General features: G+C 37.2%; 3 protein-coding genes across 4 annotated transcripts; 2 read left to right on the top strand and 1 right to left on the bottom strand.

The window, feature by feature from the left end:
- Positions 1-8,718: 8,718 nt before the first annotated feature.
- LOC141706388 (transcription elongation factor TFIIS-like) lies at positions 8,719-11,491 on the top strand. Its single transcript, XM_074509157.1, has 3 exons — positions 8,719-8,933; positions 10,284-10,562; positions 10,674-11,491. Exons 1-3 carry the CDS (start codon positions 8,763-8,765, stop codon positions 11,274-11,276), a joined length of 1,053 nt encoding a protein of 350 aa, XP_074365258.1. The 5' UTR covers positions 8,719-8,762; the 3' UTR covers positions 11,277-11,491.
- Positions 11,492-13,012: 1,521 nt separating this feature from the next.
- On the top strand, positions 13,013-31,553 carry LOC141708718 (putative aarF domain-containing protein kinase At5g05200, chloroplastic). Its single transcript, XM_074512476.1, has 11 exons — positions 13,013-13,224; positions 14,501-14,612; positions 14,896-15,047; positions 15,451-15,564; positions 15,798-15,986; positions 16,078-16,233; positions 28,635-28,900; positions 28,988-29,085; positions 29,923-30,101; positions 30,396-30,512; positions 31,217-31,553. Exons 1-11 carry the CDS (start codon positions 13,153-13,155, stop codon positions 31,391-31,393), a joined length of 1,632 nt encoding a protein of 543 aa, XP_074368577.1. The 5' UTR covers positions 13,013-13,152; the 3' UTR covers positions 31,394-31,553.
- A 321-nt stretch (positions 31,554-31,874) lies between these two features.
- On the bottom strand, positions 31,875-37,027 carry LOC141708717 (uncharacterized). 2 transcript variants are annotated; one of them, XM_074512474.1, is made up of 4 exons: positions 36,880-37,027; positions 36,148-36,355; positions 34,111-35,736; positions 31,875-34,013 (listed from the first exon to the last, which is right to left on the bottom strand). In XM_074512474.1, exons 2-4 carry the CDS (start codon positions 36,266-36,268, stop codon positions 32,164-32,166), a joined length of 3,597 nt encoding a protein of 1,198 aa, XP_074368575.1. In that variant the 5' UTR covers positions 36,269-36,355; positions 36,880-37,027; the 3' UTR covers positions 31,875-32,163. The 2 variants fall into 2 exon arrangements, with proteins under 2 accessions (XP_074368575.1, XP_074368576.1); XM_074512475.1 differs by having other exon boundaries at positions 36,148-36,350; positions 36,880-37,026.
- Between the last annotated feature and the right edge of the window lie 24,498 nt (positions 37,028-61,525).

Genomic DNA, 61,525 nt, shown 5'->3' with positions numbered 1-61,525 from the left:
AATAGCAATGTTGGAGATCAAGAACTATGCTGCATTGGTTCAGAAAGCAATGATAGTGGAAGGTGAGCGGGAAGCTGCTCGAAGAGAAAATGAAGGAAGAAAGAGGAAGTTTGAAAGCTCTGAGCAAGAGCAAGGAAGCTCAAAGTTCAGAGGGAAGTTTGGGAAGAATGGTGGAGGTAAGAACCAAAAGTTCCAGAAGTTTAGACCCGGGAATGGAGCTCTGAAGAACCGTTTCCAGAAAGCTGGACAACCGAGAAAGGATAGCAGACCCCAGATGCAAGAATGCAGGAACTGTGGAAAGAGACACCCAGGGAGGTGTAATAAGCTAGACATAACATGTTTTAAGTGCAACCAGAAGGGGCATTATTCTACAGAATGTTCAAATGGAGTAAGGAAACCTGATTTGGCCTGTTTCAAGTGTGGCAAAGTGGGCCATATGGCTAGAAATTGCAAGGAGCCTGTGCAGAAGGCTAATATTCTCAGAATTACTGGACCGCCGTCTCTCCTAGCACCATCATCTCAACCCAGAGCTAGAACCTTTAACATGACAATGAAAGATGCGGTGCAAGATGTGGACGTGGTAGCAGGTATGCTTGTTATAAACTCAGTAGAAGTAAAAGTTTTGATGGATTCTGGAGCAACTAGATCTTTTATCTCTGAAAGTATTCTTGATAAGTTAAATTGTGTTGCGTACCCTCTAGAGCCTAATTTGATTATAGAGGTAGAAAATCAAGAGAAAGTTGTTGTTAATAAGATTTGCCCTGATTGTGATGTGTCTATAGAAGGTCGGCACTTTTCTGGTGACTTAATTCCTTTTAAGTTAGGAGAATTTGAGGTTATACTAGGAATGGATTGGTTGTCAAACCATGAGGCGCAAATAGAGTGTAAAAGTAAGAAAGTGAAGTTAAGAACCAAGGATGGTGAGGAAGTGATATTTAAAGGAAAGAGGCAAGAGAAGAAATTTCTAACGGCTATTGAGGCGAGAAGATTAATACGTCAAGGATGCGAAATTTATTTGACTAATGTCGTAGACGTGGAAAAAGAATCTGTAAAGATAGACGATATTCCGGTAGTAAGAGATTTTCCGGACGTATTTCCTAATGAATTGACTGGACTACCTCCAGACAGAGAGATCGAGTTTACGATTGACTTGGCTCCTAGTACGGAACCAGTATCGAAAGCTCCCTATCGTATGGCGCCAGTTAAAATGAAGGAATTGGCAGCTCAGTTGCAAGAGTTGTTGGACAAAGGAGTAATCCGACCGAGTGTATCCCCTTGGGGCGCACCGGTGTTGTTTGTAAAGAAAAAGGATGGAAGCATGCGATTGTGTATCGATTACCATGAGCTGAATAAGTTGACGATCAAGAATAAGTACCCTCTACCGCGGATCGAAGACTTGTTCGACCAATTGAAATGAGCTTCGTGTTTTTCAAAAATTGATCTAAGATCTGGGTATCATCAATTAAAGATCAAAGCGGAAGATATACCCAAGACAGCGTTCCGAACAAGATACATACACTATGAGTTTTTGGTGATGGCATTTGGCTTAACGAATGCGCCAGCTGCATTTATGGATCTTATGAACAAAGTGTTCAAGCAGTATTTGGACAAGTTCGTGATTGTGTTTATCGACGATATACTGATTTACTCCAAGACGGAAGAAGATCATAAGGAGCATTTGAGGATTTCCTTGGAAATTCTGTGAAAAGAGAAGTTGTATACAAAGTTTTCAAAGTGTGAATTTTGGCTAAAGGAAGTGCAATTTCTTGGTCATGTAGTCAATAAAGAAGGAATTAAAGTGGATCCATCCAAGATAGAAGCTGTAATGAATTGGGAAAGACCCAAGACTCCGACAGAAGTCAGAAGTTTTCTGGGATTAGCCGGATACTATAGAAGATTTGTGCAAGATTTCTCAAAGATTGTCGTTCCGTTGACAAAGTTGACCAGAAAGAACGAGAAGTTCGTTTGGACAGAAAAGTGTGAGGAAAGTTTCCAAGAGTTAAAGAAGAGATTGGTAACCACCCCAGTGTTGGTATTACCAGGTGATAAAGGGGAATTTGTGATATTCAGTGATGCTTCATATAAAGAACTTGGATGCGTGTTAATACAACATGGGAAGGTAATAACATATGCGTCAAAGCAACTCAAGCCGCATGAGCAAAAGTATCCAACGCACGATTTGAAATTGGCAGCAATTATATTTGCCCTCAAGATTTAGAGGCATTATTTGTACGGGGAAAAGTGCGAGATTTATACGGACCATAAGAGCTTAAAGTATATCTTTACTCAGAAAGAACTGAATATGCGACAAAGAAGGTGGTTGGAATTGATCAAAGATTATGATTGTGCGATAAACTATCATCCTGGAAAGACAAATGTGGTAGCTGATGCTTTAAGTCGAAAGGAAAGGTTGAATATGTTAACGTCATCGGAAGAATTAATCAAGGACTTTGACAAAATGGAAATAGAGGTGCAGACTCCAGAATGTAGAGATGAAGTTATTTATGCAATGCTGTTTCAACCTGAAATTTTGGAAAAGATTCGATGCTGTCAAGAGCAAGTGATCAATCGCGAAAGGAATAAGTTGACGGGAGAAGAAATTAAAGCTCAAAAGGATGGAAAAGGGATATACCGTGTTAACTCACGTATTTGGATACCTAATGATGTGGAACTAAAACACGAGATTTTGCAAGAAGCGCATAACTCGAGATTTTCAATTCACCCTGGGAGTACGAAGATGTACCAGGATTTAAAAGAAAATTATAGGTGGCCAAACATGAAAAAGGAAATTGCGGAATGGATAAGTAAATGTTACACGTGCCAAAGAGTTAAAGCGGAACATCAAAGGCAAAGCGGATTGCTTCAGCCACTGGACGTACCTGAATGGAAATAGGAACATATCGCGATGGATTTCGTGGTAGGATTACCTAAAACCAAGTCAAATCACGAAGCGATTTGGGTGGTAATCGATCGGTTGACAAAGTCAGCACATTTCTTGCCGATAAACGAAAGGTTTTCATTAGAGAAGTTGGTCAAATTGTATCTGGATGAGATCGTGATGCGTCATGGAGTTCCTGTATCTATCGTGTCTGATAGAGATCGAAGGTTTAATTCGAGATTTTGGCGATAATTCCATGATCATTTGGGAACGAAGTTGAAAATGAGTACGGCATATCATCCGCAGACAGACGGACAAAGTGAAAGGATAATTCAGACGATTGAAGACATGTTGCGAACCTGCGCAAGAGATTTCAAAGGAAATTGGGACGATCATTTGCCCTTAATTGAGTTTTCCTACAACAACAGTTATCACGCAAGTATTGGCATGCCGCCTTATGAAGCGTTGTATGGAAGAAAGTGTAGATTCCCTACTTATTGGGACGAAGTTGGCAAGCGCAAGTTAATTGGCCCAGAGCTAGTTCAGCAAATGAAGGAAATGGTTGAAATGATACGAAAGAGATTAATTGCAGCTCAATACCGACAGGCAAAGTACGCGAATCAAGAACGAAAAGATGAGCAATTTGAAACAGGAGACAAAGTCTTGTTGAAGATATCTCCTTGGAAAGGTTTAACTCGATTTGGAAAGAAAGGAAAGTTGAGTCCAAGGTACATTGGACCATTTGAAGTATTGCGACAAGTTGGGAAAGTGGCGTATGAATTGGCGTTGCCGCCGCAAATGCAACATCTGCACAATGTGTTTCATGTATCTCTCCTGAAAAAGTATAATGCTGATGTAAGCCATGTGATCGAGTTGGAACCAGTGGAAATCCAACCAGATTTATTCTATGTAGAACAACCAGTGCGAATTTTGGATCGAAAACAAAGGACGCTTAGAAATAAAGTTGTACCTCTAGTTAGAGTGTTGTGGAGAAATCCGTTAGTCGAAGAATCGACTTGGGAATTAGAAAGTGAAATGAAAGAAAAGTATCCCCATCTGTTTGCTTAGATTAGATTATGGGGACAGAATCCTTTTAAGGAGGGTAGATTGTAACGACTGAGAATTTTGCGTCGTAATTAAGAAAATAAAGTATGTGTTATGTGATGAGATTATAATTATGTGACTAAGTAATGATTTTTTTTGTCTTATCTGTATACTAGAGTTTAGGAGCGTGAATAAAAACGTTCCAATTTAAAGAGTCAGCTTAGAAATTAAGCTTGGTGTCGGGCCGTCAGGTAGAATGGAACCCGTCCTAATATGGAATTAAATAATATAAAATGTGAATTATATGTGAAGTGAATGAATAAAGTATTTCGTCTTAAGAGACGTGTTGATTGGCAAAGATAATGAGAAGCGTAATCGAAACGCTGAGCGTCGGGCCGTCAGGCTGAACGTGACCCGATACGCGTAAAAGAGGATAAAGATTAAAGAGGGATAGATTCTATGATCAGACCTGAGTCGTTATGTGACTATATGTGTGTAATTGCTTGACTGTGTGCATGACTATGTATTCTGTGTCAATTTTGTGAATTTTAAAGGAATTACGTGATTTAAGTAAATGTTTAATTAACCTTCACACATTTTTATAAAATCATCCGAGAAGGATAAAAACATGGGATTTGTTTTGTTACCTTCGTAATGATCCTAGAGACTTTTTAAAAATAATAAGTGAATTTGATTGTTGATCTTTGCATTTTTAAATCAATTTTATGTGGAAATTGTATTTATTAAAGCAAGTTTGCGAAATTAATATAAAATCAACCGTTCGCTCAAATTGTTATTATGAGTAATGGATAAAAAGCTAATTTTGAGACCTACGTGTTAAAATTATCATTTTCAATAATCCTTGACTTTCCGAGAGAGAAATATTTTTATTTTGAATTTCGTTGCATTTGAGTAAAAAGAGAAAGAAAGTGCAAATTAAAAAGGGAGTTATTAGATTACCATTTTGCCCTTGTGTTGGTGGAGTATAAATTACTCCTTCCTCCCCATTTTCTTCTTTCTTTTCCGTGCACTCACTCTTTTCTCTCCTATTTTTCTTTCACTCTCTCTCTCTCTCTCTCACTCGAACAACTCTCTCTCGGCTCTCTCTTCAATCTCTCTCGGTATACCTCCTTTTTCCTTGATCAAACTCATCAATCATCCCTAATTCTTCTTGCTAAACACTTATGTATAGGTAGAAGTATGTGCATGTGTGTGATTAGGCTTGCATGCCGAAGTGTGTGTGTGTGTTTTTTGGTGCGGTTTTGAGCCAAGAACCGAGGGCTTGCTTGATTAGTTCGTATCCTATGATTATTGTGCTGAAATCAGTTTGCATGTGGTGTTGATGCATTTCTTTTGAGAAATCGGGGGTTTCGTGGTTGGACACCCTCGAATGAGGGCACCACCGTGAAGCCACCGCCACCGGTGATGAACTCCGGTGAACCGGTGGTGAGCTATGATGTTAAAAACTGAGCTCTAGAACCTTAAGATCACTTATTTATGTTTGCATGTGGTGTTTTGATTAAAAGGCCGAATGGCCCTTACTATTTTAAAGGAATCAAGTTGATTGTGTTGAAATGCATGAGTTATTGATTTGATGTTGAAATATAGGTGGATTTGTGATTCAAGGATTAAGAATATCAAGTTGCATGATTGTTTTTGAAAAAGGCCGAATAGTTTTAATCTTTAAAGTTGTTTGATTTGAGTTAACTTGTTTAAAATGATGATGGATTGTTATTAGATTAAAAATGAATGAAATTATTGTTGCATGCTAAGTTTAGGTTCAAATTTTTGTGTTAATAAGAAAGGAAATTGATTTTGTGAGATAATCTTGGTAAACACTAAGTATAAATGGCCTAAAAGTGATTGCATGCTAGTTTTAAAAAGGATCAAGATGTGCATATCATTGATTTGTCCTTGAGAAGTAAAATTGAGTTTTGCCGAATTAAATTAAGTTAAAAAGGGACTAATTTGATGAATGAATGGATGCATGTTGTGATTGAGGTGAAAATCGATTGTGTTAAGAAACTTAGTTGGCTTACTTGATAAAGATAGAGTGTTTGATATCATGATAAGTTAAAATTGAATTGCATGCGCGCAAGTATGTATGATTTGGATCGAATTTTTATGATTAAAATGAAGAAGGATGATACTTTAATAGCTTTGAATGAGTTGTGTGTATGTATGCGAGTTAAAGTGAGAATTTGGTTAATTTTGTGTGATAAGGCCGAATAGGCCATAAGGAATGAAAGTCAAATTACTTGGTTTTTATGATTAAAAGGATGATTGAAAGTGTATAAGTAAATATTTAGGAATTTGTTGCTTGATTATAGTATGTGGCTCGAATTAAGGAGCAAAAGAAAATGGAACTAAGTTGATTGATATAAGTGATGGTTATGAACGTAAATGTTTGGTTGTGAATAGGTCTTGTACTCGTAAAAGAGTCGTGTTAGTTTGATTTGAGAAATAGCCAAGGTCAAGCGAGTACGCTTTGATTGCTAAGTATATAAGGATATAAAAGCTACGAGAAAGGATTATGATATGTGCTAAGTGCTATGTGCTTATATGTATAAGCTATATTCGTATGCTCGAGTCAAGGATATAATTGAGTTATCGTATAGTGTGATCGTTCCGGGAACGAGAGTTGGGAATCTAATTAAGATTTTGGTTTTATTGTAGATTCGGAGAGTGAGGGCATTCAGGCTAGGAAGGAAAGGATTTACTAGGTGGCAGTAGTTCAACCCTCAGGAAAGCAAATTCAAGCAAGTAACTTACTTGTGTAAGTGATTATAAAGGAAATGTTGTTCATACCATGTAGAGTATTGAACTGTTTAAGCATGAAACCCTTGTTTTATGAGACCCATGTTTTATGAAACCCTGTTATTGATTTAAAGAATCCTTGTTCATGATAACCTGTTATTGATAAGCCTATTGATTTCACTCATTGATAACCTGACCTTTCTGTTCAAGTTACCTATAATGCCATGAATCATATTGAACCTATTGATTATCTTGGTTAACCCTGTTTAATGATATTCCGTTTCTCTTGATCACCCTATTGATCCCTAAATCAATGTTTATCCTTCTAATTTGGTGCCTTGTTATCCTTGACACAGAATTCTTGTGAATTGTTCCTTGCGTATCTTTGATTCACTCCCTGAACTTTGTTTCTTTAAAATCTGATTTAAGAATGAGTTTCGACTTGAAAGAGTCCGAATGATTTCAAATGCTTGGTAATGATAAAATGAATTTTAGAAAACCTATTTGTTTTTCCAACTCAAGGTTTTCCAAATGAATTCCTGATGGATTGGATTGAGACGTAAGAGGCTAGTGGGACTAGTCCAGTCATGGTAAGAGGCTAGTGGGACTAGTCCAATTTAAGGTTGAAATTATGCCGATTGGTACCTTAAAGACCGAAATGGAGGTCGATACGGGCTGATCACCCGTATATAATGAAATGGAAAGATAAAGTGATCCAATCAAGGGTTCTAATTGATTATTTAAAAGGGAACTGAAACTTTTATTCAGTAAATTGATTTTGGAAATGAAAATGGTTTATATTGCCTTGAAAAGATTTGATTATGTTATTGTGGAGCTTAGAACTCGAGAACCCTGATTCTTGAAATTGTTGATCATATGATTGATTCTATCTTGAAATACTGTTGCTTTCCTCTATCGAAAGATCTATTTTGATCCTATAATAATTTGTGATGAATGTCGGCTTTCGTCCTATTTCGAGCCTTGTTTCTTGAAAGCCCTACTATTCTTCAAATACCTTTCCTTATCCCAAAGAAAAAAAAATGGAAATCTGCCACCTAGATTAATTAAAGTAGAATGCCCTAGTTGGTTCAAAGTATATTGAGATTTGATATTGTAGAACTGCTATATAGTTACTTGCTGAGTTTTATACTCATTTGTTTTGTCTTAAGCTAACCATGACAGTTAAGCAAGAAGATGGACATGCTTAGGCGCACTGCTCGTAAGAGCGTACCTGGTGGTCCCTACCGTGTTGAGGGCTTCCGGTTGCCAGAGCAGGTAGTGGTTTTTATGAGTGAGCTCGCGCCTAGAAAGAGGTGTATAAAGATACAATGGGTTATCTGTCGGTTCCCAGCCGGAATCGATATTGATTATTTAATAATATTTTGGGTTTGTAAGTTATATTTTGTGATTGGTAGTTGTAATCTTGTCTCATACTTTATCCTGTTGATCCTGTTAGTAGTTAATCGGGATTTATGCATATTTAATTATTAGATTAGAGGTGTGTGAGTCCTCATTTCCTAACCCCGAGATTGAGGGCGTCACAGCACATCATATTAACTAGAATCGATGTTTGTCATAGATAACAAAACGATGTTAACTAGAATCGATGTTTGTCATGGATAATAAAACGACCTGTCTGCCAAAACAAGTTGTAGTGATATCTTGCTTAGCAAAATAAAATAAAATTGTAGTTATATTTTAGATGAACTACACAGACATTCGGTCCAATTTAAATTTTCTTTGATTTCGGGCTAGTAGGCTAGTAGTATCTATTGAATACAAAGTTATAGTATATATATTTTTGTCAAATATCTTAATAAGAGAAATGAAACACACAGGTTTTTCCTAATTTTCCATTTTGTTAATTATAATGAGTCATTTTATTTCTGGTAACAATTAAAAAACTCTCAATATTTTAAGACTTCTAAGGAAACAACGGCCCAGAGTCGGCCCAGCCCAAATAACAGTGGACAAGACGTGCGGATAAAGGTATAAAAAGGAGTACGTAGTTTAGCAAATTCATTTCCATATCACAGAAAATAGAAACAGCATTCCTAGGTTTGCATTGCATGTGTTGTGTGTGATGGAGACCGAGCGGGAGCTCATTCTGCTATTTGAAGGCGTCAAAAGAGCTGCCGATGATGCCGTGGCCGACGGAGATCTCGAGTTTTCTTCTGCAGAAAATAGATGCCTTGATGGATTGAAACAGCTCGAGAAGTTTCATGTTAATTATCATCTCCTTGTTTCCACTCAGGTATGCAAATATGTATACATTTTGATTATATGTAGATTCATTTCTTCCTACCTTGCACTCTATAATAAATGTGTAATTATCGTGATTTTAATTGCCTAGTTTCACTCTCTGAACTTTTCAAATCTTTTGTTTCACAATGGAAATTTCCATTAAATTTGATAAATGCACTCCTTTTTTTTTAATCTCTGTGTTATAAGCATCTCATCAATTGTATCGAGATCTTGCATCAATTCATTATAGGCTTTGATTTAGAATAGATATCGACATTTTGTGCCACACCCAGACACGTGTATATATGTAGAGAGGAGATTTTTTTTTTCTGGGATCAGGATTAGGTGTATGGGGAATTGGATGTGCCTGAAAGATCAGGAAGAGCTACATGTAGGTTTTCAAGAATATTAGATACTCTTTTTAGAAGAATAAAATGCACTGATTCTGTAGAAACAATTGGATGTGCCTGAAAGATCAGGGGGTACAGAAGATTTCTAAGAACATTAGATACTGTATTAATAAAAAAATAAAAAATAAAGAGAATATTATTTTACTGATTTCGTCGAAAAGAAAAGATAAAGAGTTTATCCTGTATTCACGTAAATCATTAAATTAAAAATACTAACAGAGATGTTGGCCAAAAAAAAATTAACAGAGATAAATGTTACTACTATAGACAACTATATACCATTGCCAAATAGATGTGCCTGAAAGATCAGGGAGAGCTACATGTAGATTTTCAAGAATATTAGATACTCTTTTTAAAAGAACAAAATGCACTGATTCTGTAGAAACGAAAAGAGGAGTTAACAAAACTGCACTCCGAACTTTAAAGTAATTTTCCCCCAAAACTCGTATAAATTAAGAAATTAGTCATACTAATATAGATAAACAGCTATACACCCTTGCCAAATGGATATACAATTAATGACGATAACATTAACATGTGATAGCTACTAATTTTACAGGATCAGATAGAAGAAAGGCAGCTCGATAAAATGAAGAATTTGCCTGAGAACTCCCTACATTGTCTATTTCGAGGTTTGGAAAGCAGTTAGCATACAATAAAGGTTAATTAATTATGATAACTTTGGTTACACTTGATAAACAATGTACGAGTATTAATTTTATCATATGGTAAAAAAGACACCCCGAATTTGGTAAACTGTACTTTAGCGAGGCTAGTGAAATCAAGATTCTAAGAAGGTGAATTTGTATTCTCTGTTTTGCTGTTTTATGTGGTCTGATTATAATTTGTCACATCTTACTCGAATTACAACTTGAAATATTTCACTTCATATGGAATTTACTGTTTATGAGCACCTTACATAAATAAATACCGATATAAATTTGTTTTAGGTTGGGAAGCGTCTTAGACATCTGACAAAGCATCCCAGGAAGAAGATCCGGGATTTGGCTTCCATCTTGATTGGATTATGGAAAAATATTATAGTTGAGCAAACAATGAGTGATAAGAAAAATGGGATCTCGAATAAAAAAGATCCCGTAAGGAGTGGAGAGACCTCTGAGTCAGTTAAGGCTCAAAAGGGAAATTCCATGAAGGCTGAGGGGAATTGCGAAGGTGAGACTGTAAAGCCCGAGAGGAATAATTCTAGCACAATCCGGAAGTTGGAGAAAGTTGTTGATTCTGAAACTTCCTCATCTGCAAAGAGAGCCAAAAGTGCTGATGGTGTCAAGATGAAGAAAAATTCTGATGTTAAATCCACAAGGGTTGAAGAGAAATTAAAGAAAGAAGTAAGTAGTAGCAGTGATGTGAGACAACCTGCACCTAATGGGGTTGCTACCCCAAAGATGTCTTGTGTTGTTCTCTGTAATGATCCCTTGCGTGACAAAATTCGGGAACTTTTATCAGAAGCTTTATTTAAAGTCTCCGGTGAAATTAATGAAGATCTAAGTGAAGAAGCTGATGCTGTAGACCCCTACAGGCTTGCTGTTTCGCTGGAGTGTGCATTGCATGAGAATTGGGGAAAATCTAATGGAAAGCAGAAGATCAAGTATAGATCAATCGTATTCAATTTAAAGGATCCGCATAATCCAGATTTTAGGAGAAAAGTTCTGCTTGGACATATTAAGCCAGAGCAAGTAGTCAACATGACTCCTGAAGAAATGGCAAGCGACGACAGGCAACGCCAGAACCAAGAAATCAAAGAAAAAGCCTTGTTCGATTGTGAGCGTGGAGCAAAGCGACAGGCCAGTACTAATCAATTCAAGTGCAGTCGGTGTGGGAAAAACGAGTGCACTTATTACCAGATGCAGACGCGGAGTGCTGATGAACCTATGACTACATATGTAACATGTGTAAACTGTGAAAACCACTGGAAGTTCTGTTAAGATTTTCCAGGAGTGTCGCAGCAATCAATAAATTACTGCCATGAGGTCTGAAGGTGTCTGCTTGCCTTTTGAAGTGAGTCTAAATTTTAGTTGTCTTTAGGAAAACGTAGAGCAGTTTACTACTTTAGGCCTGTGTTGACAGAGATAATTTGTTGTTAACTATTTCATTCTTTTTAATCACATTTTCTGGTCTGATCTCTTAATAATAAATAGAATTTGTTACTTCACACCTTCCAGTTTTATTGTTTTACCTCTTGTCCTCACAGTTGTTTGTACTAAGCATGTCATGCTTTTCCACGGCTTTATTTTTGTGATACTGAATATATATAATCAATCAATCAACCGTACTCAGTAAATAGAGGAGTACCTAAAAGCATCCACAACGCGGACCCAATTCATGCATTGGGCCGCGTAAAATGATTTTCAAATGAAAAAAAGACCCCCCAGCCGTTGGAGCAAAATCAAATAAAGTGAATTTGGAGGTCCCATCCCACTTTAATATTTTATTTACTTAAATGTTAAAATTTTATAAAGCAATGTTAAAATTTTATGTTATCAAAGTCTACACAACTTAAATTTAGTATAATGAAAATATCGAGAACTGTGAAATGGGTCGCATGACTCCAGCGATTTGACCAGTTTATTTTCTAATCCCACTTTTCATTAGGTAGAATGTGGGTGGGGTCTAAAAAAATAAGAAAGTGACCCTGAGCGATGTGGATGCTCTAAGCATGCGTCCTCTAAGCAGATACAACTGCAGTATACATCCAGTCCATTGTTACAGATTTCGGAAATCGGAATTATTCGGTTGAGGTACTGATTTACGATTTATCGGACGATTTTTAAAAAATCGGATGATTTATCGGCGATTTATCGGGAATCGGTCAAATCGGATCAATATTTTTGAGCGATTTATCGGCGATTTTTGCAAAATCGGCCGATTTCTATAACAGAGGTTTGTATACACCATGGTCAGTGGCGATTGCGGGTGTGATTCAACTGCAGAATCAGATATCAGCACCACCTCAAATGCCTTGATTTCTGTCAGATACTATCCTTCCACAGAGCTTCTTTTTCTGCTATAAAATGCCTTACTACAATGTGTGATCTCCCGAGGAACAGTTATGCAGTATTTACAGAAAAGAAAAACAACTTAAAAAAAACAACGTGCAAGGATTTAAGACCCCGAAAATCAGAAATTCCAGGATTGTTTATTATTTTTGTAAATTTTTAAAAGCCTTAGTTGCAAATTAATTAATTTTAGTCACTGGTAAAAAACTGTTATGTAATAGAAAAATAATATTTTTATTTTTACCGTAAAACTTAGCCCTACTAATAACACATTTTAATTAATGTAAATGCTAAGTTCCCCAATTTTTTTTCTCAACAATTTTTCCAAATGATGATGTCAACCTTGCTAAATATATAACAGGACCTCACATGCATAAATATGCCTCCATAAATCAAAATATGCCAGATCATTTAATAAAATATTTGAGTAACATTTTTGGGAGTTTAACACTATTTTTTAATTAATTTATCCCGTTTTCAACCATCAAAATATAAATGAAATCTGTTTTTCGTTCCTCTAAAATCAGCAGCTCCCAAAGTCAATAGCTAGTTTTTGAAATTTGAAACTACGGACTAATATTATCCACGAAATTTAGAGTATTACATATTTTTCTCCTGGATTTAATTGATTTTATTCTATATAATTGGAGCATAAACATGTTAAGTAAATGAAGCCACGCGTCCTTTATTAATTCACTGATTTCCCTGAATATAAATCTCACAGTACCAGTTCGGTCAAGTAGCTTAAGATTTTGCTTCAAATTATCGATTCAATTGAATCGTGTATATAAAAATACATACATATATGGCGGTGGTGGTGGTTTCAGCTTTCAGAGGTGTATCTCACATCCGCTTTCCCATTTTTCATCATCCTCAGGTCCATCTTTTCTTACTTGCACTATTTTTCTTAGTTCTGCTTTCGATTCTCGCTCGCTCACCGGAGATTTGATAGAACATATACTCAATTATAAGGCATATAAGCCTAATTAATAAAAAAAAATGTATATATATGTAATCCTCTGTTTCAGATATAATTATCTTAGCTCATAAGCTCTCTGCCAACACTGAATTCTATAAATTGTTATAATCAATTTTCTTCATGTTTTAGTGGATAATATTAGTGTGTGTGTCTATACATATATATTTGTGAAGTTGTGTTCATATACAAATGGTCTTAGCCTACAAACACTGTGAATCCTATAAATTGTTATACTCACTGTTGTTCGTGTTTTTAGTAAATTTAATTTAATAACTATGAATTATAACTAGAGCCGGTAATTTCGTAGACGACACGATAATTACGGGTTTGGATTGACATTTTTGGTACACGAACACGAAAACACACAGACGAATTAGTGTCGATTTTGGGTTAACCCTTGGGTACACGACACGAAATGAAAGTAAACGAAATAAATAAATATTTAAATAAATTTATTAAAATTATATGAATACATAAACCAAACCAAACATACAACCCTGCTCCGATTCCGAAAAATAGGGAAGTTGTTCCCCGACTTAATGCGAGACAATATAAATGTGTATATATGCGATACCCGTGCCCATGGCGTACTTCCCATGAGACTTATCCGTGAACAATCCAAATCAGTGTCTGTCGAAATCTGAACTTCTACACTTCTGGCTTACCAAGAAAATCATTTACCAACATAGGTGTACATGAAATTTTACGGCCGAACCCGGTTTAAGCCACGAGATCCACCCTCAACTACTCTAATATGCCGTCTCCAATCAGCCCTATCTAATGTCATATCACCCATGAGATTTAAAACCGCCATATCAAAACTCAATTGATCATGCTATGTCCTACGTGGTCTACTTCTCTTTCTCTTTCCCACAGTTAAAATATTTTCAACCCGTCTAATTAAAATATTTTCAACCCGTCTAACTGAGGCGGAAGTACGTCTGCGTCTAACATGCCCATAACAACGAAATAGATCTTACATATTTTACATATAATTTGCCTTTGTTTATTTTGCCTTTGATTATTTTGACAATTATTGATTCACAAGGAATTTGTTCCTGAAAAGAATAATATATGAATGCACAAAATGTAGTTGTATATTAAATTGTCAATTAAAAGTCAGAATGTCATTGAGAATTAGTCAAATTTATGCAGTCAGCATTTGATTTTTCAGTTTCCTGCCACAACATGTGGTAGATCACAGAAATTAAAAAGCAGATCCAAAGGGTTTACTCTTTTTGCACGATATTCACAGACGCAAGATCTCTTCACTTCTCGGCTTCAAGGTGTGTTTTATGTTGTGGTTTGCATTTAACGTGCATTTCTCATGCATTTATCATGGGGCATTTTGGACTTTGTTAAATAATTATTGAAAGGCTGTATCAAATATTTTGACAACAGTAAGAAATGCTACCTTAATACTTGAAAACTAAAACATCGTACAACTGTGTTATATCTCACCTCTGAATACTTTTCAAAGCAATTCTAACCTAGCATCTACTTCTTATCAGTCATTATGTTCTGTCTTAGATTTCTATTTTTTACCTCAATTTTTTCATTTCCATGCAGATAGTATAGAAAACTTGCCAAAACTTGTTGAGGACATTGTTCAGACATCCATAAACACAGGTCCACGTGGTGCGATAAGGCTGGCTCAGGGTATTCAAGCAGTTGTTGGAGTAGGTAGCGAGTGGCTGACTGATGTATCAAAGGCAACTTCGGTAAGTGATTTGTAAAATGTCAGATATAATTTTAGATACATGTTCATTAATTGGGGGACTCTGATATAATCATATGCTGTGTGACATTCTGCAATGGGTTGAGGTTCTCTATACTGTCTCATTTGGTGAGAGAATGTTTTCTTTTTTGTTTCCCTTGTGTGCCTGCTCATGGTAAGTGCTTAGATTTTAATTTACCCCATGCCTTGTCATGCAAGCCACATAATGTGATTGCTTTTAGCTTACATGAATTGGAACACCTTGTTCAAAATTGATGTCTTTTTGTTTAGTTATAAACTAGGTTATGTTCGCTCAAGGAATATGATAATTCTAAGTTCTGACAATAGATTTCTTGTCACTTGTCAGGTACTGTAACAAGAGCTAATACTGTTCTATTTTTATGCAGTCAGCCAATTCATCTGCTGGATTACCAACTCAATTGCAGCTAGGACTACTGTCTCCGCTTTATTTAAGAAAATTGTTTGAACGTTTGGGTGCAACATATATCAAGTTGGGTCAGGTGAATTCAGATTATAGCTTTCTTTGTACAATTCGTTATGATGGAAAAGCAATTACCTATGTTCGTTTGACTAAAATATACATTTATATTTATGTTATTATTTGTCACTTTAGCCAATTAATTCTACGACCAATAGTTAGGCCATATGTTATACCTTGGTATGTGTCATTTGTTTGCTACCCATGGTATATGTTCCTGCCTGTGTCAGTAGTTCTTCTTGTACTTCATTGCAGTTCGTAGCATCAGCCCCAACATTGTTTCCACCAGAATATGTAGAAGAATTTCAGTACTGTTTTGACAGAGCTCCTGCAGTTCCTTTCGAGGAGATCCAGAAAATTTTGCGTGAAGAGTTTAATGGGCCGATAGATGGTGTATTTGAGTATGTGGATCCAACACCGATTGCTTCTGCTTCAATAGCACAGGTTGGTAACCATCATTCTTTATTCTTTAACTTCATAAATTTTTCTAAAAGATGAAAGTAGGCAACAGATTCATTTCTACTATAATATTCAGGTTCATGGTGCAAGGCTCAGAGGCTCTCGAGAGGATGTTGTGATAAAGGTCTTAAAACCTGGAATAGAAGATACTCTAGTGGCAGACTTGAACTTTGTGTATGTTGTTGCTCGCATTCTAGAATTCTTGAATCCTGAGCTGAGTCGTACATCACTGGTACGCTGTATTTTAATCTCTCAAAATGTTCGGAATAATTTTCCTGCTTTGTATTCATCAGTTATTTTAAGCACAAAAATTTTGCAAGCCATTTTGCCTTCAGATTTTGTTTTTCTTTTAACGCCCTACATCACTGGTACACTGTATTTTAATCTCTCAAAATGTTCGGAATAATTTGCCTGCTTTTCCTTCTTTGGGTTCAACAGTTATTTTAAGCACAAAAATTTTGCAAGCCATTTTGCGTTCAGATTTTGTTTTTGCAACGCCCCTAATCACTAGATCCACCAATATGGAAAATAGTAAATAGTACTTTGTACCAGCAGCTTTACTTTAACATGCTTGAATCTCTATATCATGATACCTAATGTTTGTCCTGGTTTCAGTCAAGTTTCAACTAAGCATATCTGGATAAAATCTTTGATGTACTATATAATAGTTTTTACGAGTAATGGGTTTTGTAGAGTCCATTGACTTTGCTATGTTTTCTTTAGTCCCTTGTCATTTCATGTTCAGTACTATGTGTAGGGTCCTAGGAATGGATTAATGGTTTTTGTAGAGCCCATTAAGGTGGACACGTTTTCTTGAGTCCCTTGTCATTTCATGTTCAGAAATATGTGTAGTGTAGTAGGGTCCTGGTCCTGACAATTCAGTAATATGTGTAGGTTCTTGGTACTTGACAATCTGTGTGCGAGCCGTTGTATCGACCATCCAACGGCCCAGATTGTAACATTTTATTGAATCACTACCCGCTAAAAAACCGCTGATATTATACTCTTTATTTAGAACCGATCACCAAAATTGAATTATTATAAGCTAAATTTGGAAACATTTGTTCTTCAAAAGTGTTTGATAAAATTGAGTTAATCGTAAGTAGATGATTTGACATCACTGTTGTATTAGATTTATAGGGGTTGTTGAGGGCATGAACTTGGGTTGTTTTGCATCGACCTTTGAGCTTTAGACCAATCATCATGGCGTTTGATGTGTAATAAACATGGTATTTGATGAGATTTACATGTTTGGATTTAGGATACGGGGTAGTATTAGTAGTTCCTGAACTAAACACATCTTCTTAATTGAAATAGACATGGAAAAAATAAGATTATTGATAGGATATTTGCAACAATTACTAATGCTTTTTTAGATGGTAATAAGGGGATTCACCAAGAAGTGGTGAACAAATTTGTGGATGTTGAATTGTCTCTAATCGCCTCTGTATGTTTGGTGTCGGGGAAGAAAGAAAGAAAATATCAGTTTTAACTTTTTTGGCCTATTCTTGCTTTTTTCCCGAGGAAATAGTAATGGCAGTTTTGTAATTTCACTGTATCTGCGGAAGAGTACTGATAGGGATAAATAAATTATGATTGTATAATTAAATACTGCATTAATTGTACAAGTTGTGGGCTGCTAGGCCCAATAAAAAGATATATGAAACTCAGACCAGAAAGGTTAAGCCATTAAAGGCCTGATGGAATAAAAAAGGCCCAAAAGACCTAATTATTAATTAATTTCGTAATTAATTAATAAGGGAAAAATCAGCTATTGAGAAGAGTCCCGATAAGGATATAAATCCTTATAGATTAGCCTCAAGGGGACCTAAAAGGATAAGGAATCAGCTTCCTACTTTCTAGGACTCCTAAGTCTATCCTAATTCAGAGGCTTGTCCACCAAGTCTCCTATACCAAGTCCAATTCAAGGACTCCCACATCTATATAAGGGGTCTCACCCCCACCAATCAGAACTACGTTTTTTGACTTGATCCTTGGCAATCAGCAAGGTGCGTAGGCATCTTGTTAAAGCAGATTGAGTCACGAAACACAAGAGCAGTCAAATCGAGCCTTGAAGCTCACGTTCCTTAGTATTAAATACAGCAATTATATATAGTAGTTTTAATCCATAACATTTGGCGCCGTCTGTGGGAATAACGCAACAACAACCATGGCGAGAACACGGAGAACAACCAGCACTCTGGAGGAGGGAACACCATCAGGGACAACCCAGGTGATTTCATCAACCGTGGAGGTTCCTCCCCATTCAACTTATGCATCTACTCAGGGGGAAGCCCAGACAGGGGCAACTCATCCTCAGCCACAAGGGACAACTCCCCCGATTATTCAAGGTACGAATCCTCAAGTTCAACAAATACATATACCTGTGAATTCTCGACCCGTCGGGTATGAATATTCAACTATTGTTACTACTAACCCCCCTTATGGGATGCCCCTTCACCCTGAGGTTGGAGGAAGTGGATATGCGGGGCGAAGCGAAGCACGAGGGCGGTCGCCCCCCTATATACGAGGTTTGGATCCTATCCCTGAGGATCGGGAATTTTCTGGTCTATACACTGAGAGAGACTCCGAATCTTCGGATGATGAAGTGGCCCCGAGAAGGAGGCGTCCTGGAAAAGAGCCAATGGCCGATGGAAGGCAACGCCCCCAAAGCACCCCAGGGGCGAATCCCCAAGAAGTGCAGGAAAAGATCAGGGCTCATGAGGCTGAAATCCAAAGGCTGAGACGTGATTTGGAGGCTCACCAAGCCACCAGATCCCACATACCTCCTAAGGGGAGAAATCCTCCTCCTATCATAGACCTGGATGGTCCGGTAAGAAGAAGGGCTGCTGTCCCAAGAACTGATCCAAGCAATCTCCTTCCCCTTGGAGATCCTGATGATCCAACTCCACCCTTCACAGAAGAGATAATGAATGCCCATATCTCGAGAAAATTCAAGATGCCCACTATCAAAGCCTATGATGGCACGGGAGACCCCGCTAATCATGTTAGGACATTCTCTAATGCACTGCTGCTGCAACCCGTGAATGATGCTATAAAATGTCGGGCCTTCCCTCAAACCCTGTCAGGTATGGCTCAAATATGGTACAGTCGCCTACCCCCAAATTCTATTGGATCATTCAGAGAACTAAGTCAGGCTTTTATTAAGCAATTCATCAGTGGAAGAGTCCATGAGAAAAGTTCAGCATCTCTTATGAGTCTTGTGCAAGGAGCTAAGGAATCCTTAAGAGATTACCTGAATCGTTTTACAAAGGAGGCTTTAAAAGTCCCAGATCTTGATGATAAGGTAGCCATGATAGCATTGCAACAAGGAACTAGGGATGAGTTTTTTAAGATGTCTTTGGCAAAACGACCCCCTGAGAGCATGTTGCAGCTCCAAGAGAGGGCAGGGAAGTATATCAAGGTTGAAGAAAGTATGAGGAAGACCGTAGTAAGTAATGAGCCCGCTGGAGGCAAGAAACGAAAAACTGATTTGGAGTATATCGCTAAGGATAAATATCCTAGAACTGAACAAAACCCTGATTCAACCCCCAAGAAGGGAGGACCTGGGCAAAAGTTCACTGAATACGCTAAGCTGAATGCTCCCAGAAGTCAGATTTTGATGGAGATTGAGAAAGACAGAGATATTCGCTGGCCTAAGCCCTTGAAGGCTGATCCCGCCAAGCTAGATAGGGGCAAGTATTGCAGGTTTCACAAAGATGTTGGCCATGACACCGATGAGTGTAGGCAATTGAAAGATGAAATTGAGTTTTTGATTCGAAAAGGAAGATTGAATAAGTATACTGGAGATGGAGGGGACAGAAATAATAATGGAAGGAAGAACTTTGAAGATCGTAGGAGGGACCAAGATGATCAGGGGCGGAATCCCCAACCTAGAGGACCAGTTATAAACACCATTTATGGAGGGCCGAGACCTCAAGGGCCTGTGATAAACACGATCTTTGGAGGTCCAACTGCTGCTGGATTGTCCAAAAATTCCAGAAAGGCATATACTAGAGAGGTTATGCATATTGTTGGAGAAGCCCCGAAGAGGGCCAGGACAGAAGTAACATTGGCTTTTGATGATTCCGACCTAGAGGGTGTGAAGTTTCCCCATGACGACCCGCTGGTCATAACGCCGATAATAGGAAATAGCCCGGTTAAGAGGGTCCTTGTGAATAATGGTGCTTCTGTGGATATCTTGCTCCACGACACCTTTCTAAGGATGGGGTATAACGAATCCCAGTTGACACCAACCGACATGCCGATATATGGATTTGCTGGAGTAGAATGTCCTGTGGAAGGGATAATTAAATTGCCAACCACCATAGGTACGGAGCCAAGGCAAGCAACGCAGATGCTGGATTTTGTGGTGGTAAAGGCTAGTTCAACTTATAATGCTATCATGGGGAGAACAGGGATACATGCCTTCAAGGCAGTCCCCTCTTCCTACCATTCAGTCATGAAGTTTCCCACCCGAAACGGGATTGGAGAAGAGAGGGGAGATCAAAAAATGGCTAGAAGCTGTTATGTGGCCTCTTTGAGGGCAGATGGAGTCGGGGGGCAGGTTCTTCCTATTGAAGATATGGATGTTCGAGAAAATGATGAGAATAGAGGAAGGCCAGCAGAAGAATTGGTTTCGGTTCCTTTAGATCCCAAGAATCCTGAGAGGATGACTTTCATTGGAGCTACATTAGAGGAGCCCCTTAGAGGGAAGTTAGTGAAATTTTTGCAAGAAAATAGTGATGTGTTTGCATGGTCAGCAGCTGATATGCCAGGCATAGACCCGGAGTTAATTACCCACAAGTTAAACGTGGATCCAAGCCGGAAGACAGTGAAACAAAAGAAAAGAAATTTTGCCCCGGAAAGACAAGAGGCTATAAAGCAGGAAGTGGAAAAGCTCTTAGAGGCTGGTTTCATTGAGGAGATTCAATTTCCGGAGTGGTTAGCAAACCCTGTAATGGTGAAGAAGGCTAATGGAAAGTGGAGGATGTGTATAGACTTCACCGATCTGAATGATGCATGCCCCAAAGACTGTTTTCCGCTGCCTAGAATTGATACTTTGATTGATGCCACCGCTGGACATGAGATGCTGAGTTTCATGGATGGGTTTAGCGGATACAACCAGATCAAAATGCATAAGGATGACGTTCCAAAGGTATCATTTATCACTGACTTTGGCGTTTATTGTTATCTTGTTATGGCGTTTGGTCTCAAGAATGCAGGAGCCACCTATCAAAGGTTGGTGAATAAAATTTTTAAGGATCTTATTGGGAAGACTATGGAAGTCTATGTTGATGACATGCTAGTCAAGAGTCTAGTAAGGACTGATCATATAACCCATTTGAGGGAAGCTTTTGAGGTCCTGAGGTACCACAAGATGATGTTGAATCCCACGAAGTGTGCTTTCGGAGTAGGATCTGGAAAATTCTTGGGATTGATGGTCTCAAAGAGGGGAATTGAGGCTAACCCCGATAAAATAAAGGCAATCCTGGACATGGAACCCCCAAAAACTGTCAAGGATGTTCAGAAACTCACAGGAAGGGTTGCTGCGCTAGGACGATTCATCTCCAAGTCAGGAGACAAGTGCTTGTCATTCTTCAAGTCATTAAAGAACATTAAAGACTTTGTATGGAGTGAGGAAAATCAGAAGGCATTTGAAGAGTTAAAGAAGTATATGGGCCATGCCCCGTTGTTGGCCAAGCCAGTTCTGGGTGAAGTTTTATTCTTGTACTTGGCTGTTTCAGAAAGCGCCTTGAGCGCGGTGTTGGTTAAGGAGGAACTAAAAGTCCAGAAACCCGTATACTATGTCAGCAAAATTTTGCATGGTGCTGAATTGAATTATTCAGCCATTGAGAAATTCGCTTTAGCCTTGATAATGGCTTCATGAAAGCTGCGTCCTTATTTTCAAGCTCACCAAATTGAAGTGCTAACAAATCAGCCACTGAGAAATATCATTCACAGTCCCAAGGCAAGTGGGAGACTGATTAAGTGGGCAATAGAATTGGGAGAGTTCGATCTCAAGTATAAGCCACGTATGGCCATAAAAGCCCAGGCACTAGCTGACTTCGTGGTGGAATGTACCATACCCAACCAAGAAGTTGGGGGGCAGGAAGATACCACACCTCAAGACAAGGGAGTCGACAATGGGGACAAGGAGAAAGAATATTGGGTTCTCTATTTTGATGGAGCATCAAAAACAAATTCCAGTGGAGCAGGGTTGGTTTTGCAAAGCCCTGATGGATTCTTAATTGAGTATGCCATGAAGCTAGACTTCCCAACCACAAACAAAGAGGCAGAGTATGAAGCCCTGATTGCTGGCCTTGGTCTAGCTGGGACACTTAGAGTCAAAAACTTAAAGGTCCGTGGAGACTCGAAGTTGATCATATCCCAGGTAAAGGGAGAATTTGAAGCAAGGGATGATACGATGGCAAAGTATGTTCGCCTAGTAAGGGCTGTGATGACCCAATTTAATGAATGCCATGTTGAACACATTCCAAGGGAAGAAAATGCTAAAGCAGATGCGCTATCAAAGTTTGCTTCATCCGAGATTGAAGAAAGTTCAGGAAGTGTGTACTTCCGTGTTTTGAAGACACGAAGCATAGATGTTAAGCTTGTGGCTCCCGTAGGCTTGGGGACGTCATGGATTGATCCCATCAAGGCTCACATTCAGACCGGTTGGTTGCCAAGCGATACAATTGAGGCACGGAAGTTAACTGTTCGAGCACTAAGGTACTCTTTGATAGATGGGATCCTATATAAAAGATCTTTCGTGGTTCCTTACTTGAGGTGTCTCAGGCCCGATGAGGCACGCTTAGCTCTTGAGGAAGTGCATGGAGGTATTTGTGGGCAACACTTGGGGGGCAGGGCCTTGGCTCATAAGATAACTCGTTTAGGCTTCTATTGGCCAGAAATGATGGCTGATGCCAAAGAATATGTAAAGAAGTGTGATCGTTGTCAGAAGCATGCACCAGTCGCCAGACAACCCCCCGAGATGCTGACCTCTATCAACTCACCTATTCCCTTTGCTATGTGGGGGATGGATATTCTAGGGCCTTTTCCTATGGCCACAGCACAAAGGAAGTTTCTGATTGTAGCCATTGATTATTTCACCAAGTGGATCGAAGCCAAACCTTTGGCCAAAATCACAACTAAGCAGGTTGCACAATTCCTGTGGGAAAACATTATGTGCCGATATGGAATTCCCCGTATCCTCGTCACTGACAATGGAACACAATTCAACAACGAGGAATTCAAGAAGTATTGCGAAGAAAATGAAATTGAGTTACGGTTCACCTCTGTGGCTCACCCGCAAGCCAATGGGCAAGCGGAGGTAGCAAATCGGATAATCCTGGATGGACTAAAGAAGAGGATCGAGAAGTCAAGAAATAATTGGGTAGATGAGATACTTCCAATATTATGGGCCTACAGGACTACTTGTAGAGTCACGACAGATGCAACTCCTTTCATGTTGGCATATGGGGCGGAAGCAGTAGTTCCCGTGGAGATATCACATTCCTCTCCAAGGATTCAGGCCTTCGATGAGAAAGAAAATGAGGAAGGGCAGAGATTAGCCCTGGATTTAATTGATGAAGTGCGAGATAAAGCACACGCAAAGATAGTAGAATATCAGAAAAAGGCTTCATTCTACTACAACCTAAGGGTTAAAGAGAGGTTTTTCAAACAAGGTGACCTAGTCTTGAGAAAAATAGAGGCTTCTGGTGTCGGACAGAAAGGAAAGCTTGCCCCAAATTGGGAAGGGCCGTATAGAGTCAAGAGCGTTCAGGGTAGAGGAACCTACAAGCTGGAGACTATGGATGGTTTTGAAGTCCCGAGAACCTGGCACGCACAAAACCTGAAGGTTTACTACGTGTAAGATGGTCGAAGTACGATTCTCACTTGTCATTATGACAAGTAGGTTTTAAAGCACCTTGAAGCTTTGTTTGCATAGTATTTTTCTTTTTTAGTTATTATTGATTAGGGTCGAACCCATGCTATGTAAGGTTTTGAAAAACCAGACTTCAAACTGAAGAAATCGAAATTATTTCAACCTATGGATGTTTGAGTTGTGATAACACTGGTGTGGCCAATTAGTTCAAGCTTGAATGCATATTAAAGTATCAGAAAGATAAAGGAGAAAAATGCGAATAAGGAAAGAAGCATATAAAATAACCCCGGAGGGTAATAAGATCTGATACAAACAAAAGTCCAGACATAAATTAAGGATCAAATTACAGAATAGAAAAACTACTCCTCCATGTGGGAGCCTTCATTCTCTTTCTCCTTATCAGCGCCTTCAGCGTCCTTCGCAGGAGAAGCGGGAGGAGAAGCAGTGTTAGGATCCAAAATGCGATCATCTGGCTGAGGGGAGTTAAAGAGGGCATCTATGCTGTCCTCCGACTCAGCCTGCTCAGGACTTATAAAGTCCTTAGGGTCGACTAAGCCCGGGTACTTCTCAGAAACCGCCTTCACGGCCGCGTCCCATCCCTGAGTAAACTGTAGGGAATAAAGACCCTCATCATGAATCTCCATGAGATTCTTAAACTTGTCAGAATCCATGTAGTCATCGATGAGCTTATCCTTATCGCTCCTAAGTTTCACCAGCTCGGAATGAGCCTGAGCCAGCTCCTCTTTCTTCGTGTCCAGCTTCTTCTCCAGGACCTTGGCTCTCTCCTCCCATTTCTTCATCTCTTTCTCAAACCCATCTGAGTTACCCTTCCAGGACCTAGCCTGATGGAGAGCCGCCTGGAAGTAGGTATTACTCTGCAAAGAAATATGTATGAGTTAGCACAAGTTCGTTGGAATACAAGAAAGTTGGGTTTCAAAGAAGGAGAGAAAGAAAATTACCGCAGCTTGGGCTTGAGAACCCAGAAGCTCAATAGTCTCAATATCACTCCCCGTAACAATGTCAGTAAAGTCATGGGGAGTGACGGAGTGATAAGACCAATCTTTAGCGTGTTTGGTGGATCCAACCACCGTATCGCTCCTCCTGAAGCCCCAGTTAGGCCTGAAGGAATGTGCCTTAAGTGGAGGATCCACATCGTCCCCCAGCTCGACCACCGGGACGTGGGGCTTAAGAAAAGAAGGACCGTCAGGTTTGCTCCTAGGGTCCCTGTTTAGCTTGGCCCTTTTCTGACGGCCTGACTCCCCCTCCTTAGGCCTGTTAACATTATTGATGGCCTCGCAAGCTGAAAGGAAAAGTAGAAGGAACATTAAAATCCAGAAAAAAAAAGAAAAAGTGCGATTAAAGAGAAGGAAAAATAATTACGCAGGTATAAATTTACCCTTATCACTGGCCTGGGAGAGACCAACTTTCTTCAAGGAAAACTCCTCTAAAAGGGTCCAGGTATCCGTTTTCCCATCATCTGAAATTAAGGCCTGGTAGGCCACCTCCTCCTCATCAGTCAATCTGATACTACCAGGACTACCATCTGATACCTTGCAAAATGGCCTACGGAAGAGTGTGGCCCAATCACCCCCAGCCCAGGTCAGCCTCACAAACTCATCCCTCCATTTAGGGTTGTTCTCGACTATAGAGTTACTATCAAAGATATGGGGAACTTTGGGTCGTTGGCGAATTAAAACCCATCCCGGTTGACTCATGGAGCTATTATAGAATTGGAAAACTTTCCTAAAGACAGCTACGGAAAGAGGGAAGTTATTCCTGAGACAAAGGACCATAAAACAGATAATATTCCTCCAGGCGTTGGGAGGGAGTTGACAAGGGTTGATTTGTACATCGGCTAATAAACGAGGAATAAATTCGTGGAATGGGAACCTAAGACCTGCGGTCAGGGCTCCTCGATAAATGAACAGGGTATCCCCCTCCCAATTACAAGTCCTATCCCCAGGGGCGGCTGGAGTGATCCTAAGGTGGGGTGGAAGTCTGTACAGGGTGTTCATAGACTCTATTCTACCATCTAACTCATGAAAAGTGTTACCATGATTATACGAATCTAACTCAGATAGAGAAGGATATTCATCACCTCTCGAGTTAATCATGTCAATGAGAGAAGTATATGGAGATTGAATTTGAATGTTTGTACCTCTCTTAGAGACATTCATCTTCTGCAAACGAGCCAAGTCGCGGTCCGCCATTGATATACTTCGTTTAAAAGCTTGAAACCCAGAAATACTTGAGAATGGTGGAGCTACGGTGGCTGTGTGCTCGCCGGAAATCGCCTACTCAAAGGGAGAACTCTAGAGAAGTTTGTAGAAGAAAATGAGAAATGAGAAGTGAAGTGAGGATTCTCACTTCACACCACACTTATATAGGCGAAAAGCTCGGAATACGAGGCGTTTCTAGGCCCATTTAGCCAGGCCCAACCTAAAAGCCCGTCTACTAGAAATATCAGGAATAATCTAGAAGCTCATATGGAAAATGAATGGTCAAAAATCGACCAGAGTTTTAAACTGGATCGATCGGAGTCCTGATCGATACAAAAGAGAATCCTGGTCGATATATTATTCGAACAGAAGGGAAGAAATCCCCTAAGATCGATCAGAGTCCTGATCGATACAAAAGAGAATCCTGGTCGATATATTATTCGAACAGAAGGGAAGAAATCCCCTAAGATCGATCAGAGTCCTGATCGATACAAAAGAAAATCCTGGTCGATATATTATTCGAACAGAAGGGAAGAAATCCCCTAAGATCGATCAGAGTCCTGATCGATACAAAAGAGAATCCTGGTCGATATATTATTCGAACAGAAGGGAAGAAATCCCCTAAGGTCGATCAGAGTCCTGATCGATACCAAAGAGAATCCTGGTCGATATATTATTCGAACAGGAGGGAAGAAATCCCCTAAGATCGATCAGAGTCCTGATCGACACAGAAGGAAATCCTGATCGATATTCCATTCGATCAGAATGATAGAAAATCACTTAATTCGATCAGAGTCCTGATCGAAATCGATCAGGAATCCTGATCGATTAAGCACGTGTAACAGTCGACTAGGGTGTCACTTTGAAGATCAATTCGATCAGAGCCCTGATCGAAATCGATCAGGAATCCTGTCGACCAGAGTGTAAGATCCTGAGTTAATTCGATCAGGATCCTGATCGAAATCGAGCAGGAATTCTGATCGATTTGGCTAAATCCTGATCAATTTCTTCTGCATCCTAATCAATTTTGTATGCATTTTAAACCAGAAATTACGGATAAATCCAGAAAATTACGGATAAATCCAGAAAATTGCGGATAAATCCAGAAAATTACGGATAAATCCCAGAAGTTAAGGGAAAATTCCAGAAAAATAAGGATAAATCCCGGAAATTAAGGGAAAAATCCAGAAATTAAGGGAAAAATCCAGAAATTAAGGATAAATCCCAGAAATTAAGGGAAAAATCCAGAAATTAAGGGAAAAATCCAGAAATTAAGGATAAATCCCAGAAATTAAGGGAAAAATCCAGAAAATAAGGGAAAAATCCAGAAATTAAGGATAAATCCCAGAAAAATAAGGAAAAATCCCAGAAAAATTAGGGAAAATCCCAGAAAAATTAGGGAAAAATCCAGAAATTAGGGAAAAATCCCGGAAATAAGGGAAAAATTCCTGGAAATCAAAATAATTCCTAAATAAAAGGAAAAATTCGTTATAAACGTGTAGGTCGCTCCACACTTTACGGAAAAACGAAACCCTGTAAGGGAACAAATAGACTTAACTTCTGCGAAACCTATTCAATGTTTCCCAAAAGTTGGGGGGCAAATGATAGGGATAAATAAATTATGATTGTATAATTAAATACTGCATTAATTGTACAAGTTGTGGGCTGCTAGGCCCAATAAAAAGATATATGAAACTCAGACCAGAAAGGTTAAGCCATTAAAGGCCTGATGGAATAAAAAAGGCCCAAAAGCCCTAATTATTAATTAATTTCGTAATTAATTAATAAGGGAAAAATCAGCTATTGAGAAGAGTCCCGATAAGGATATAAATCCTTATAGATTAGCCTCAAGGGGACCTAAAAGGATAAGGAATCAGCTTCCTACTTTCTAGGACTCCTAAGTCTATCCTAATTCAGAGGCTTGTCCACCAAGTCTCCTATACCAAGTCCAATTCAAGGACTCCCACATCTATATAAGGGGTCTCACCCCCACCAATCAGAACTACGTTTTTTGACTTGATCCTTGGCAATCAGCAAGGTGCGTAGGCATCTTGTTAAGGCAGATTGAGTCACGAAACACAAGAGCAGTCAAATCGAGCCTTGAAGCTCACGTTCCTTAGTATTAAATACAGCAATTATATATAGTAGTTTTAATCCATAACAAGTACACTATCCTTTCGAGGAGTGATTCAAAAAAAAGTTAAACTCTGGTCCCTGTTGGGTGGTCGATTCAACGGCCTACAAACAGATGAAGGTTAAATGGTCCTTGACAATAGACCAGGACCTGTATGTGTAAAGTTCCCCATCATCTTTAAATGTCGAGTTTTTTTTAATCTGCGTAATAAGGTTGGTAGCTATCCTGCCTTGTAATTTTAACCTTTTAGTATTAAAATTTCTTAATTATACACGTTTTCAGTGTGTGAAATATCGAAATTTATCTCATATCTCGACAGAGACTGTATTGTTTTCCTCCGCACACAATTTGGGATTTGAAGTTTCTTTTAATATATTATATTCTTATAGTAGGTTGCTATTGTCAAAGATATAAGAGAGTCAATGCTAGAAGAAGTGGACTTCACAAAGGAGGCTGCAAATATAGATTCCTTCAGGAGATACTTAGAATCCATGGGACTCACAAGACAAGCCACAGCTCCGAAAGTCTATCAGCAATGTAGCACCAAAAGAGTACTGACGATGGAGAGGCTCTATGGGGTTCCTCTAACTGACTTAGATTCATTAAGGTCTCTAGTTGCAAGTCCTGAAAGCAGTCTAGTGACGGCCCTAAATGTGTGGTAGGATTTAGTTGTAATCACTGTTCCTTACCTAGTGAATTATATAATTTTTTCACATATGCTCTCAAATATGAAATGTTTTTGTAGGTTTGGTAGTTTGCTTGCTTGTGAGTCATTCCATGCAGACGTGCATGCAGGAAACTTATGGCTATTGCGTGATGGGCGTATCGGATTTTTGGACTTTGGTTTGCATTTATAACTTCGTTGACCTTCGATATTTGGTTCTGCTATATATTTATTTTTTAATTTATGTGTTTTTCTTGGTTACTTTTTTGGATGCCAATTAACATTATGATCTTCGTACAACTTGTTCAGTTTTTTTCGTAATCAAATCCTATAGATATACTTCTGTATTTGTTATTAATTTTTTTAACCACATGCCACATTGTTCTACATGCAACACAAACATGTGCACACACTTTATAACCATGAATATTCTAATTTTTCAATGACTACAATCTATAACCAAAAAATTTCTGCAGGATGGTTTTAAATTTGGTTATGTTCCATTATGGTCTCAAGTTGTATCTATACTATACTATAATAACCGGAATGGGGCATAATTTGGTTCAACGCTTATCCCCTAATTTTGTTTATCAAAAAAATAAATAAATAGTGTTATATATCTGCTAAACTACTGAATTCTTAAACTACTAGACATAGTCTACTTATCCTACTAAACTACGACCACAGATTATCGTATTATTTTTATTATAAATTTATAATTATTATATATTTATAAAAATATTTTAAAATTATAATAGGACATGATAAATAAATTTTTTAAATATTAACGGGAACCCGTGCATCGCACGGGATTTAAGCTATTAGGCTATAAATGTTGAGATGAAGTACATACTTGAAGCAAAGTTATGTGTTTAGTCTCTTTTCTTCTATGATGTATATTTTATGTTTTTAATTTGTTCTTGAATGTGTGCAAGATTAGATTACGTGCAAGTAAACCGCTACATTACATACATTGGTTTGGCTCATGGCTTGAGCTTATATTTTTTATATAACAGGTATTGTGGGGCGCATATCACCTAATACATGGAATGCTATGGAAGTGTTTTTGGCATCTCTAGCAAGTGAAGAGTATGAGTCGATGGCATCTGCTTTGGTAGAAATGGGCGCTACAAGCAAAGTTGTGGATTCAAATGCTTTCGCTAAAGATTTGGAGAAGATTTTTTTATCTATAAAGGTCAGTAACCTGTTTGGGTGTTTTTTGAGTTTGTATAGTAACAATTATTGGATGATAGAATGGTGCAATAGATTGCAAGTCAATTGGTATTCTGTTAACATAACATCTATATTATATTTCCTCTGAAAGAAAAATGTCTATTTATTACTGTTTACTTTATTTAAGACTTTATGATAGGTTGCCATTATAAGATGATTTCTCTCAGCAACCATTTATTAGTTAAACACTTAAACCTAAATTCTGAACTCGAGGAAAATTTGGTCTGATTAATAGCTTTTGTTATCTTGGTGACAGGACTTGGACACAGAAATCCTTGTAGCAACAGCGAGGGGCCCGAATTCAAATGCAACTACCGTCTCTGCTAATCTAGTTGTCGATGAAAGACAGATGAATGCACTATTTCTTGATGTGGTAAGTATACCCGTACTGCAGTTTACGAGAACTGATTCCTTTTTTTTCCTTAATTATTATAATTGTTCATAATTCAAATGTAATTCCTGTTTATGCATTATAATTGCAAAGCGTCCCCCCCCCCTCCCATCCCCCTTATTAATAAAAAGGTCGAGTCTGCGAATGTGGGAGCTGATAGTTGCTGGGGAGCTGATAATTGCTCTGGAAGAGGATCTATTGTTCTGTAGCATGCAGATTTATTAACATAAATAATTTATAGAAAGGTTTTCTTTTGCGTCTAATGTGGGAGATGATAGTTGCTCCGAAAGGGGATCTATTGTTATATAGCAGGCAAATTTATTAACAACAAATAATTTACAGAAAAGGTTATTAACAAAAATTGTGGGGTTTTATGTTTATTGTTATATTTGAACGCTACCTTTTTAACGGTTTTGATTGTACTTTCTTGCTACATTTTATTTAAATGTGTAACAAATTGTTTGAAAACTTTTAAAAAACACAACTTTCAAGTTCAAATTGTTGTCAACTGAGTTCAAAAAGTGAAGTTGGGATTCGTCCTTTGGGTACTAAAAATGTGGTACTATCTGTAATGTATGAGGGACGTCGACATCCGTCGCAACAAATTGCCATTTTTTTAAGAGCTCTTGTATGTTAATCCTGATCAAACTGGTCACTAATTTAATGCCTTTCTCTTGATTGATCAGATTCGAGTTAGTGAGTCATATGGGCTGAAATTTCCCCGGGAGTTTGCACTTCTGATGAAGCAGCTTCTTTACTTTGATCGCTACACCCGTTTATTAGCTCCCAACATGAACATGCTTCGGGATGAAAGAATTACCATCGTCTCAAATAGTAGCAGGAGCAAAAATATTTATCAGTGATCCATTCTGTTGGTGATTTTTTGTTTGTAGGTGTTTTTTTTCTTTTTCTTTCACCAAATATGTATATATAGTAGATAGTAACGATAGACTCGTTACTCTGGAAGTATTCCTTAGCAGCACATATACCATCCAGTTAATGATCAATGTATAAATTTTATAATGTGGCAGTGTCTCAATCACATGTTTCAATCTTATTCTCTACATTTAATTAACAATGTCTGGTCTGGCCGTCTAGTTGGTTATATTCTAGCTGAGAAGGATTGTGAAGGTTCATCCGGGAAAATGGACTCATCTTGCAAATTGGAGGCAATCAGGCAAACTTATAAGCTCCTTTCGATGAAATTTGGTAACGAATAGATTTGCTTCTTTCAAAATCAAAGGTTAGTTTTTACCTTTTATTGAAGGAGGATCGGGTGTTATTAATATTTGGAGCTGCTGTGTCGAAGTAGTTGGCATGATCAGTTATATATAATACTTGCCAAAACACAAAGTTCATGCTAAAAGCAAGTTAGTATACAAAACAAATCCTTCGGACTTCTATAAGAATTGACTAGTTACCTAATGCTTACAACAAAGGACATAATAAGTATTATATACCAATTTATATTCACAGGTAAAGATGCTTTCAACATTTTTAGTAAACAAGTCTGTTCTTCTCCTCAAGTAAACAAGTCTGGTCTTCTCCTATAATGGAACATGTATTATGTAACAATCAAAGAATCTGCCACCCAAATGTCATTGCCCCTCGGTGTACATAATTTCTTAGCCGGTCACTGGAAGACAAGGCGTCGTATGGAAGAATATCCCATAAGCTTATGCAGGGCAGAACCAGGAAGTGGCGACTCTACCTCACTTTCAGAGTTCTCAGGATCTGGCATTGTGGATCTTGCAGATTTAAAGCTTTCCGCTGCACTCTTGATCCTATATACAGATCTTCTCGTACTCCTAGATCTAATACTCTCTTTTGGGGCCGTAGAAGAGTTGGCAGATGAAGATTTTCCAGGGGTGGCAGAGAAATTGTCTCCTGTGGAGTAACTTCTACTGAATGACTGGGAATTATTAGTACTCGTCTCTGGTTCAGCTAGGGGACGATCATTTTCCCTATGTGCAATTGCCAGGTTACTCTTCTTAATTGTACGAGTATTCTCAGCAATCTTATTCGGTGGAGGATTTCTAGGAATAAGATCATACCTAACCACATGAACTTTGTTTTCCAGAGAGAATTTTAACACCTCTGAACAAGCACCGCATTTTAACTGGTGGCATCTCCTTCTGAATAGGAAGGACTCTGCAGGTACCTGCAGTGTTTCAGAACAATGATAACAAGCAATAATAGGAGCTCCACCCGCAATAGGTTGGAAATGTCGCTTTGCTATGTGGTGAATTCTTGCTTCCTTGTGCTTTTTATTATCTGGTTCCATATCCTGGCTCCATAAGGAGAACTCCGATGTTGCATAATGGTGAAGGCTTGAAGAAGCAGAATGATGGGGTCTGCTAGTCTGTCTGGCATTGCTCAGAGGACGTTGTTCACTGTAGTAGATAGCATTTGAAGGTATCTGTGCTGAGTGATGCTGCTCTTGATTGCAACAGCAGAAACATGAGCAATCAACTCGGTGCATGTAGTGTGTTGGGTCTTCGGGCACAATCATTTGTGGAAGTTCTCTATGTTTCATCCAAGTTACAGCTCGTCTTTCATGATAGTCATTATAAGCAAGGTCAGTATAGTTTTCCCTACTTTCAGCAAAGTGATGACCTTTTCCTTTGGAAGGTCTGCTTAAAAATCTTTCACGTGGCATCACTTCAGATATTTGAGTTTTCTTGAGTTGATCTTGCAATTCATAGACCATCCTCAGTAGTTCCAGTCTGTGTAGATCATGGGGGTTATCAGGCAGTGCAGAAAATTCATTTTGCCCATAATTTGAAGAGCTGGTGTTTCCTTGTTCAGCTTGGGAACTATATTTGGAAAATAATGGTCTAGAATTGTAGTAATCGGTCTCATTCATCATCCTATTTCTGACCGGAGATCTGTATCTTGTACATTGCAGAAGCTCATCATGAGGCCACCTACTTACATTTTTGGTAAAATGTTTCTTCCCATGTAAAGATGATTCGAAATTCATTAGCTGATGCTGCAGTTCTGACTCATTACTTGTCACATGATTCCTAATAAATTTACCCCTTTCTGGAAATACTTTAGTACTGTCGGAGTTCACATCCTTTAAACTTCTCTTCAATAGTTGAAGGCGCCTATCAGGAACTTCATTTTCAGTTTCATTGCTAGATGCACTGTCGTCATAGGCATAGTAGTTTCTGGATGTCGGAGATCTAAGTGTAATACCCAAGTCACCTTTAGCATAGAAATGGGACGTGTTATCCAATGTATCGTCTGAACCTACACGCCAAAAACCGGGGACCATATCACTCTCAACTTGCTGCATTTCTCGGCGAGGAGATAGAAGATTATCTAATGAGATGCCTTCACTTGAGAAACTGTTAGCAGTGAAGATTTGATCATTAGTCACAGAATCCAGAAGAGTTTCTGCATTTGTGCTCGTTAATATTGAAAGATTTTCCATGTTTTCATCCACTTCCTCTACTTGTGAAGAATGTTGATTATTACCTGTAATACAGGCGAGAGGCAAACAAACATCATTAGAAAAAAGTTGTTATATTAGAACATGAGGTCTTAAGCAAGCAACTTTAATTTTTTCTTTTACCTTCATTATCATTTTCTGGTGATGAGCATCCACTTCCAGCCACTTGTTTAGGTGATGACAACAATGATGATTTGCCACTCCTGTATATATTATATTCCGGTACCTTTGAGGCATTTTCAAGATGTTTAAGCTTAGGTGAAGACAATACTTTGTTCGAAATGCTTGCATCTCCTGACTTCTCATCATCACCAGATTTATATCTGGCCTCTGTGCCAGATTGGTTGAAGGAAATTTGAAATTGATCTGCTTCTGAAGGCTTTATGCTTTCTATTGACAGGTCTGCAATCTCATGACAGGAAATGGGATTCAAATTACCAATCCACTCCCTCCTACCATCTGCACTACTATCACCTCCAGCATGGACTTCTTCTAAATCTTCATTATCAGTGAAAAAAAATTCAGAGTTATTTTTTAGTTCATTCTCAAATTCTTTTTTACCTCTGGCACAGTTATCTTCTGATGAGCCTGGACTTTCAGTCTTTACTCCTGCTGAAGATTTTTCGATAGCATTCTTTAAGTCGTTTTCAGATGCTTCCTTTTCCCCTTCACAGTCAATCTCTGATAATGAGTGATGACTTTGAGTCTCTATATCTAATGATGAAAAATATGATTCACTCTCATGATCATGTACTTCTGGTACCAATGATATACCGTTGTGCTGGTTGAGCTCAGAGAATGACAATATTTCATTTGAGGCAGTATATTTAGATTCCTTATCATGATCTGATATGGCACATTGGTAAAAAGCCAATTTACCTTGCTCTTCTACAGTGTGTGCTCTGGCTTCTGTTGATGAGCCTTCAATCACATAACAAGTGCTTGCATCTGAACCATAGAGCTGACTAGACTTATTTATCTCACCAAGCGCCTCTATCCTGTCATCTGTAATACCATCAACCCTCTTGGGAAATTTGTCTGTACATGATTCTTCTGTAATCGGATTCTCAGAAGTATTCTCGACTACCTTCTTCTGTAACATATCATTCGAGGCACTATTCTTAAAATCCTTATCTTGATCTGCTGGGTCATGCTGGTATAAAGGCAATTTACCTTCCTCTTCTTCGGTACATTCTCTGGCTTCGGTTGATGAGGCTTCAATTCCATGACAAGTGATTGCATCTGAACCATTGAGCTGACTAGACTTGTCTATCTCACCAAGGGACTCTATCCTGTCATCTGTAATACTATCAACCCTCTTAGGATATTTGTCCTTACAAAATTCCTCTGTAATTGGATTTTTAGAAGTATTCTCGACTTCATTTTTCTGAAATATTTCATTTGAGGCACTATTTCTAGAATCCTTATCTTGATCTGCTGCGCCACATCCATATAAAGGCAATGTACCTTCCTCTTCTTCAGTATGTGCTTTGGCTTCTGTTGGTGAGTCTTCATTCTCATGATCACAAGTAATTGCATTTGAACCGTAGAGCTGACTAGACTTATTTATATCACCAAGTGGCTCTATCCTGTCATATGTAGTACTATCAACCCTCCTAGGAAATTTGTCTAAACATGACTCTTCTGCACTAGAATTTTCAAGAGTATTCTGGACTTCATTCTTATGCCTGGGATCTGCTTCCCGTGCTTGTGATTCTGTTCCCTGGAGGTCCTTTCCACGCTTCTTAGCTGTAAAAGTGAGACGATGTCACTAGTTTTACTGAAACTTGAACTGTATAGGTAACTTGAACAGCAGTAAGTTTAATGTATAGGACTGTGACAAAAGAAGCATAACAGTAGGCTTGATTTACAGAAATGTTCAATCAACATTAGCAGACAATACTAAAACTGTCGCACAAGAGCCTTCGTGATCTAAAATCATGAACTGTTCGATATAACATAAGATATACATCCAAGGGGCAAAACTAGCTAGGACTAACAGATTCAAAATCTTGTGCAGATCATGGTAAAATTTAATCCTACTACTCTTATAATCTAGTAATCATTTGTTATGACATTGCCAGACTATTACTCCACTTAACAATTTGAGCTAATGCGTAGAAAGATCATTTTGTTGGCGTAAATGAAAGATTTCATTACCTTGCAGTATAGCACCGCATCCTCCACACCTGTAAATGGGAACTTCAACCAGCTCACGAAGAACATGCCTGCATTTCGGACATCTTACCATTCGAACTTTAGAATTTGCCTGACTGGTCATATCCTGCCAATCTGCCACTTTCTAAGCTGAAACTGCGTAAAGATCTGCAACTATCTTGCATCCACCGTAAAAAAATTGTTCTCTGTTCTGCAATAGTTTGTAAGTAGATTTTAGATTAATATACAACTTATAAATAACATACCAACAGGAAAACCATTTTTACATTATATGATTATATCGATGTTGGACGAATTCTAATTAAATTTTATTCGTAAAATATTATAAATTGAATATGATAAAGGATCACAATCATCAAAATGCACAAGTACTTTTTTCAATTATTATGATAAGTTTATGGAATTTACAAGAATACTTGTAACTGCAACAATATATCACTAAACCCCAAAAAATATTGGTTCCTGTGGAGTATACTATGCATAAGAATGGCTGATTATAATACAATAATAAGATATGCTGCAACAAAGTACGATGATATTTCTTGTCATGAATTAATAAACGATAAGATATGCTGTAACAATCGCTCACAAAGGACATGATATACTACTATATACATACAACAATAACATAGACAACATAGTTATGTTTATGTAAAATCAGAAGTATATATGAACTGAAGTGTGCACATAGAAGAAGGTAACAAGAAGACATACTCTAATAAAATGGACTGGATCTTGGTGAATCTTGTTGTGATTGTATCTGTATGTGTTTATTGTAGGGTGTTTTTTTATGAACATATATAATATGTGACTGGAAATTCCAATAAGCTGAGTAGTTGGAGATGTGTTGCCTTAGCTTAGATAAGGGGGGAAGACTCAAGTACTCAACTATAACCAAGTCAAGTTAGTTGACTTTGGAATGAAATGTCACCACAAATTAAAAAATGAACGAGTAAATTGAAAGATACTCGTAATTTGAGTGTAAAAGTTGACTGGCCTTGGAGTTATCGTCTAATGAAGATCACAATGACAATTAACTTTGAGAATATACAACCCAGGTTGATATTTACACCAGAAAGTGATCAGGCAAGGATTCAAACCATCTGTCATGTATTAGTGGAAATTAACCGTTGCGATCTAGAGTTTGACATTTACTTGAGTGAATATGTTAGTTTGAGTGAATTGTCCAAATTTAATTTTTTTTTGTCAATTTTGTTAAAGTTTTCATTTTTTTTAACATTTAAGTACTAAATATTAGTATTTCAACCATCTTTTTTGACAAGCCAAGAGGTTTTATTAACTTAATACATCTATCTCAATACAATTTTTAACGTAACTTACGACCTCAATAAACATATGGTTACCTATCAAGTTGGTGGCTAACCATATTTGCAAATTGTTTGACAAATAACAACTTAATATTGCTTAGACCATGTATGAAGTCTCGACATTGCGAAACCACCACACAGAGACTTCATCGGGGCTTTACTCCTGATTGCTTGGACCACAACAAGACAATCAGTCTCTAGCGTAACTGATGACCAATGCATCTGATCAACCCAATTTAATGCATCTTTTACTGCCAATACTTCTGCTGAAACCGGAGAAAGAAGCTCGTGATACACTAGTGATTTAATTTCAATGAGGGCACCATCTGAATCTCTAGCAAGTAGACCAAAATCGACTTCTTCACGATCTGCAAAATAGTTGCATCGATTGATATCTTAATCGTATTTGGTTGAGGATTGACCCAGAAAGAAGCTCCATCTCCATCAAATTGTGGTTGGAGAAGAAGTGCAGTTGAGGACCTATTCCGGCATAATGTTCATTGTATAAGGTATTGCTTGCTGTGGCGACTACTTTGCTCATCGTCGAAGATTTCTGGGTCCGAACAAGATCATTATAAACCCTCCATATTGCCCAGCACATGACTATATATTCACCCCGTTGTTGAACAGTTCCTGCATCCAAGACGCCCACCATCCACGACATAAAATCCTGATTCTGATCCCATACAACATTTCAGTTCAGAGTTTGTCAGCATTATTTTGCTAATTGACATGAAGCTAGACTGTGCATTATCGTTTCAGATTTTTTAGTATTGTTGTGCAACACATGCCTGTACATAACAAGACTCAGTCATCTTGACAACCCTAAGGATAAGTTGTATGATAATTAAATTATATTTTGTATTTGTATTCTTGAGTCTTTAAAAATGCTAAGTAGATTAGACTAGAGAATTTTTCTATGAACAACCATCAAACTAAGAAATAAATTCTAAAAGAAGATCAATCCTGATCATGGCTCAGAGAGAAGTGTAGAAGTTTGGAGTTGAATAAAGTTGTTCTAAGAAAAATGTTCTAAGTCAGATATCGACAAGTCACATATCAAGGAATGTAGAGAAGTATGCCGAGAAATCTAAAATGGCTTGTGGAGAAGTCCCATGAGATATCGACAAGTCAATCTGCATGTAGAGAACTGAAGATATCGACAAGTCAAAAAACCCATGTAGAGAACTGGAGATATCGACAAGTCAAATCCTCATGTAGAGAACTGAAGACATCGATAAGTCAAAAAGCACATGTAGAGAACTGGAGATATCGACAAATCAAATTCTCATGTAGAGAACTGCAGATATCAATAAGTCAAAAGCTTATATAGATAACTAGAGATATTGACAAGTTATTCTACTTGTAGAGAACTGAAGACCTCGCAAGTCAAAAGCCTATGTAGAGAACTTACGATATCGATAAGTCATTTTACTTATCGATATGTGACATCTCTACACAACAAAAGAGATCTCGACAAACAATTTCAAAATTCAAAATTCAGACAACTTGAAGATCCAAGATTATCAGTCAGCAAACAATTTTATCATTGAATCGGAAAGCCTTCAAATGCAGTTTGAAGATTACAAGATCAAGGGTCAAGATGAACTGGACAAAGGAGAGTCACGGACCTAGTAGATACTGCACATATATGTTATACTAGAAATGAAAATAGACAAATGAGCTTTTGAAATTGTGTTAGTCTATTTTAGTGCAAGTTATGTAAACCGTGCATGTTGATCTATAAAGCATGTCACGGGTCCTTTGTTTAGTTATAACAAACAGATCTAGAAAAATCTTGTAATTCTATCAAGAGAAGTAGTCGAATTCTAATTTTCAAGAACGCAGATTTGTAGCAAGACAAATTTGATTTAATACAAATCAAGTGAGTTTTTGATAAATTACTTGTGTGTCTGCATCTAGTATTTTATCACTGCAAATTCATTCAACTGTTTTGTTCCATAAGCCAAAAGCTATCACAGTTAATAAAAAATCAAGAAAACACATTCACCCCCCCTGTGTTGCACTTCATACCTAACAAGTGGTATTAGAGCAAAATATGAAAGTAAACAAATTAGATCTTGGAAGTATGAGTGCACAGAAACTTGCTAGTATCAAGATCCATGTCTTTGACAAAGTGAACTACACCTTATGAAAGAAGAAGATGTTGTTCATTAAGATGACTTATCCACTGTAATTGAAATTCTTAAGTATGGACCCTCCATTCCTATGATAAGGGTGCCTGAAATAACAGATGGTGATATGGTCATTCATGGACACTTTGCTCCTAAAGATCCATCTACATACACTGAACTAGAAAAAGAGAAAGTCTCACTTGACAGTGGCTTGCAACTCATTCTTATTGAATTTCTTGATACTGTGATGTACAATAACATTATCAACTGTGAGTCGGCTAAGCAAATCTGGAAAAAGATAGAGATCTTATGTAAAAGTACTGAGGAGGTGTGATCAAACCAAAGAAAGATTTAACAAGTTAATAATGACTTGCAGCTTCATGACAAATACTATGAAGCTGAGGAAGTTAACTTTAAGTTCTTGTTCACTCTTCCTGACCATTTGGAACAAAAGATCTTTGCAATAAGAGAAGGAAGAGATCTAGGGAAAATAACTTTGGAGGTTTTGTATGGTATTCTCAAAACCTATAAGCTGAAAATGATGCAAAGAAAGTCATTAAAAGTGAATCAAGGGCATGTTATGGATGTATCAAGTTCCTTGATAGCAAATGACAAGAAAATGACTGAAGATGAAATTGAATCCCAGACTCAAGTTATTCAAGTTGTTGAGTAGAAAAACAAGGAAACTTAAAAACAAGTTATTTTAAAGTTGGAAGAGGATGAGTACTATACTCTTGATGAGTTGGATGAAATGGACCAGACTATGGCTTATCTAGCAAAAAAAATTCAAACATCAAAGTAAAAAAATGTAGGTATTTCAAGGGTAAAGGCCAAACATCCTACAACAATAACTGGAAAGAAAAGAATCAGACAAATGCAACTGGCAAGGGTGGTTACAAGTCAAGATTCATGGACAGATCAAAGATTAGATGATACAACTGTGATGAACTTGGTCACTTTGTCACAGAATGCATGAAGCTAAAGAAGGTGAAGAAGGATAAGGCTTATTTGGAGCTTGAAGCTAAGTACGAAGCACTTTTGAGAAAATAACAGGGAAAAGCTTATATTGCTTAAAGTAAAAGTTGGGATGACACATATGATGAAGATGATGGTGATGAATATAAAAACTATGTTTTCATGGCCTTGGAGCAAGGAGAGTCTTCTGCATCTAAATCTGAGGTACCTATTCTAACCACCATTGATTTAAATGCTACACAATATAAAGAAACTTTTGAAAAGATGAGTGTAGAAATGTTTCACATTCACACAAGCATGGTGACAGCTACTAAGGAAGTGAGTAGGCTGTCAAAAATAAATAAAAAACTTGAGATTGAAAAATAAGAACTAGAACTGCAGCTTATTAGTCTAGAAACAGTTATACAAGAAAATGAATACCTCAAGAACAAGTTGAAGTGTGCAAACGAAGTAGAAGTTGTGTTAAGAGAGAAGGTTGAGAAAAATGATTTAAAGCTCAAATCATTCAAAAATGCATCTCAATTGGTTGGTCAATACCATGAGAAGAACAAACCATGTACTAACAATAACTATTGGGTTGGACTATGAGGATGTTGCATCCCACAAGAAAAGTGATGTTGGCAAGGGAAAGGAGAGTGTGAACCAAAATGTTCTTGTGGTGCTAAAAAATGTGAATGCACCCTTGTTCAAAGCTTATGAGGTGAATTTCAGTGAAGTGGAGCTTATCATCAAGCAGGAAATTGCAGATGAAGACAAAGAAAAGAAGGATGCAAAATTCACTCTTAACACTGAATGTGAGAAAAAGCCTGCAGTTAGTCCAATTGCCAAGACAACAGTAAATGAGATCAAGAATGATAACATTGAAAAGAAAAAAGAAGAACATAAATGGGAAGATAGGTGTCAACAAAAGCAAAAATTATGCGTATATTGCAGATGCTCTCAGAAAGCAGTATCAAAGATGTGGCCCAATAAATCATCTAATTCACCTTTGTAAAAAGGTTGTTAGTGAGCCAAAGTATGGAGCTTGCAAATACAATGAGGCACAAACAAATGACCCCTACTCTTTCTGTGACAAGTTTGATTGCATCCCATGCAACATGAAAGTTATGACCAGCTGTCATAAGTTGAGAAATGATCTAAAAGAAGTCAACTTTAGATCTGTGATCAAAGAAGAAAATGTTATTTAAACTAAGAATGATGTCTCTTTTGAAAGTTCAAGTTCTACTTCTTCGAACTCTGTCAAAAAGAATAAAGTTCCCAACGCTGCTTGGGTAGCTAAACACACTTAAATCTCATTGTGTGCAAGGCAAGAAGAATAAAGTTATGTGGATCATTAATAATGGATGTTCCAGACACATGACAGGTGATAAAGCCCTGTTATCACAGTTTGAGGAGATGGCTGACCCTTTGGTGACCTTTGGAGACAACAACAAGAGATTCACAATGGGATATGGAAAATTGATTTATGAAAATATTTTCATTGAAGATATAGCATTGGTTGCAGGTCTTGAAGTAAATTTTCTTAATGTCAGTCAATTTACCGACGAAGGTTTCAAGGTTATTTTTGACAAAGAAGATTGCTCAATCACAAGAACGAAAAATGGTGAAGTTGCTCTGAAAGGAGTAAGGAAGGGAAGCCTGTTTGTTGCAGACATGAAATCAACAAAAAAGGACATAATATGTTATTTCTACACCAAGGCATCTAGTGAATAAAGCGAACTCTGGCACAAGAAGCTCTCTCACTTAAGCTACAAAGCAATTGATAATCTGGTGAAAAGAGATTTGGCGAGAGATATGCCAGCCTTAGAATTTGCTCAAAATAAAGTTTGCGAAACTTGTCAAAAAGGCAAAATGAAGAGGTCTAGTCACAAAAGCAAATCTGTAAATTCCATTAATGCTCCACTACATCTTATCCACATGGATTTGTTTGGACTTGTAAATGTCGTGTCCATATCCAGAAAGAAGTATGTTTTGGTAATGGTGGATGACTACTCAAGGTACACTTGGGTGGAATTCATGCATTTAAAAGATGAAACTACACACATCATCATTGAACACATAAAGAAAATTGAGAAAGTTAGGCCCTTAATCAACTGTAGAGGGGGGGTGAATACGGTTAATATAATCAACTCGACAAAGCTTCAACAGAATCAACAGTTTTTATATTAATCTTATAAAAACTTATTACACAAGTACTCTCTTGAAAGGATGAACAAATATCCTTGAGAGCTGCTAGGTTATGTGAAAGATATAACAATATCGCAATGCATATAGCACAAACCTAATATGTGCTTTATATAGAGCACAACTACCAATGTATAAGGAATCCTATTCTATTAACAACAAGGAAACCTATACTATTGCTTCTGAGATAAAATCCTTCACCGCTTTGAAATCCCTATTTCCTTTTCCTCCTCGAAGATCAACTGATGTGACAAATACTGATTTTATTATCCGTTGACATCATCATCCTTTGAAATCATCATCCGTTGACATCCTATCATTCGTTGATATTTCATCATTCGTTGATGTTGTCATCAGCATCCGTTGATGTATAAGTTCTGAAATGAACTTGTGATAGTTTCTGTTTGATATCATCAATTGCTTCTAACAATCTCCCCCTACTTGTTCATTATGGAATTATGGACAAGTTCCAATTGATGATGTCAAAACTATCTAAATGCAGGAATCAAGTATGTAGGCTGTTATTAATTTAAAAATTGTTATGGCGTTTTAAAATAATTTATCCTTTTTTAAAACTTTACCGAGTGGTTATGCAGTTTATATGTGCGGAAAATAAAGTGCAAGGAAAGAAAATACCACACGGTGATTTTATTGGTTCGCGATGGCGCAACCTCTAATAGATATGCTCACCCCTGCGTCCAGTCCCCGAGCTCCTCTCCCGGACTCGGGATTTTCCTTTAAAATAACTCGCTCCTTTAGTAGGCAGAGAAACCTTTACACCCTTACAAGTATTTATCTTGGTGCGTAACACAAGGGTCACCACCTCAAATTAAATGTTATACCTACACAACTTACCTTAGACAATAACTCCCTGCTATTTCTTCAAAGTTGATGTAGAACCTTTGTGTGGACTTGACTTCATTAGCTTTTGTCGGTCTTGGATCTTAGTGATCCGGTTTTGGGTCTTTCCTCTTCCTCACGGTGCGAAGACTACTAACTCCCCGTTAGTACGTCTAGGACTTGGGTTTTTGAACGAGAATCACCTCACGTCACTTCACCTCACTACAAAACTAATAAGACAATTCACGAAACAAACCAAGTATAGAAAAAATGTTTGAACTAGTATGTTACTGTACTAGCCCACAAATAATATAATATCCAAATAAGAATATTAAAACTAATTAGTTATACTTGACTTAGGATAATACAAGATAGTTAAGTATATTTATAATTACTCCTTTATAGATAAATTAGATAGGTGGAGTAATATGAGAAGTCTTTTTATATAGAGCACTTATGGCTTATGACTTCTTTAGTATTCTTCTTCTTTTGATTATGTATTTATAGATCGAAGAATACTTTTAATTACAACCTCGGAGTTGTAATTTACCTTTAAATATATCAACTTAAGGTTTTAAGGTATACTTATATATTGACGATTATATGGTTAAATTATACTCTTTTAACTTCAAGCACGGTTTATAAGATTTATGAGTCTTAGTCAAGATCCAAATAAGTTAAGTGCAAGTAATTGGCTTAAGATTGTGCTTTCGAAGTTTGGACGAATAATTACGAGTATTTTATAGATATCGTATTATAACCCCAAGGAACACTGAAGATGTTAAAAGGGGCTTATACGACATGACTCGTAATTATTTATATACACGATATGTGTTAGCCAAGATCCAATTAAATAGCGTGAAATTAATTGGCTAACTCGTGGATTTGATTCGTCCTTAAATTTAATGGATGATTACGAATTGTTTATAGATCGAGTTATAATTCCTCAGAACACTAAAGATGTTAGAAGGGATTAAAACTATGCTTCGTAATAATTTATGTGCACGAAATGTGTTAGCCAAGATCCAATTAAATGAAGTGCAAATAATTAGCTAAATTGTGAACTTAATCCGTTTTTATATTTGACAAATTACGAAGTGTTTATAGATCGAGTTATAATCTCCCGGAACACTAAAGATGTTAGAAGGGATTTAACTTTTCTTCATAATATTTTATGTGCATGAATAATTGTTAGCCAAGATCCAATAATAAAATTAATTGGCTAACTCATGAACTTGGGTCAAATATAATCTCCCTTTTGGAGATGAAGTACTTTTGTTTATAGAACTTCTTCTTGAGATGATTTATGTGAAGATCAAGTACTTATTTGAATTCCGAGTTCGAATCTTAGTTCTCTTGAGAACTTTATTTATAAGATATCTTGTATTAGAGTTTAAGATGAAGTAGAGAAATTAAGTACAAAGCTCAAATAAGAAGTTAAAAGTTACCACTTTTGAAGAACCGTCAGAAAAGTTCGCCGAAAAAATTTGCCGGAGATTCGGCCGGATTTTGGCACTTTGGTCGAACTTGGGTAGCCCTTCGGGAGGTCGGGAAGTGGTAGTGGATGAGCTCACTTGGTGCGGTGAAGCTTGGTTGGGTGAAGCTAATCTTGGGTTTCAAAAACCTTGTATATATGTAAGTATATAGAAGAGATAGAAGGTTTTTGAGAAGAAGTGTGTGTATAGAATTTGAAAGAGATGAAGAGAAGCACTTCTTGAAAAAATCCCAGCAACTTCGTGGCTCTTTAGCTTGAAGAAAATGGGTTGGGGTGGGGTTTTATTTATAGGAGAAGTTGGGCGGATTGAATGGTGGAGATTTGAGTAAAATGGATGGTGGATGATGTATGTCACTTGGATTGATGACATGAAAATCAAAGTGTGTTTCTTTGAAACTTTCCATATGAGACAAACAACTTTATGGGTTCAAAAACTCAGCTGATATATTTGAATAAATATATATTTTCCTTTTCTTTTAATCATTGTTTAATCACTTAATTAAGGATTAAACACCATTAATTGTGACCACCTTAAAAACTCCTAAATAAATACCATAAAAAATATGATAATTACTTAAATGATATAAAATGATGTCCTGCAAGTTTTAGTGAACTTTTGTCAATGGTAACTAGGTCAAATGTGGTCAACTGTGGGACCAACTACCTCGATTTTTGTGCCCGGACAAAAATTCTCTAAATATTACGAAACTTTTACCATACTTAGAAAATAACATTTAAATGATCCATAACAAATTTCAAGTCATTTTAGCATGTGGAAGTATTTTATCTAAAATAAAACTGTTCTGTCAGCCTTATCTTCCGAGTAAAAATATCATTGGTCTTGAAATGAAGGAAATGGATCTTTTGACAAAGGTTTTGATTTGTATACATACTATAAATGTGTTTCCTAATATATAAGATATATTTGGATGATAGAAAATGTGTTTGAGTATTTTTGAATAATTTTCTCCGAAAAATGCTGATTTTATGAAACGGGAGAAAATTACTGTAAGTATACATTAATGAGTTGCAGAACTAGATATTAATACTTCAACCATGAATATTAATAAACTTTGAATAAAACTCTTTTTATTGATGTGAGAATATATTTTTGATATAGCACGAGACCTCTAAAGAATATTTCTGATATATTCCTTATTCAAGTTTGTTGCCATATTCCTGTTACAACACAGATCTAAGAAATGTCATATCTTGATATTTCTTCTTTGATCATATTACCTTAGAGATATATTACATAATAGATATAATTTTGATAATTTGCAAAACTGGAATATCTCTTTTATATATGTTTGAAAGAAATGATTTTGCTAGTTTGACTTTTTGACTTTGATTTAGATCAATTAAATTCATGTACTTATGGAGAGGATCCACGTGTAATTAAATTTTATGCTTAATCGTACAAATACCAAAATAAATAATATATCGAAGATATCCTTTCAAAGTATGCATATTCAATCTTGTTTTAGTGAATATCAGACTTTAACTCTTCATCCTGAACTGCTTCTTTAACTTGAGCAATGTCAGAGGTTAACTTCACTTCCTCAGCTCATAATTCTTCCAGAAATCTTCCTTCTTTGACTAGCTTGAATGATTTTAGCTTCAAGTAAATTTTCTTCAGTATCAGAAGCTTGAACTACTGTATAGAATAATTCTATCAGAGTTTAAGATTCAGATTCCTTAGAAACTGACTCCAGCTTTGGCTTTAGTCTTTGAAAACCTTGACTTTTCTTCTATCTTCTCTTTTTCTTTAAGCTTAATGCCTGCAGTTCCAATAGCTTGTGATCTGAGAGATCTTTCATCTTCTGCCTGACTGATTTCCCTTATAACTATACCTCTGGTTGGTCTGTTAGAAGGATCATCTTCATAAAGTACTTGAGAAACAACAACAATATCAGCATTTGTTGTCTACATAGAATTTTTAAAGTCTTCCTCCATTTGCCTTAGTTGTTCAAGATCAACTCCAGGATTTTCCTTTTCAAATATTCTTCTACTTAGCTCAGAATCAAATAATTGAATCTTTGGATCCTTGTAGAACAGATTTGTCTTTCTTCCTTTAACTTTCAGAGTTTGAAGATATTGGATTGCTTCAGCACCAGCTTCTTTCTCTAAAATATATTGGTCTTCATCAGCAACAGTTGTGACTTACGAAGATTGTTGTATTTTAGTAGTCATGGTCAATTCTTCAACTCTTCTTTCATTCCTCTTGCTTCCTGTTTTACTCTCCTCGTGTTCCCCCTTATTACCTCCATCAGGATTTTCATCATCAGAACCTATCAATGACAGCTGTTTGCATTTAGATTTATCAATTTTCTCCCCCTTTTTGGCATCATCACCAAGCAGTAGAGAAATAATCAACTTCATTGAATTCTGTATTTTGGTAAGTTGATCAGACATTTAAGCTTGATGGGCTTCCAATCTAGCTTGACTGGCTTCGATTGCAGTTTGTCTGGCAAATATTGGTAAAATTTGTTTCTGAATTCCTGATGAGTAATTCCTGATGAGTAAGCAGCTTTGAAGCAATCAATGATTTTTTAGTTTGATTTATTTGAGAAGTAGTTGCTTCATGAGCTATGTGTAAAGATCTGACAACCAAAGTTGATACTTTCAGATGATTCAACACATCAGGATTTGTAATCTTCTGTTTAGCTGTTTCCAAATGTTCAACTGCACGTGTTCTGGAAATAGGATATGTCTTATATTTTCAATAAGCATCCCAGAGATTATCAGAATAATCCTGCTTCTTCTTAATATTTAACTCTTTCATTTTCTGTTGTCTTACATGCATAGGCATATCTTCAGGAAAGAAAAGATCATCCTCAAGATCTAACATGACATTAGATAAATGAGTTTCTTTACCATCATTAGATTTTTCAATAGCAGCTGGATCTTGCACTAATTTCTAAACTTTATCATCAACTTCAGTATGCATAATAGAATGAGAAATTGATCCACTGGCTTCAGAAGCTTCAACACCTTCAACAGTTATCTCCACATCTTCAAGTATTGTAGATTAATGAATTAGAACTTCAAGATTAACTTCCAGGAGTGCAGGTCCTGTAGAATGCTGTGGTGATTCTGAAATGGATGAATCTTTATGAATGGACTGTTGTGCTACTACATCTTCAGCAACAACAGGGATTTCTTCAAGTGATGAAAAAGAAGAATGGATGGACTGTTTTTCAACAAAAACATGGATTATCTCATGTGGTGGAATAGTAGAATGTATGGACTGCAAGAAAGTATCAGTACGTAGACTTACAGAGAGATTGATAGCCTTTGATACATCAGAGTTTTCCTGAGATTCAATAGACTGTTGTTCAGCATCTATTCCTTTAGTACTCTGAGCATCTGCAAACATATAACAAATAAAACTTAATCTCTCTATTCTTTTAAAGTAGTCTCACTACTCCTCACACCACACATCTCATGAATTTTAATAGTCAAAGCTTCCTCACAAGGATTACTAAATCCTATCTCTCAGCTACCTCTCCTTTTTCCAGGAAGAATCCTTCCTCTCTTAAATTCTGTTTTTCTCTCAATCTTTTCACACATCTCACAGAAAAAGGCTCAGAAAGATTGTCCTACAGAAATAAGAGGTGGCTAAAGAAGGGTGATATGTGATCATACAACTAGAGGTAGTCCTTAACTAAGGTCTAGATGTAATCATGTCAACATGATTTATATCATAAAAAGCTTACTATAAATGCTGAAAGAACTAAATTAGTATTTAAAATAAATGCTGATAAAGTAACACCACTATTTATACCTTGTGAATTCACAATTGGGCTCACAGTAGATACTGTGGTTATGACAATTATTGTTCATCAATAATGAGAACCTCTATTTGAATTGTAGAGGATTTGATTAGGTTACTTTCATGTACCATGATCTCAAACCTTTGTTTTTCTTGCAAAGAACTAACACTTGAATGTGTTTAATGAAAGCTATCACGGAGTCTTCAGTAAAAACTGATGAAACCTATGTGTCTCTGTTAGTATCATCAAGATCTACCTCAGCAAGTAGTCTCTAACCAACTTAATGTTGTTTTTGAGTGGTGAACATAATTCAAGAATTATGACACTTTATTTTTGGCAACATTTGAGAAAAGAATTCAATTGTTTCAATTGTAAGAAGAAATTTAAGATATAAGATATATGAAATTTGAGATTGAGTGTGGACAACTTTCTCAATCAGAAAAAGAAAGTTTCAAAAGAGTTTGAATTGTAAGCAACACTCAAAGATTATAACTCTTAGTGATTAATAATTAAATCTTCCTTAAATTTTCTTCTTTAACATTGGTTACTTCCTTTAGTGCTCAATATGTACTCAAACAGAGATTAGTTTATTCATATGTACCACAAAATATCTGATATGTAGCATGCAGTACTGTTTTAACATTTAACATTTAAGAACATTCAAGCACACATACAAGAAAGTAATTAAGAAGTCAATTAATGAAGCAAAAGAAGATAATATATATTCATTCATTAATTAAGAAGTAGAATACAAGATTTTCATAGAATTTTAAAGATAAAACCCTAAACAATCTATCTATTCTAGCTTCTTCTTTTTTTCTTCTTCCAGTTTCTTCAATGTCCTCTGATGGAAGATTCGTGACATTAAACCTGCAAGAGAAATGATATTATCTTGTAACGCCAGCCATACGAGGCGGCGTTGTTCTTCCTCGAGACGCCTTTGTGCAGCCACATCAGCTCGTCTCATCTCTTCAAACTGAACGTCTAGTCTGAAGAGATGGAGGGACTCAGTGTCACCTGAGTTCAGTCGATCAATAATCGACTGAGGAATCTCATAATGATGATAATCTTGGCCGTGGAAGACTGCCTGATTCGACCAATATCGAAATACAATCTCCCGTAATCAGGATTTGCTACTGGACGATAGACTCCATGTGAAAGAGAATAGATGGCCATAGATTTGTAATGAAGATTATGAGAATTTAGGAATTTGTGAGTGAAAAAAGTAATGTGAAGCTTTGAGAGTGAAGGGTTATATTTATAGAAAAGAAAGTAGAAACTGAAGAGACTCTTTGATTGACTATGCAATAATTAGACATAATAAGCATACACGATTACGCGTATCTAGGCAAGTAAAAAGTAATCTCTCTCTTCATATTCCTATTTTCAATGTAAATACTCAAGTATCAGCGGATACTTGCATCAGTAGCTAACCCATTTAAGAAATTAAAAGATATTCCACTCACTCATTGATTAATTAAAAATACTGTTAACAATTTATTTCGAATAAATTCAAAATAATCAATGAAGTATAATAGTCAATCATGGTTTGACCATTATCAGTATCTTAATTACTAGTATCAGGATTTATCAACTACTGACATAAATTATTAGTCAAAACAAGTTTAACTAATAACAGAGTTTATAAGCATAATCAGTAGTTCAACATGCAATTATCACATAAGATCATTTAGCACAGTTTGCATGTTATCATGGCATCAAGCATTTAGCATAAGAATCAGTATCCAACGAGTACTGACAAATAATAAGATACAATGCTTCAAGAATATCATCAGACTTAATTATCAGAGTTTGAGAATTGTCCTGAAATCATTCCCATTTCATTCACCAATCTTGTGAATGTAGCTTCATAGAGAGGCTTGGTGAATATATCTTCTACTTGTTGATATGTTGGAACAAAGACCAACTCCACTGTACCAGCTTCTACATGTTCCCTTATGAAATGATATCTATTACTGGTGTGCTTAGTCATTGAATGATGCACTGGATTTCATGTCATTGCAATAGCACTTTGATTATCATAATATATAGGAATAGAAGAATAGTTTAACCCATAATCCAGCAGTTGATTCTTTATCCATAGAATATGAGCACAACAACTTCCTACAGCAATATATTCTGCTTCTGCAGTTGAAGTGGAAATTGACTTTTGTTTCTTTCTGTACTAAGAAACCAATCTGCCTCCAAGAAATTGGCAGCATCCAGAAGTGCTTTTCCTGTTTATTTTGCATCCTGCAAAATCATCATCTGAATATCCAATTAGCTTAAAATCTGAATCTCTGGGATACTATAATCCCAGATTCATGGTGCCTTTGAGATACTTAAAAATTCTCTTCACAACTAATATATGAGGTTCTCTAGGGTCAGCTTGGAACCTTGCACAGAGACAGGTAGCATACATGATATCAGGTCTACTAGCAATCAGATATAGGAGTAAGCCAATCATACCTTTGTAGTTAGTTATATCTACTGAAGAACCGATATTTAAATCTAACTTGGTTGCAGTGGCCATAGGAGTTGATGCAGTTGAGCAGTCTTGCATTCCAAATCTTTTGAGTAAGTTCCTGGTGTATTTGGATTGATTTAAGAAGATTCCTTCATCAGTCTGTTTAACTTGTAACCCCATAGAGTAACTCAATTCTCCCATCACACTCATTTGATATCTGGACTGCATTAGCTTTGCAAATCTCTCACAGAGTTTACCATTAGTAGATCCAAAAATGATATCATCGACATATATTTGTACTAACAACAAGTCCTTACCATGGTATTTATAAAAGAGAGTTTTATCAATTGTACTTCTTGTGAAACCACTCTCTAGAAGAAATAGAGCAAGTGTTTCATACCAGGCCCTTGGAGTTTGCTTCAGTCCATAGAGTGCTTTATCTAGTAAGTAGACATGATCTGGATATTTTGGATCAATGAACCCTAGAGGCTGTTCAACATAAACTTCCTCTTCGAGTTCGCCATTTAAGAATTTACTTTTCACATCCATTTGGAACACCTTAAACTTCTTGTGAGCAGCATAGGCAAGAAAGATTCGTATTGCCTCTAACCTTGCAACTGGAGCAAATGTCTCATCATAATCAATGCCTTCTTATTGTGAGTAACCCTTTGCAACTAGTCTTGTTTTGTTCCTTGTAATAATGCCCTCACTGTCAGTTTTATTTCTGAACACCCACTTTGTGCCAACTACAGATCTATTCTTTGGTCTTGGCACAAAAGTCCAGACTTTGTTCCTTTCAAACTCATTGAGTTCCTCTTGCATTGCTGTGACCCAGTCAGCATCTTGCAGAGCTTCTTCAACCTTCTTAGGTTCAGTTTGAGATAGAAAAGAATGGTAGAGACATTCATTCTGAGTGGCTTTTCTTGTTCTTACACCTCTGTCAGGGTTTCCAATGATTAAGTCAGGTGTGTGTGACTTAGACCATTTTATTGCAAATGGAAGTTGACTCCTAGAAGAAGAACCTTCCCCTTGATCCATGAATTCTCTGTTATTTTCTTGAGTAGTATCACTATTGTTTCCTGATGCTCCCCCAGAATCAGTGTCCCCATTGTTATCAGTATTTAACTCATCAGAGTTTGAGGAAGATGAGTCTGATGATCTTTCTACTGATGTTTCTTGAGTTGAATCACTTGTAGTAGTCTCTGAAATTGAATCATGTTGCTCCCCATCAACATATGCTTCTATGTCAGAAGAATTTCCACTATTCTGTGGAACCTCAGAGCTTCGAGTGATATCGGGATTTACTGAATCAGAGTCAGGATTTAGAAGTTCAGCATAAGGTACTTTATATTCAAATCTCAACTTGTCATTGACATCTGCATCTTCTAGACCTGTTATCTTCTTGTCATCAAAAGATACATGTATAGACTCCATGACTGTTCTTGTTCTCAGATTGTAAACTCTGAAGGCTTTTGTAGACAACAGATATCCCATAAAGATTCTTTCATCAGCTTTTAAGTCAAACTTGGTAAGCTGCTCCAAATGAGTTTTGAGAACAAAACAAATACAACCAAATATATGAAAGTATTTCAAATTTGGCTTCTTCCCTTTCACCATCTCAAATGGTGTCTTTCCATGCTTGTTAATCAATGTTGCATTTTGTGTAAAGCAAGCAGTTTGCACAACCTCAGCCCAGAAGTAGGTAGGCAATCTTGCTTCTTCTAGCCTGGTTCTTGCAGCTTCTATCAGAGTTCTATTCTTTCAACAACTCCATTTTGTTTTGGAGTTCCAGGAGCAGAAAACTCTTGTTTAATCCCTGTTATTTCTAGAGAACTAACAATGAGATTTACAGAAGGGGGTTGAATGTAAATCTCAAAACTTTTTCAAGTTTTGAGCAGTTTATAAAGACTGTGTGTTCAAGATGAACAAGTGTGTGAATTGCTTTAAGCTGATACAGACAGATATATATTCAAACACAAATGTAAAGAACACAATAAACCTTTAAAAACTTTTCTGGTGGATTTGTTGTTCCACCAGAGATGGTATTTCAGAAATTCTGTGATCTAAGAATTTGATCACAGCTGCATCCTAGTACAAACTAGATAATTTTTCTCTCAAGATTTTTCTAAACAGCTCTGGAAAAATTCTTATCTAATTACTAGCTACTACTTGGTTTATATATTACCAAGTTTACAAGTGAAGACAAGGATATAATAAAATAATAAAGTAAGATCTCCACCTGTTTCTTCTCCAGTTCACTCCAGTACTTTGTTGACTTAATGTCTCTTTATACTAGAGTAGAACGGCTGCTTTTTCTGATGTTCCTGAAATTAGGCTGCCACATTTCAGTTATCTCTGTTCACCCACGTGCCTCTGTTTGTAGGTACAACTACCACTTATCAACGGTTAATCAACAGAACATCCGTTGAAGCTTTCATCCGTTGATGCACTCATCCGTTGAAGGATGTTATCCGTTGAAGCTTTAGAGACATCCGTTGAAGCTTAGCTTCTCATCCGTTGAAGGTCTTTAAGTCATCCGTTGATACCACTTCATTTATACAAAATTACAAGGCATGAAATATTTACAATTGGCCTTCCTATCTGCATATCTTCTAGTAGTCAACATGACTCATAGTTTCTCTCAACTTCTAAGAATTACATCTTAAATACAGAGACTGAAATATGCTACAACACTAGACTTATTTCTAAGTAAAGCTACACCATCAACGGATAGCCAAAGTGGTCTTATCCGTTGAGGCTACAGACACTGAATTTCTACTTAAGTGTTTTGTTAAACATATCATCAAACTAATGCACATATATTCCTAACAATCTCCCCCTATTTATGTCTATAAGAATTGTAGGCATAAATTCAGGGTTAACTTGATGATAACAAAACACTTAACATATATATGAATTGAAACTAAGTAGAAATTTGAAAATGCTGCAAAAATGTATGTACTAGGAGGAAATTGAAGATTTACAGTATTTCCAAGGATACTCCTTTAGCCTGAGCAAATCATCTTTTTCTTCTTTGTTCCCTGGTTTTCTTTCCTAGCCCTTTGTCATTTTCCTCAATTTGGAGTTGGAGTTGTCTGAAGAATTCAGCTTCATCTTCAACACTGATATCCAACTTAGATTGCATTTCCTTGAGAGTTTCATTGCTGGCAATCTTGAGTTGGTCTTCAAGTCTGAAAAATCTTCTGACTCCTTTATCATCTCTAAATTCCATCAACCAATGAGGTGATTTGTGAATTGTAATTCCCCTTTCTTGAATGAGTAAAGTCCTGGGTAAAGCATTGGGCTCCCTCCAAGTTTTCCTTATATTGGCAATCTTGTTGAGAATTTCAGTCTTGGCAGTTCTGGTAAAGCCAGAATCCTTTTGTATAGCTGAAAAGACTCTAATCAAGGTAGAGTAGCCTTCATTCAGAATCCTGTGGAGAGGCCATGTTCTTTCCCCAGCTCCTTTGTATCTAAACACTAATCTCTCTGGTAGCTGTCTGTAAGCAGCTATTCCTCTTACATCCTCCAGCTCATCCAGATAGAGTTCAATGTCTGAAATTTCTTTTATGTCACAGATGTGAACATAATCATCTTTAGAAATGGATGGCTTAGGCTTAGGCTTTTGTTTTTGAGTGAATTTCTTAGAGGTTATGGGAGGTGTAGATTTGGGTTTTCTTTTCTGTTTCTTTGGTAGTGGAAGAGTGGTTAGAAAGGTAGGCAATTTGATGGTGTCCCAATCAATAGGTTCCTCTTTTGGAATGATTGGTTCACCATGGATGTTTATAGTGGGATTAGCAACAAGAGGTTCAGGTATGGAAGGTAGTGGTTTAGATATAGATTTGGTTACTTCAGTATTATCTTCACTCCTTCTATGTGCCTTGGCCTTTCTTCTGTTTCCCTTCTGCCATTCCTCTCTTTCTTCCATACTCTCACCAAATATACTCCCAAAAACCTCATCTAGGTTTGCAATCTTGTCTTCACCCCTGACTTCAATTCCTTTCTCTTCTTCAACTTGACTTGACTTTAGCTGTTGTTCAACCTTTGCTTGTGCTCTTTTGTCAGCCTTTAGTTGCTTGACTTCTTCCTTCTTGGCTATTGAGAATTTGGGATGTCCTTGCATCACACATATGCTATTTCCCTCTCTAGAGATAATAGCCCTATTTCTCCTTACAGCCTCATCCATGGTCTCTTTGAGATAAGCAATACTCCTACCTAAAAGCTTGTTCTCATCAGCTTTTGGAGGAGGAAAGTCCACTTCTTTTAAAGGATTCTTTGTAGAGTCCTTATTGGATCTTTTATTGGGCTTGAGAATTATAGCTTGTAGTTCTTTGGAAGAAGCTTCTCCATCCTTATGTCTCCCTACTGGCTTGAGCTCCATGTTGATTGGTTCAATCTTTGTGCTGTATTTCACAGATGTTGATTTATCTTGTGTAGAGCCAAACAACAGTTGCAACCTTTCATCAATTCTCCTCCTTTGCTCTTTCACTTGAATTTCAGCTGCTGCTAGCTGAATCAAATCAATTCCATCAGGCTTTCCTTTGATTTGAATGATTGGAGAAGTAGTGATGGCAGGAACTAGCACTTTAGATATTTTGATTTTTGTAGATGGCTCTCCTTCCCCTTCCCTTTTACTCTCCCCCTTTTTGTTATCATCAAGGAGAGGGGTTAAGCCTTGTGCTTTTGCCAGCTGCATTAGGAGACTGGTTTGAGATTGTTGGTTGTGAAGAATGGTGGCCACAGAATCTTCAATAACTTGAACTCTGTCTTCCAACTTGGCCAGCCTTTTCTCAGTAACTGATTCCTTTTTCAATCTCAAAACCAAGTCCTGCAATGTACCATAGGACATGACTGAATCCAATTTTTCAGAACTGTAGGATTTCAAGTCAGCAATATCCTTCCTGAGATCATCCATACTCAGATTCTGCTTTACTTGCTGCAACTTCATGAGATGCAGTGAGTCCAGGTGAGCTTGAAGGATAGCCTTGATACTTGCATGTGAAGTGTTCTGAATGGCCTGTTGAATAGTGTTGATTTGTTTGACTAAGGAGACATTGAATTCCCCTGATCTATACTCCTTTGTCAAAGCCCATTCAGGTAGATTTGGAATTGAACTAGGGCCTTCATCTCCCCCTAAGTTCATGCTTCCATCAAAAGAAACAGAGTCATCATCATCAGAATTTACTCCAAATTCCTCAGATGGCTCACCAGCTGTAGAAGGCATCTTGGTAATAGCAGCTTTATCCCTTTGAAGAGATTCTGTTGTGTGTACTAGATGTAGTGTCTTTTCTGCCTCCTCATTGCCCTGAGCAGCCAACATTTGACAGGCTGACACAGGATGAGTAAAAGTGTCAGCATCCAAGGAAATGTTATCAATTACAGCTTTGTAATGTTGCTGAAATTGTCTTTCCTTTTCAGCATCATCCACAATCATTGACTCACTAGCAATGGCTGGTTCCACCCTTATATCTACTGTACCTTCCTTTCTCTCTTTTTCTCTATTTTCTTGCATCAGGGGCTCCCCCTGGCTCACACAACTCACTCCCTCACCTTCACCTACTAAGGTGGTACTCCTCTCACTTACTTTTGCCATGCTGGAAGAAATAGCATGCATTTTTGAGCTCTCAATCTCTCCTTTTGCCTGGGAGCAACCCAGCCTCTCACTCAAATTTTCACTCCCTTCCCTCAATCCTAAGAGTGATTGCACAGTATTCATGTCTTCTACACTTGGAATTGATTCAGTTATGTGTGGAGAGACTATCAACGGATGTGGAATATCCGTTGAAGGTGAAACTGATGTTATCAACGGATAACTGCTGTTAAGCTTATCCGTTGAAGAGCAACCACTTGTCAACGGATGAGTGATATCCGTTGAAGAAGGAAAAGAAGTTGAAATTGAAAGTGATATAACTGTTGAATCTGTGTAGATTGATTTGAGATGTGGTGACACAGATCCTTCAATTATATCTGAAAGAATTTGCGGGTGATCCAACAAATCATCTAAGAGATGATGATCACCTGTATTTGAGTGGGGCTCCTCCCTGAGTTGTAAAGAGGGAGAATCAGGAATTGATGGGAATAACATATCCACATCCAGAGATGGTGATGAAGTGTTTGGTGATTGATGTGTGATTATTGTGAGAGAATGGGGCTGTGACTCCACATTTATTGGAGCCACATCAAACTGAGTTTGAGAAGGCATAGATACAGATGGATGTATCTGTGCAGTGTGTGCACCCTGTGTAGAAGATTGGGTTCTAGGCTTCTTTCTTCTAATAAAAGCTTTTGTTGGTGAGTGTTTGGCTTCAGTGTCCCTCCCTCGTTTGTTCTGTGTTCCTGGTTGGGAACTATTTTCAATAGTAACATCCTTTTGGGAGGATGCAACTAGGGATGTGCTAGATACCTTTTCAACCACCACAGCTTTTTGAGAAACTGTGGCTTGGCTAGCTTGGGAAGCACTTAACTCTCCTTCCTTATCCTGGGGGTTTCTTTGATGTTCACCCCTCCCCTCACCACTCACACCCTGTTCACTCTCCTCAGGGTTAATGGTTGGTGTTACAACTGTTATCTTTTGAGAAACAACAGAGGTGGTTTTCTTTGTCTTTGATTTTGAAAGTTTAGTTTTGGTGACCTTGGTAGAAATCTGTTGGGGCATTGTCACAGATTTCATGGCCACACTAGAAGATAAAGAAATAGAGGGGTTGGAAGAAGTAGGAGTTGTAGAAGCAATTACCTCACCTACCTGAGGTGCATTCATGATTGGTAAATATACCAATGGCACACTGCTGTTGAGATCCATTCTCAATAAATCTGCAAGAACTCTTTTCTCTTGTGCCCAGCACTTGAGTTTATTATTCTCATTGATTATGACCAAACCTTCAGCAACATGGTTAGCCAATAACATAAAGAATCTAGCATAATAGATGTTATTAGGTCTATTAGCTTTGTTACCTAATCTAGTACCCAATTCTAGCATCACATAGTTGCTAAGGTTAAAATACCTATCAGAAACAAGCATATAGAGCATATTAACAAGAGATGAAGTTATGGCATCAAAATTACTAATTTTCCCAGAGAAAACCTTTATAAAGGCATCCCCAAGAAAACTCCATTCTTTCCTAAGGCCTTTTCTTCTAATACTCCCTAAACTAGCAGAGTTAAGAGAATAACCTATGGAATCTAACATGCTGGATACATCATTATCAGTGTGTGGTGTCATGGCATTGTTCTCAGGTAATTTAAAACATGCTTGTAAATCATCACAGTTAATACAGTGATTTTTACCTTTGAGAGTGAAGGAGATAGTCATATCTATGGAGTTGAACTCAGCAGTTGTCCAAATCTCCTCAACTACTTCACAGTAAATCGTTGGGGCTTCCAGCATTGCATAGCTAAGTTTACAGTTTTTGATGAAGTCCATCATTTTGTGATAGTCTGAATGGGCTTCATTCTTTTCTACCAAAGCTATGAAATTGTTCTTCTCATAGATGAACCCAGATTGAGACATAATTTTCACGACTTGTGCCATTGTTGTGAGTAGAAATTGCAGAGAATAACTTGAAGGTTTTGCAGAGAGAAAATGGTAAATGCTTGAAATTTTAAGAAAGCGTAAAGTAAAAATGAAAAATCAGAAGGGCTTATATGCTTTCAAAAAAAAATTAGTAAAAGATTAATCAATAAGTATATGTTAGTGAATTTCAGCCGTTTAAGAATAAACTGTAAGTATTCTAACAACTACCTTTAAAACCAATACATACAAATGTATGTATGAGTATTAACGGTTAAGAAAATAGAATCAACGGCTGTGAAACACCTGAATCGACTGATGTGACATTTCAACGGATAAGGCAAATTGTCATCCGTTGAAAGGTACTTCAGTTTTATCCGTTGACGGATAAAAATTCCAGAAATGTATTTGTCTTTCAACGGATAATGAATATCCGTTGATAGAGCAATTTTGACTTTCAACGGATAGGAAACATCCGTTGATGGTATAAACTTTGTTAAAAGTCAAATTTGTTCTAGCAACTAATATATTTCAGGCTTCAATTCAAATTGCAATAAGGACATGAATTTTAAGAGTAATTAAGCATACCTAGCTCACTTACTAATCTTGTGAATGTTGATTCATCAAGTGGCTTGGTAAATATGTCTGCAATTTGTTGTTCACTTGGAACAAAATGTAGTTCCACTGTACCATTCATGATATGCTCCCTAATGAAGTGGTACTTGATATCAATGTGCTTGGTTCTTGAGTGCTGTACAGGATTCTCTGTTATGGCTATGGCACTTGTGTTGTCACAAAAGATAGGAATTCTATCACATGAAGTCCATAGTCAAGGAGTTGATTTCTCATCCATAACACTTGAGAGCAGCAACTTCCAGCAGCAATGTATTCAGCCTCAGCTGTAGAAGTAGAGACTGAATTTTGCTTTTTGCTAAACCATGATACAAGCTTGTTTCCCAGGAATTGGCAGGAGCCTGTTGTACTTTTCCTGTCTATTTTGCAACCTGCATAGTCTGCATCTGAATAACCAATTAGATCAAAGCCAGATTCTCTAGGATACCAAATACCTAAATTTGGTGTACCCTTGAGATATCTGAAAATCCTTTTGATAGCTATTAAGTGAGACTCCCTAGGATCAGCTTGAAATCTAGCACACAGACATGTAGCAAACATTATATCTGGCCTGCTAGCAGTTAAATATAAAAGTGAACCAACCATGCCTCTATAACTTGTAATGTCCACAGACCTTTCAGTCTTATTTAATTCAAGTTTGGTGGCAGTGGCCATGGGAGTTTTTACAGATGAACATTCCATTAAGTCATACTTCTTTAAAAGATCATGAATATATTTAGTTTGACTAATGAAAATTCCATTACGAACTTGTTTAATTTGTAAACCAAGAAAATAGGTTAGTTCTCCCATAAGGCTCATTTCATAATTACTTTGCATTAGCTTAGCAAACTTTTTACAAAATTTATCATCTTTAGAACCAAATATTATGTCGTCTACATAAATTTGAACAAGTATACAAGAGCCATTAACATTCCTAAAGAAGAGAGTTTTATCAACAGTACCTCTAGTGAAGTGATTCTCCAAAAGAAATTTTGATAAGGTTTCATACCAGGCTCTAGGTGCTTGCTTCAGTCCATAGAGTGCTTTCAACAGATAATATACATAGTCTGGAAAATTTGGATCTTCAAATCCTGGAGGTTGACTTACATAGACTTCTTCCTCTAATTTCCCATTTAGAAATGCACTCTTGACATCCATTTGATAGACTTTGAAATTGGCATGAGCTGCATAGGCTAGAAAAATTCTGATGGCTTCAAGTCTTGCAACAGGAGCATATGTCTCATCAAAATCTATTCCCTCTTGCTGAGAATAGCCTTTAGCAACCAATCTGGCTTTATTCCTTATGATAATGCCATTTTCATCCATCTTGTTTCTGAATACCCATTTTGTGTCAATAGGACTCTTGTTCTTTGGTTTGGGTACCAGCTTCCAAACTTGGTTTCTCTCAAATTGGTTTAGCTCTTCCTGCATAGCTAATATCCAATCTGGATCCAATAAGGCTTCTTCCACTTTCTTAGGTTCCTCCTGAGATAGAAAACTACTATACAGACATTCATCTTGAGTAGCTCTTCTTGTTTGCACTTTAGATGATGCATCACCAATGATCAGTTCAAAGGGATGATTCTTGGTCCATTTCCTTTGAAGTGGAAGATGTGCTCTAGATGAGGTGGCCTCAGTATTGTCATGATGTGAGACAGAGTGTTGACTAGTTGAAACTCCCCCTGAGTTGTTGGTCCTTTGCAGGGAACTTGGAGTTCTATCAACTGATGATGTAAATTGATTATCCGTTGATAAACTATGATCAACGGATGCTTCATTTAGTACTTCAACGGATGATACACCATGTCTTTCAACGGATACTGCATTGCCTCTATCAACGGATGCAGAATTCTGACTTTCAACGGATGCAGTATTTTGTGCATTATCCAAGGGCATGTTTTGAATCCCTTTTGAAGTGTTATCTCCATCAGTCTCCTCTTCACTATCATCACAATATATCTCAATGTTGTCAAATTTGAGTCTCTCATATTGTCCCTCATCTGTTAGTCCATCAATCTTTTTATCATCAAACACAACATGC

Source organism: Apium graveolens, chromosome 2, assembly GCF_009905375.1.
Source record: "Apium graveolens cultivar Ventura chromosome 2, ASM990537v1, whole genome shotgun sequence".
NCBI lineage: Eukaryota > Viridiplantae > Streptophyta > Magnoliopsida > Apiales > Apiaceae > Apium > Apium graveolens.
This window is presented reverse-complemented; position numbering and strand designations above follow the sequence as displayed.

Bases quoted from the DNA above. Each gene is read 5' to 3' on its own strand.
- LOC141706388 (XM_074509157.1), top strand. From the start codon at position 8,763: ATGGAGACCGAGCGGGAGCTCATTCTGCTATTTGAAGGCGTCAAAAGA. The intron at 8,934-10,283 runs GTATGCAAATAT...AATTTGTTTTAG, and splicing joins ATCTCCTTGTTTCCACTCAG to GTTGGGAAGCGTCTTAGACA. The intron at 10,563-10,673 runs GTTGTTGATTCT...GAGAAATTAAAG, and splicing joins CAATCCGGAAGTTGGAGAAA to AAAGAAGTAAGTAGTAGCAG.
- LOC141708717 (XM_074512474.1), bottom strand. From the start codon at position 36,268: ATGACCAGTCAGGCAAATTCTAAAGTTCGAATGGTAAGATGTCCGAAA. The intron at 35,737-36,147 runs GTAATGAAATCT...TCACTTTTACAG, and splicing joins ATGCGGTGCTATACTGCAAG to CTAAGAAGCGTGGAAAGGAC. The intron at 34,014-34,110 runs GTAAAAGAAAAA...CCTGTATTACAG, and splicing joins ACCAGAAAATGATAATGAAG to GTAATAATCAACATTCTTCA.
- LOC141708718 (XM_074512476.1), top strand. From the start codon at position 13,153: ATGGCGGTGGTGGTGGTTTCAGCTTTCAGAGGTGTATCTCACATCCGC. The intron at 13,225-14,500 runs GTCCATCTTTTC...TTGATTTTTCAG, and splicing joins CCATTTTTCATCATCCTCAG to TTTCCTGCCACAACATGTGG. The intron at 15,048-15,450 runs GTAAGTGATTTG...ATTTTTATGCAG, and splicing joins ATGTATCAAAGGCAACTTCG to TCAGCCAATTCATCTGCTGG.